Raw genomic sequence first — 72,089 nt, forward strand, 5'->3', positions numbered from 1 at the left:
TTTCTTAATACAGTCCAAAAACATGCAGATTTGGGCAAATTGGACACTCTAAATTGACCGCAGGTATGAGAGTGGATGGTTTTTTGCCTCTATTTGATCTGTCCTTTCGCCGTGCGTCAGCTGGGACCCTCATGTGGAGGATAAAGTTTTTAATTTTTATTGTGGGTGTACTTATTGTCGTATGTTATTCTGCCAAATCTCCTCCCTAAACCGTGCAGCCCATGATCTCATGTTGCTTTCCAATGTCACCAAACTAGGTTTTGTGCTATTTTTTGAGTGAGAGTCAGTTCTACTCGACTCTAGACTCATAGATGATGATTTGGTCAAAAAAAAAGTACAAATATACCAAATCAAGTTCATTGTACATTTAAAGAGCTTTTATAGACTCATTAGTCACAAGCAAGACAGACACACAGCACACACAATAAGTGCAGTTATGACTCACTCTCTCTGGCTGGTGGACACAGTAGCCCTTTAAAAAAAAACGCCCAACCCCAAAATTATAGCTATATCATGTTCACTATCTGGTATAAGTTAATTTCACTCAGAGTAAAAAAACGATGTTTATTTTCTTAGAAAGAGAAGTCAGCGCTGACAGGTTGTAAACACGCGGATTAGACGGTGGATTGAATGGTGTCGTTGAAACCGGACCTCTGCGTAATGACAGGTAATCAGAGGTAACGCGGTGGATTACGTGATTCACAGACGCCGATGGAACCCAGAGCCAGGCGGCGGCGAGACGCCCCGCGCGGATATATACACAAACGTGTACCGACCTAAATGCAACCATCCCATACGTCCGCCATAATGGACGGAACAAATGCGTAGGGTTTGTTTGACCTTCAACCTTTCCACTGATCCAGTGCTTTCAGTAACGCGCCACCTCTTCCAGTAAACTCTCTCCTCTTCCTTCCCGTAACGTCTACTTTGTGTATACTTGGTCTTCAAACCACAGAACGGCACATGATGGAAAATGATGAAGGGAAAAAAAAAAGAAAAAAAAGAATAGAAGATGGAGTGACTAGTCATGTATTAGAGGTGGAAAAGAAAAAAAACCTGACATGTAAAACATTTTGTCCAGGTCTTAAAATACAATGGTGAACATGCTGGATTGATTATCACCAAGTGTAGCTCTGCCATTGAAGGGAAACTGTGCCATACTCCTGCCTCCACTTTGTATTTAGACTGGGAAAGCAATTGAAAGTAGTCAGGGGTTTGATTCGATGACAAACTACCTAAAACTGTCAAAAGACAGACCCAAAAAAATCCAGTCATTTTCCAATCTATGAATGCATGTGATGGGGCTGTGGTCGTGTGACCTCGGCGGACGGGTCATTAGTAAGCCGTGTGGTGATTGGCTGCCTCGTCACAGACATGTAGGTTTATGACTCCTGGATAAAAGCTCCTGGGAGGCCTGTAACAGTGCAGAACAACAATAGAGTGGATGCTGTGTTTAGTCTGCGTCTGCGGGGGCTTATAGAAGATTCTGCACTTTGAAACGAGAGCTCGGCTTCTCTCTTTTTTTTAACCAAAGACTTTAAGACTCTCTCGCAGCTAGGTTATTACATCTCAGTTGACTTTTCATCCGTCTCCAAGGTGCACACTAACACACATCATCATCACACCCAAACCCAAACCAGAACCCTCTCACTATTAACGCTCTTTCACTCGGTTTCTAAAAGGACTGTAAAGAATTGGTTAATGTTAAAACTTAACGGGCCACTTCACCCACAAAAAAAAATACACTTTGTTTACGAAGTAATTCCTAACGAATGTCCAGAGATAAATGTGTTATTTGATTATCAGATTATCATTCCCACAACAACAGAGGAATTTGAGATTGAAAAAGAAAAAAAAAGTTGAGGTCAAAGTCGCTTCCTTCAAAAGAAAACAAAAGCCCTACACTGCTCTTCACTGTGTTTCTGTCAAGTTGTATGAGTAAAAGATCTGGAAAAAATTAAATAAATTAAAAACAAAACTGTTCAAATTTAATCCAACTTTGTAATAGAATGCGTCATAATGATTTTAAGTTTATTCTTCATTTGACCGAGTGGAAAAAAAAGATGGGTGAAACAGTGAAACTGTTCAAAGTGTGTGACTTTGAAATATCAACAAATATCTGCTGGATTCAAATCAATGTCAAATGAGTTTAAACAAAGCTGATTAAGCCTATCAGCTCTGCATGACTCTCTCTCTGTGTGTGTTTAAGCATAGCCGTGTTTAGATCTTGTGTTGCCTGGTGACATTTCTGCTCTTTAGGCAAAAGCAACACTGCTTCAGTAAAGGCAAGATGACACAAAGAATTTCCAATGGAAAGTTTCAGAAGGGAACCTTTCTACTCAGAAAAGATCCGGTTGTTCTGGATAAACCTTATTTGTCCCCGCCCTCCCCTGTGCTGCAGCTGCATACACACAAGTGCTCCCTCCAGTCGGGTCTGATAGTTTCGCACAGCAAACCAATAATGTTACATAGTCAACAACAACGTGAAAAAAGAACAAAAAACACCAAGAGTTACTTAAATGTAATCTTAGTGTAGGAGCCTATATTGTGTTAAATTTAGTTTGGATTCATTGATAAATGCAGGATTATATGTTACAGCGTAATTAAGTGAACACTTAAAGGAGTCAACTGACGGCCTTAAGCAGTTTCATTGAAAGGGAAAAGAATATGGTATTGTGGAACTTTTTAATAAGATTAAGCCTTACGAATTCAAAATAAATATAAATGAAGTATGCATTTGGTGACACTTCAAGTGATAAGACAAGATTGTCCTTTATTAGGCCCACAATGGGGAAATTTAAGGAAATAGGCCACTGGCGAAATGCAATATTTAATATTATATCTTAATTTTCATATCTTAATGAGGACAGATCATAGACATACAGTATTCCCTAGCCCTTTACCCTAACCTTAACCATCACAACTAATCCTAACCCTTAACCCAATTCTAAACCTAACCCTAAAAACCAACTCTTAACTCTGAAAAACCCTTTAAAGTTGTGGGTCCCAGACAAAATATCCCAGCAAGGTCAAAGTGTCTTTACAAAGATTTTTTTTGGACCTCACACATGTATAAATACTAGTACAAATACACACACAAACTTGTTTTCATATCTTAACAATATCATAGACACAAAGCATTGCCTAGCCCCTTACCCTAACCATAACCATCACAACTCAGTACATAACCCTTACTCTAACCCTAACATGAACCCTAATTCTTTCAGCCCTGCTCAAAAAGTCCCCACAAAGATAGATATGTACATTTGTTGGACCTCACAAAGACATAAATACATGTACAAACACACACACTCTCTCTCTCTGTGGCTTCTCCACAGTCCAGAAGGAGTCTTGTCTAAATAAATGTCAACTCACAACATGGGTTTAAAGCACACTGAAGGAGAATCACACATGTCAATCACGTCATGCATCCGTCTGTCCGTCCCGGAGGTTACGAGCGGCAACTCTGGTGGGCTTCCCTCCCTCTCTCTTTCTCCCCCTTTCTCCCTCTCTCTCTCTCTCTCTCTCTGTGCTCCTCCTACAACAATGAGGACAGAAAGTGGAAGTCCAAAACACACAAATGATCAGGTGCTGAACATTTCCAGCACTTGTGTCTTACAGCTCAGCTCCGGGGTCTAGCTGGGTAAATGCCAAACCGCTCCTTTTTTCTTTTCCTTTTTCTTTTTTTTTTTTGGTATTTTTATTTTTCTAAGACAGCGTTCAGCCCTTGGCAGATTATTTTTAAGGCTCGGGGAGTTAAAGCTTCTGTCTGGCTTGTGGTGAAGGGCTATAATAAAGCTTAAATTCACCCCACTGCTGAACCGGAGCAAGTGGAGACTGTGAATGGTTTTTATTAGCTGATGCAGGTAGGCAGAAAGACATGTTGGCAGGCTGATGGGCCGCGCAATCATTTCATCCAAGGCGAATAAAATGATTGGATGATATTTTTACAGCCTCACAGCTTCCACAGATGACAGATTTTTCCTTTTTTATGGTTAAGTTTTTCTTTAAATCATTGGTTTTTGGATTTGAATTGGATAGAGCTGCAACAATCAATATATCAACCAAACCATCAAAGTTTTTTGATTTAATCTAAACTCAGTGAACTAGTTAGACATTTATACAACAAAAGTTTTCATAAAGTCCATAAAGAACTCACAGACAACAATAATTTTCTTATCGTTATCATCAAAACTTCTGACTCTACACTGTCCTCTAGTGGATGTATTGCTCGCTGCATTCCAACAGTTCCAGAAAGTTCTTTGCTTTAAATAAAATATACTTAAATCCACTTAAAGCTTATGTTTTAATGTATTTTTTTACACTTAAAAAAAAAAAGAAAACTGTTACTGCTTAAATTGAGCAATAACACTTACATTTTTCCCTTTAACACCCCAATTAAATGTTACATGTGAATAGAATTAAGCTTTTTAACACTGATACACACTTTTTTTTCCAGGAAAAAGGGGCTTTTAACCTTAAAACACTCTCTCATCACTAAACATCCATTAATTACAATCATGAGGGCTATTCATATTCATATTTTTAAAATACTTCCAAAATTCTATGAAATAATTCTTGGCTTGGGTCAAAATTGACCAGAACCATGATTCAAAGTGATCTCTGAGCTTTGATATTTAAATAATTAAAAGAAAATCTTTGATTTTTTTTGCCATCAGTTTCTTTGAAAAATATGATTAATCTGGGCCAAACAACTAATCGATTCTTTGAGAAAATGAATAACAAATTTAATAGTTATTCCCAGGCTCTACGAACATGCTAAAAATAAATAAATAAATAAACAAACAAATCCCAGTTATCTGGAGCACAAACACAGAACTTTATAACAACTACACAAACACACACACATCACACCACAAAGGGGGAAATCACTACCAGACGCACCAACACTTTGCTTGTGGCTGGAACGTAACACGTCGTTAGTCACTATGGCAGGAAACCAAACATCACTGGAGGTATTTTATCCTAAATTTTCTGCTGGGCTGATAGAAGAGTGACAGTGGCACCAGCCAAGTTTGCCAGCGGACAACACACACACACACACACACTACATTCACATACCACGTCCAACTTTAGCTGAACCTTGATTAACAGTGTCACTCTAAATCACAGGCTTGATTTCAGCACTAAACCAGACCTGTGGCTGATTGGAGAGGCATGAAGGGAAATTACTGAAGGAGAGGAGGAGGAGGAGGAGGAGGACACGGGGGGAAGTGGATGGTATTCAGATGAAGGGACAACAGTCGGAAAAAAGGAGGGATTAGACAAGGAGCAGAGGTGAGGGGAGGAAAGATGGATAGAGGAAGATGAAATCTGCTGCATAGAAGGAAATATGTTAAGTGATGCAGACACATCGACTCATATTTTCCCCAATTTGTTGCGAGTCAAATTCATGTTTCTGTGATATGTCAAGAGCGTCACAAGCATTTACGGTGGAGTGAGAGTTTTTGAGAGTAAGCAAACCTGATGGTGTGAGCATGTGCAGTACAGTAAGCGACAGTTAGCAGGGAATGTTTGTCTGTACAGAGGGCGTTTGGGCTTAAAAACCAGGACGGACAATAATAGTGGTTCAGATGAAGAGACAAAGACAGACTGGCACATGATGAAGCTGTTTTAACATTTAATCACTAAGTTTGACTGTCTGGAATTACAAATATCCGTGAGGTAATTTTGACTCGGTGTCATTTTATTGTGACTTCCTTCTTACTAGTCAAAACTACACTTAGAGATTTATATAATTCAGTTTGTACTAGTGAGATTTTAACTACTTTTGTCATTCATGTGTATGGCATTATAGATATCTACAATTCAGTTGCAGACATCTGTAACTGAGTTGTAGATATCTCTAATTTGTAATTTAATTCAAGACATCTAAAAAATTAGAACTTGGATTATGACTAATCATAAAGACATTGTAGATATCTGGAATTACCAATATCTACAATTCAGTTATATCAAATGACTTTGAATCTTACAACGCCATTTAAACTGAATTGTAGATATCCCAAACAGTATTTAGACTAGTAAGAGTGACATTGCAGACATCGCTAGTAAGTGTGGGTAGAGATTAGCAGAGGTGTACAGTACCTATGGTCGACTCTCGTGAGTGTTTTGTCATTAGATAATAAAGAGGGAAGGAGATAATAATGTCCGAGAAGGGTGCTAGCAAGCTAATGCTATCTAGCTCACTTAGAAACAAACAAAGAAAAATAGCACAAACATCATAAAAAGTAATAAAGAGTGCCAAAGCTTGATAGCTTGGCTTCTTAGAAGGAGTTGACAGAAACAGACATTGAGAACAACATCTCCTGCTGTAGAAAAACATAAACATAATAGACCCAAGCTGTTACAATATGCTGCCCTGTTTGAAACTTTCATTTAGCTCCCAGAGGAGCTAGCACTTGGCTAATACCTTTTTTCCATGACACACTGTCCTCTTAAGTGACTGTAAATACTGTGTCACGCTGTTGAAAGTACTCAAAACGGTCAAGCACGTCGATACACCCCAGTCCACAATAAAAAAATATTATATTTAATTTAGTAAGTAGAATAACATGTTTTACATCTTCAGTGTTTCCTGTGCTTTTTTTGAAGGTGGTTATACGTAAATCCAGGCCGTTTTGTAGTGGATATACACACTGAATGTAGCACCATAAGCAAATGGTTTTTATAATTTACTGCTTGAACTACCTTTTAAGCCTGAAATCCCCCAAGTGGGGGACCCAGAATTGCTCTTACCTTCGATGTTTATCCGTAAAAAGTTGATATTTACGGCGCTCTGTCTGTTCAGACGGACTTTCTGTGTTACACTCAAAGCACTCCCTGCGCCGGACATTAGGACCCTGGGGGAAGCATTACAACCTGCAGCAGTCACATGTCACGGTCACATGCCGGCGTTCTGCTGATTCTGATTGGCTGACAGTGCTGTCAATCGGAGATATAGGCAGCCTTGTGTACTGGGATATAGCTCAGTGCAGCCACCTTGTGTTCGTTTTTGGAATAGGAAATATATGGAAGTCTAATTGAAGTAGTTTTATACATGATAAAATACAACTGGCACTGATTATGTTGTGTGCCATGTTTATTGACTCTTCATCAGTAACACATGTACTGATATTAAACACATCTTAACAAGTTGTTCCCTTTACTATGACAGGCAGAGTATTCAAATAATTGTGCTTGCAGATATATATACTCATTTCATTATGAGTATGCAATTTTCAAGCAGAGACAAAATAGGCTTAGGGCTTAAAGTGAGTTAAAAGGCTATTTGTATAAGTTTACTTTGATGGTTTATTGTGAGAAAATATCAGTTTTTATTCACTGTTCCTTATAAGCAAAAAGATGAGATTTCAAATAATATTAGATTTCAGTAAGTAGGTGAATTTGACATTGACTTTTTGTCAACACGAATCTCACATCCACTGTCTGATGATCCAATACCACATTTAGCACCGGAAATTAATAAATAAATAAAAAACTGGTGTTTTTTTTATAACATATTCATCAATATATACATTTATATATTCTTAGCCCTCATTTACATCTCTTATATCTATATTAAGTGTCTTAAATGATTGCTCCCAGTGAGATTAATACACATAAATATGATATTTAATGCCTAAAATGAGTTTTAACCACTTGATGATGTGGTTTAGGTGGGATGATTTCCAAATCTGACCGAGGATCTTTTCTGTATAAAGTCTGCATGTGTTTTCTACAGGTACATAATCTTCCAACCACTGTCCAGCTCCATGTAAATGGGCATTAAGTGAATATAAGACTCTAAAACTGAGGTGATTGTTTGTCTCTGTATCTTGGGCGGGCGACCTTTCCAGGGTGTAACCTGCGTCTCGTCCAGTGTGAGCTGGAATTGTTGGCTCCAGTTTCCACCACCTCTTTCTGAGAATTTTTCTTTCTTTTTTTTTTTTGAAAGGAGCGAGAATAACACAAGTAAAGAAATAAACAAAGCAAGTGTAAGAGAAGAAAGTGTTAGATTCAGAGCGAGGTGGGGAAAGACCAACAACAAGTGGGAAACCTCCAGTAAATGTCAGGAGCGCAAACGTGTGACGTCAGTCATGGAAGGTGACACCTCTGTACCAGGGAGACTTTCCACTACACACACACACACACACACACACACACGTATTTGGGCTTCTGTGTGTTTGTTGGACAGGTTGAGGTGTGTGCGTGTGTGTGTGTGTTGTGTGAGCAGATTTCCAGAAAAGACATGGTGACTACAGTATGTTTGTGGTGTAGGGCGGGAGCATAGGTGGTGACATGGGTGTGTGAGGGGTGGAGATGGCTGTGTGTGTGTGGGTGTGGTATGTCAGAGTGTGTGTTTATGTGCTGGTGGCATGCAGCAGCAGCAGCAGCAGCAGCCGCTGTCGTCATCTGCACGTGGAGTGAGAGTGATGTCATGGCTATTTTTACAACACTGTACGTGTTCTGTGTCTCGTGTAGATTTGCAGTGTCACCTCTCTTAAAAGGCCAGTGCGTAAAATGAAGGTGGAATTAAATGTAATACAAAATAAATCTGTTATACTGGTAGTTTTTATGACCACAGAATTAATGGACATAATGATAACTTGAGGCCTACATGCAGCTTCACCAGTAGATGTCGCTAAAACCTACACACTGTACCTTAAAGGGAAGGTTGACATCAATTTAAGTGCATACATTGACAATTGAGAGGAGAAATGTGTCATATATTTGATAGATTTTACATTACATGTGTTTTTCACTCAAGAATTTTGCTGCATGTTGGAAGACATTCACAAAAGTTCCGTCAGGCCCGTAAAACTTGCAACTACAAATTAATCTCAAATTTACACCCACACAAATACAGCCGAATTAAACAAATTGGACATAACGTTGTGGCATCGCGATCATGCGGTCGAAAATTCACCATGCAGGAAGAAAATTATGTTGGGATAGACATTATGTGGTGCCCCGGCCTCCCTTGTTGTGCTGGCATGACACCTCCAATCAGCTGCCTGTAAAGCTGTCAGTGTGGGAACCACAGATGCCCCGTTAAAACGCCACACATCAGCCTACTGCTCGTGTTCCTGCTAAATGTTGTGCGGTCGCAGTCGAGAATAAAAAAGTTAAGAGGGGATTAAGGGATGAAGTGGGAGGAGAGGACAAGAGGAAGACGTGATAATAACGTTGCTACAAAGCCACAAACTTTTTTTGGGGTCGGTTCGTTGTGCTCGTTGTTTACCGCAGAGTGCTAAAAGAAAAAGAAAAACATGCACCACAATATGAGGTCATTACCGTTGGTTTCGATCATGCAACTCTGGCAGGTCATATATTTTTTTTTCCTCAGTGTATAATTGTGTCTGCCTGCAGCTAATTATTTGTGTAAACCTGGGCAGGCTACTGCTGCTGCCTTTTATTGGATGTATTAGTTATTTTAAATGGCGTTGAGCACAGCGGGAGAACAGTAACAGGCCGTTAAAAAAGACTGACACTTGTGTGTGTATATACGTGTGTGTGTTTGTGATGGTGTGGTATTGGAAACATGCAAAAGTAAAGGTACAGATATTGGATGAAACACACTTGCTTACATGGATAATGTGTAAAAAAAATACATATATGTATGTATCTATCTATATATATATATATATATATATATATATATATATATATATATATATATAGATACATATATGTTGGATGAAACACACTTGCTTACATGGATAATGTGTAAAAATATACATATATATGTATATATATATACATATATACTGTACATATATATGTAAATATCTCACGTTGGGAAAAAAAGCATTTTGTATGTACTCAATATGTAAAAACATGTACACATGTAAAAATCGCATTAAAATCAGCCCCCGCGAGAGGCCGGAGATCTGTTGGTTTTCACGTCGTGGTTTGGTGCAGAACAGAGGTGAAGTCAGATAGACAGTGTGCAGGCCCGTGCAGAGCAGAACCACAGAGCAGAGCTGCTCTGCCAGCCAGACTCGGCCTGCAGCTCAGTCCTGGCCTCGGCCGCCAGCAGCACTGAGAGAGAGAGAAACGCTGAGCTGTCGCATTTCATGTCGATTTCACATGCTTAGCTCCAACATTAGCATGTGGGTATCGCCACCACCAAACCGGGCGCCACAGTGAGGTTCTTGAATAATACGATCAAGTATCTTCCTGCCTCTTCAACATCTGTCATCACCAATCGTTTGGGGGCGATCAGAGAAAATAGGCGAAGATTTACCCGTCGCTCGTACGTTCGTACGTACCCTCACCTATGGTCATGAGCTTTGGGTAATGAGCGTAAGAACAACATCTACAATACAGGTGGCCAAAATGAGTTTCCTCCGCAGGGTAGCCTTAAAGATAGGGTGAGGAGTTTGGAGGGGCTCTGGTGAACCACTTCTCCACATTGGGAGGAGCCACCTCAAGTGGTCCGGGTATCTGGTTAGGATGCCTCCTGGAAGGCTCCCTAGGGCGGTGTTTCTGGCATGTCCTTCCAGGAGGAGACCTCAGGGCCGACCCAGGACAGGCTGAAGGGATTTTATTTCTGGGCTGGCCTGGGAACACCTTGGGATCCCCCAGAGGAACTTGCAGAAGTGGCTGGGCAGATGATGGTGTGGGTTTCCTTGCTAAGAATGACGAAGATATACAGAAGACAGGAATGGAACAGACAAATCCTCTTTCTGTTTTTCACCTCTGTGATTATAAATGTCTTACAGTAAAGCAACACAGACAGACAGACAGACAGACAGACAGACGACTTTATTGATCCCTTTGGGAGGTTCCCTCGGGGAAATTAAATTAACACTAGATGATACAAGTGTTAGCCATTACTCTAAAGTCAAAACTGTGCCATCAATTAAATGAATGTAGGCCAAACCCTGGAGGGACTCAGCCTAACCACAGTAACGTCTTGAAGTCCCAACTAATAATAACGTCTCCAGCTCTAATCACTTCCTGAACAGAGAATGTCAACTGTTATCTTAAACCTAAACCATATGGTTCCACGATTTAATGGGATCAATCGATCCTAAGTTTAAACATGGAGCTAAATCCCAGATCAAGTGTACTGTAAACTGCGCTTTGTTTCGTATGATCGTGATGTTTATTTTTCTATGGTCTGTCGTTGATATAGTGCAAATGGAACGGCCATTATATATATATAAGTGAAATTTCAGACTTGACCGTCTAACAATAAGGTATCGTCAAACTCAATCAGTCAATCAATAACTCTACAGAAGGTTTGTCCCATGATGTGCAACCACTTTGCCAAGTCAGCTGTGCCAGGCCGTACACTGTAAACACACATTTGCTCAAGGAACAGGCAGAAACATTCCGTCAGTGTCGGCGAGAGTGCATTTTTTAAGGCTGTTATTTCTATGGGACCATAGACCAGACATTCTCAAACTTCATGAATCTTCTCCGATTTAGCAAGATATCAGGCGTGGTGAGTTTTTCAACTAACTAAGTTTCCATCTAAGGTTTCCAGAGAGAAGCTACCTTTGTGAGGAGAAGATTAGAGAGGAATCTAAGGAACCATTTGCGTCCAACTTCTCTCAAATGCCTGCAGGAAGATTTTCAGCATTTTCAGGGCCATCTTTCCTCTTTCACTGGCCGGTTGCATAAATTTCATTAGAATGAACTTTGAGCCAAAGTTTCTCTATCTCTTCCAATACATACCCATGTCCATTCCAAAATATTCTTTTCCACAAACTTGATTTAGCATTATCTCTGATTTCATTTGGAACCTTAAGAGCCCTAAGATGTGGAAAGAGACATTGCAATAACAAAACATTTTTTAGGTGGTATGAGCCTGACCATCTCCTTCTCTACTCTGGACCAAATATAAATCTCGGACAAAGGGAATCGTTATCAAGTGATGCACGATGACAGGTTGGTCTTCCACTCGCTTCTTCCTCAACTACACCTCTAATCTTAATATAATCTCCTCTGGTTTCCAAAAAAACCAAAACAAAATGGTGCTGAACAAACTGTGAAATGTGAGGCTTCAAATCAGCAGTTCCCAAACCACCTGTGAGCTCATAAAGGTTTGATGAAAATCCGAGTATCTGTTCACGTTTTACTTGTTTATTTCCCGCGGTCGCGCAGATGTTGCTATAGGCAGTTAATCACCGAGGTGTCTCTCAAAGAGGATGTGGCCTCGCAGACGGAGATAAACAGGTTCCACAGATTTAACCGCTACATTCAACTCGAGGCAAGTCACTTCTGGGCATCGCGCCATCTCAGTTGAGGATGGAAGTGAAGATGGATGGGGAGAAGCTTGCAGCCAAGCCTTTACTGCCTGCAGGAGACATAATCAGAGCTCCTGCTCCCCAATTACTTTGTGTTTTTACTGCGTGGAGGCAGAGCTGAGCGGTAACAGCCTCAGACACACATCAGAGGAGATGAGGTGAGCACTTCTGGAAGCAGAGCTGTGTTTCTACTGAACCGTTCTGGCTCAAACACAGGGTTTTTTTGGGGGGGCAGATGTTAGCAGACGGTGCCCGGTCAGGAGCGTGAAGTGGCTGCGATGCCACCGCCGACATGACACGAAGGAACAAATGGCGGAAATGAAGAGGCGGCTGTTTTCAAGTTTGCAGTCTCAGAAGTGGCAGAAGGACAGAAGATGTGTCGCAGTGGATCTGGAGCCAAACAGACAAGTGCTGGTTCAAATGTATTCAGAAGAATTGAGGAGTTGCTCTGACCTTATCTCAGTGTTTGCAGGCTAATGGGACCTGAAAACCCATAATTCATCTCAACATTTTGACCATCAAGAGCATTTTTATTTGGTCAGATGTTTTGTCTGGAGAATATCACGATGTCTTGAAGCAATTTGATGAGAAACACGATATTTATGATGAAGGAGAGTTGTACAATTAGACCAAAACATGGAAGGAAAGTTCATTTCAATGGACCAAACACATTTTTTACACTTCCCATAATAACACAGGGCATCAGTATTTGGAGTTTTTCCCCTTTGTTTTGTCTTGGAGTTTGGTGGAAAGGGCACAGAGTTCACTCACGGACGATGACATGAAGGAGAACGTTTGGCGCTCTTCACCACACGCTTGCTTCTACCGTAGTCAGACGTGATAGTGGTGAGAAACCTAAAGAACGTACAAGGTACCAGGTAGTAGCACAACTCGGTGAACCCTGAGCACGGGCCACAACAAAGAGACAAAAGGGAAACTAAGTCAGAAGCGAAAATGAGTGCATGTCAGTCAGTCATGATGGTTTTTCACACACACACACACATTGATACGCACAGTAGAGCCAGAGCAATAACGCTGTCAGCATCAGCAGTGAGACGTCTACCATCGCAGTCCGGCCGCAGTCTGTCCACCACTTTGTCATATAAAATTTTACAACACAGCTCACTGGCACACGCTGGGGTGTGGATGGATTCTGGAGTGTGTGTGTGTACTTGAACATGCAATAAAAGGGGGGTCTTAATCGAAACCATTTCGACCTTTGTCTGCCAAGAATGTGCACACTGACAGTATTATTGGGCCGTTCAGGACAGCTGTGGATGCTGAGCGATGCACTCACTGGGCTGGAGGTGCCGAAGGACGAGGCGTTGGCCTCGGTGAAAGGCCTGCACTGCTCTCGTGGAGCCGCATGTCCACGAACACGATGCCACATCGCTGCCGCGGCTGATTCTGTGGCTCCGAGTGTGTGTTTGACAGGTCACGTATTCTTTTCCTCAACTCTTTGTCCTAAAATCCAACGTTTCTCTTCTTCCTCTTTGGTAGGAATGCGTGCAGACTTGTACCGCCACCTGATGGTGAAGTGGGATACTACAGGACTACGAGTATGCCAGGGTCCGGGATCTTCGGCGTGCAATAGGATGCGCACTTTGGTGCACGCGGCATGTGCATGGCAGAGGACTTTAACCGTTGGGCCACTGGCTCGGTAGACCCAACAACAGGTAGCGTGGCCGAGCGGTCTAAGGCGCTGGATTAAGGCTCCAGTCTCTTCGGAGGCGTGGGTTCGAATCCCACCGCTGCCAGTAAATTTTGAACTTCAAAAACAACTAATTCCGATTGGAAAGGTGTAAATGACCCTGACGAGCAAGTATACCAAGATCTGCGATATAGGACGCGTTCTGCCACGCACAATGCGTGTACCAGTGCCTTTACACTGCTGTAGAAACATGGCAGTGCAAGATGGTGGCCACCTTAAGTACAAAGACTTATTCTAAGGCTAATTTTTCAGTTTTAAAGATGTTATACACTTACTTACAAGACGTATATTCCATTTTTTACCAATAAAACCCTCCCAAATGTCACACACTGCACCTTTAAATCTGTAAAATTGACCTCAAGTAGACAAGATTGAAGGCGTTACGGCCACACGTTCAATTTAAAAGTGTGTATTTTTCCCTCGTGAATGAGGTTACACAATGTTACATAAAACTCACGCATCCTCGACCCCCATTACTCACCGAAGAGCTGATTAACGCAAAAAGGAAACATTCAACGTTATTGAAATCAATCTTGTGTTTAAAAAGGGGGACGGGGAAAGCGGCGCATGATGTCACAATCAATTAACGCGGCCGCAATTAAAGTTTACACTTCGAGCACGCTACGATAACACGAAAAACACATGTTTTCAGCGTGATTAATTGCAGTTAATTAGATGTTAAAGCCAGTAAAATATCAGTGTGTGTGTGTGTGTGTGTTTTATGGAGAGCGAGTTGAATCCCGCGGGACGAACTTGACCACAACGTACTGAGGAATAATAAGTAGCCAATCAAAAAGCAAGATTGTTCCAGTTCTGCGTGAATTAGTGTGAACGCTACAGGCAAAGAGAGAAGTCGCTTGAAAGACCTCATTCAGAAACCAATAAAAAAAAAAAAAAACACTTATGCCAACTCTGCATTGTCAGAAGTTGATAATTTAGTTTGTCATCCTTTTAATATTCTCGCTCTGAGGCCCTAATCATTGTAAAAACACACACACACACACAAAGACACACGTTATCAGAGTGTACACACTCAGGAAACAGTGGCGGCACACGCTCCCGCCGCCGAACACTAATTGCGTGTGTCGTTTCCCTTATAAAGACGCAGTTTGCTCATGACCCTTATGAAAATGTTATGGTAGAGAGTCTGGATTAGGTGTCAGCGTGAGGGCGGCACAGCTACTGAACAGTGGGGGAGGCTGATGAGTTTATTGAATGGACCGTATATATATATATATATATATATATATATATATATATATATACACATATATATATATATACATATATATATATATATATATATATACATCTTTATTGTGTCAGCATGTCTCACTTCATTTATCAGTTTGAAATTAAAGAAAATAATCTTTAAACCAACGTCTTCATCAGTCTGAGTGAAATGTCACCGTGCTGCAACTACACAAAACTATAATATAAACCAGGGGTGTCAAACATACAGCCCGCGGGGCCAGAAGCGGCCCACCAGACGGTCCAATGCACTATGATCTGTACGTTGTATGCGTCATTAAATGTAAAAACAAAGGGAGTTCTTGTTGTTTAAAAGGTTCTTGTGCTATGATTTTACTGGTCCGGCACACTTGAGATGAAACTTCACTGTATGAGAGCCCTGAAGTAAAAATAATGAGTTTGACACCCCTAATATAAACTATATATAAACAAAGAAGAAGGAAGACATGGAAGAGAGTGAGAGATATCGGAAAAGCCTTTTTGGTACGTGAAGGCCACCATAGTTCCCTTTCGAAAAGTAGAGGGATGTTAAGAGATAAAGATAAACATTATAGATTAGATTGAACCAGGGACTGGGAAATATGAATCAATGCTTTTTTAACAATAACGATGTTGTTATTTTTTTACTAAAGGAGGTTTTTGTGACCTCACATCGCAGTAATCTGTTATTTAAAAGTATTAAACTGACAACATTTTCTGTTACCCGACGAAACAACTGCGCTCTCTCTCTCTCTCTCTCTCTCAGTGTCATTCGAGACCCCGATACACTCCGCAAATTAAGAGCCTTTGTCTCCACCATGCACTAATAATTATCTCTCCGCAGTGCCTCCACTGTTCGCCCGGCGGCCCTGTCAGCCAGCAGTCCACATGGTGGGGATGTGCAGTCACAAATTTCCCCGGCTCCCCCCGTTTTTTTTTTTGTTTTTTTTGTTGCTTCTGTGACTGTTTAAGACCCTGGAGGAAAAAGCCTGGACGAACCAGCCAGACTATCAGACTCCACCAGCTGAGACCCTCCCTCCCCTCCCTCCACCACCTACACCCACATCATTTCCCCCCCCTCCACATGAGTCAAAGAGCCCTTCTTCTCCATGCCAGCTGACTGCAGGAGGAAAGAGAAGGAGAGCGGCCTCTCGTTTTGCAGACGGGGTGGAAGTGATCCGAGGGGAGCGTTTGACCCTCTGACCTTTGATCACATCAGCTGTGCCCCGACCGGTTTGGCCGATCGGACCTGCGCCCAAACGAGCGCTGGTGCTTCTACTGGTTTTAATTACACCGCCGTCTCATTTGCTTCACATTAAGAGGGTCGTACACGGTTTCATCTGTGGGCGTGTTTGCCTTGACAATGCTCAGGATCTGTGGAGCGCGATTGATCAATTTAACTACTGCAACAAAGCCAGACTTTTATTTTGAAATAGTCACAGGAAAGGGACGTTTATCAGTGAGTGTACACGTCACAGCTCTAGAATTTTTTTTTTGTTATTTTTACAGCATTTTTACTTTTGGGCAGGCCCCAGAAAAGCAGACAGGGAACTTGGCTTGCAACATAAGGGTTGCTAGTTTGAATCCCTGCAGGTCAAGGAGCTGGGGTTCCCCTGAGAAAGCTGGACAGTCTAAATTGACCCCAGCCACAACGAGGCCTTATGGAGTGTACTGTATCATAACTCCTAGGCTGTTATCTGCGATATCTAGAAATTCAAAAACTATGGACGTCCTGGATGTGACCCCGCCTTTCGCCCTGTGATTGGCACAGCACCCTCATGTGGTAGATGGATGGATGGATACCAAAAAGCAGAAAAATAGAGCTTCCTTGCCAATAGATCCTTGCCATCACTGATGGGTTCAATGTCTTTTCAACCTTTTATTTATGGCCCTTAAATTTATGTCAGTGTGTTACGTAGACGTAGAGCGTTGCTTTTCCACTGGAACTGCAAACAGCGCCTCACCTGAGCTACATCTGCGTCCATTTGCCGCAGGTGACACCACTCCCACTTCCGGCGTAAACGAAGCGCGCCATAAAAACACAGAGAAAGGAACTTTGGAACGTTCGTGCTGTGAGGCACCGGTGTTAACCGTCACTGTGGTGCAAAGATGCTGCGAAATAAAAACATTTTCCTCCTCCTCCTCCTCCTCAACAACACGAGAATGTCCACGTCTCCGTCTCACATCATGCTACGCCTGACACACAAACGAACACACGCGCATTTTGACGCGTTAAAGACGAGAGCCACCTGATTTATCAACACACACGTGAACACTGCATGCACACACACACACACACACGCACATTAAATGAGACAAGGTTTCCTGCTGGTTTCCTCTGCTCGGGCAGCACAGAGCGTCCTCACAGTCCTTCGCTTGAACAAGCAGCACCGTTTCTAATAAGGCAGAAAAATAAATATGGAAAGTGAAATTACACTCTGACTCATGTTGCCGTGAGTGTTGACTGGACACAATAACAAGTCATTCGCGACCAGCGGTCTCACAAAAGACGCGAGCAAAAATAATGATTTTAAAACACTTAAAAAAAAAAAGACGAGACAGACAGAAAGAGACATTTAGTTTGGAGGACGGGGGGAATGTGGTACGTGTTTGGAGGGAAAGGGATGTTGGACGTTTGACTCGTGAAACTTCAGAACAGGATGCATCAGGGATGTGTCAAAGTTGACACTGGTGGAGTAGCTGGCACGCTCGCGGCATGTAGTAGCACAAGGACACACACACTCACATTTACAGACACACACACAGAGGGACACACAGTCTGCGCCGAGACGGGCAGGCGTCCATCACTCGCGCCGCTCCTCGCCTCGCCTCGCCAGCGTTGGCAAATTAGCAGGAATTTTTCAGGGAGGGGCAATTGTTTTCCCTTTAAGACTGGGGGGGAAGTCTCTCTCCGCTTCTCGCTCCAGCGTGAAAATTGTGTGAACGGCAGTGAATGGGGGCCTTCATGAGCGGCGAGGTGGCTGTGGTCTCTGCTGCCACGCTGCCAGCCACGCGTCCTCCTCCTCCTCCTCATCCTCCTCCTCCTCCTCCTCGCCTTGAGGTAAAACTCTGAGGGTCTCAGCGGAGAGCAATCTACAAATGACGCAGAATGACTTCATTCAAGTGACTCCAAACTACCGGATGGCCACATATGAGAGTGCAAAGGTGCGGTTGTTGAAAGGTCAATGAAATGTGCTGGAAATCACACACTCTGTCGGGTAATCAGAAGTCGGTATCACCCAAATTAAAACCCATTTTTTGGTCAACCTGTGACCTCTGAACTTCTGTGACTATCACTGCAGGAGCGAGTGTCCTCGGGCCAGTTAGCGGAGAGACCAGTTCATAACGTTCCCAACATAAACGTGCCAAAGACTCAACGGTATCACAAAAAGAAACCTTGGTTTTATCCATAGACACTGTGAGAATACAAACACAAACCTACAACTGAGGTTTGCAAATGAAGTTTTTACTTGTCACTCCCACAGAAGCTCAGCTTCTCTGGTGCTTAGCTTCTGCGTGATGATTGGAGGACCTGTCTGAAAGGCGGAGCCAGTTTTTGACTGATAGCGCTGCAGAAACATGTGTGGATTTTCGATCGTTATCGATGTAGTCCATTTTAGTTTATACATATACACTGTAAATAAAAACACTATTATGGCGTTTGAGTATTACATAATTAGTATTTTTTGTTTGCTATCAGTTAGTCTGAAATATGTGTATACGCAGTGCCACGCAGTGTATTGCTCCAAACCTCTGGGTCATAATTCCTTCCACGATGCATGACAGAAAAAACAAGCTCCGTGCTCACTTTTCATACTTTTGAGTGACGACAATTTCCAAAATATAAGCAAAGAAAACAGGGACACAATCACACAGGAATCACTGACTCAGCATTCCCAACTTGAGCCACGACATCTTTAAATAAATATTTTGCGCACTCCGTCTCAGTGAACCTCCCATATATATGCTTCATTTAGCTTCATACTCACAATGGTACGCACATCCACACCTGGCAGTGCCTTGCTTAAGGGCAAATCCCACACACACACACACACGTACAGCATTCGTAGTGAAGACACTCGCAGACATAGAACATTCTTTAACCAACTAAAGTCTTAAATCACAGAACGTGAGGATGAGTCTAATTGTCCTCACTTCCGCAAAACGTCCCCGCAGCTGTCTCTGCAGCTGTCCTCCGCTCACAGCAACTCACGTTTGACATTTCTATTAATCACGTCTTCACCGACTCTTCCTCTCTCTGCAGTTTTCCCGTAAGTTTCGCGTGCGTCGACTGTCATGTTGTCTGTGGCGACCGTCCCCCGACTGACAGCTTTGTTTACGCGCGAGTCTCTGAGGCGTCTAACGAGCGAAAGACTTTACGGAACGGGAGATTTATGGGTATTTTCATATTTACCCGGAGTCAGCGCCGCACATGTGGCAACGGTGAGTAAAGCAGGTGGATGAGGGTGTGTGTGTGTGTGTGTGTGTGTGTGAGAGAGACAAACAAAAATTCAGAAGAGACAGGACAACGATGTGAAACACATCTGGTCCACTGTTTATTTGGTGTCATCTCGGTGTGTGTGTGTGTGTGTGTGTGTGTGTGCGAGCACTTGAGCCCAATAAACATGGGCATGTGTGTGTCCACAGCACTGTCATCTATCTCCACACACAAGTGTGTGTGTGTGTGTGTGTGTGTGTGAATCACAGCGGTGTGTGTGCGCGTGTCTCAGACACTTTTAAAAACACATGCCCTGCCCTCGCTTCCAGGAACAGAAGCTGCAAAAGCAAACACGCCGCTTGTTTCTCAGCCTTCACACGTGACGACGCGACCGGGCGCACGTGTCCAACACAGCGTCCGTCTTGTTTGACCAGATTACGTCACTGTTGGCTCTTTGATTATTCAGATTTTAATCTTCTCCTTCTTCTTACGGCTGTAGGCGCAATTTAGTCGCGTCTATCGCGCTAATCGTTCCCATCGCGTCACAGAATATTCAAGCGTCATATCGTGTCCAGTGTGAACACAGCATAAGAGGTCGCCACCGTTTATCATCTCCCTCCATCTTGTGTCCTCTTCTGTTAAATCAACTGTCCTCATGTCCTCCTTCACAACATCCATGAACCTTCTCTGTCGTCTTCCTCTCTCTTACTTTATCTCAAAACCTTTCAACCTGAGCTGTCCCTGGAATACGTCCAACTTGTCCATCCAGGTCACGAAACATCTCAGCATCTCCAGCTCCGCCCTCCTGTGCCACTGTCTCCGAGCCAATGTATTCCTCTTTTCACTGTTCAACTTAGCATAGAAACACAAGTAGAATCCAGAAAGTATAAACCAGCCCCAGACAGAAATATCTGGCTTCTACCACATGATTAAATTTGAAATTTGCTTCTTGTAACAGGAAACTGGTTTAAAACGACCACTGTTCAACCCAGAGCTGTCATTCTCCCTTCAAAGGTTAATTTGGTGGTGGGATCACGAGCAACATGGACGGAACAGCGGTGATATAAAACAGTTGGGTATATATTCCTGGTTTTCAAAAAAAAACAGCCCGACTATTTCTAGTAAGCTGTCAACTTACAGTCGGTGTCTCTACTTTTGTCCCCTCACGTTGGATCCCTCACGGCAAACTACTAACAACTACTAAAAGAAAATGTAAACATGTAGTTTCCACTTTACGAAAACTGACTGGACGTAAAAGCCTGACTACACCGCTTAATCGGACTATTGTCTTCATCAGCGTATACAAGCAGTACTGGGGAATCAACAGTGTTCCTACACCTTGGGTGCCATCAAATTCAAGGACTTTTCAAGGAATTTCCAGGACCAGTTTACATTTCTACTCAAGTCACTCACTTTCAAGGGCCTTGAATATTTTTGTTATTCAAATTCACAAACTTTCAAAGATTTCAAGGACCGATTCAACGATGTGTGTCCGCTCCCACTCGCTAGGGGTGGGCCGAAACAGTCCCTTTTAGCTAGTTAGCATTAGGTGGTTTCCAGTTTAGCGTGCGGCTAAACTAGTTGTTAGCATGTTGACCAACATGTGTCAAGTCTTACTACAACTTAAAAAAGATCTCGTTCAAATGTGTCGCTTTCACCATGTCTTACTTGACTTTAGTTAGCTTTAAGTGCTAACTATGGAAGTTCAAATGACTGACTGAGCTTTTTTTTTTTTTACCACCAAAATCTAAATCTAAAAAGATTTCAGTTGATCACCAATATGGTTATGTTGTAAAACCATGACTCATAATAATATTTTCTCTTTAATGCAAATGTAATGAGCTAAAATAAAAATTGATCATTTTAAAATAGAGTCTGTCTGATTCGTGGCTGCAGGTGTTTCTCTGTGACCCACTTCACCAGGACTCAAGTGTGGCAGCTGCTGCAGCAGAGAGAGACTCAACGAAACAGCTGTGTCCATCTCTCTCTCTCTGTCTCTCTGTGTGTGTGTGTGTCCATTCAGCCAGCTGTGAGGAGAGTGAGAGGTCTTTTCCACCGTACTCAGCAGCACCTGGACCAGACCAGACCAGGCCAGGCCAGGCTAGGCCAGGCCACCCAGCGTATCAACCTGTGGACTATTAGTTCCAGACCAGCCTATTGTTGTTTTTTGAAAGAAAATCCTCCTCAGATAGTCTTACACTGCTCATCAGTCTGCAACGCGGCCTGCATTCCACAGGTTAATCCCAGATGAAGTGTCCAAACCTTCCCACAACCTGCTCGCTCACAGCTACAGCTAAATCAAAAGAGCAACATAAGCATTTGTTGTGTCTCTGGTAAAAAAAGAGACACTCCCACAGTCCCATGACATAGAGATTGGGATTAGGTCATAGAGACACTGTATAAGTGTGAATGTGAATGCTAATTAGTCTGGTGACCCCATGACCCTCAGAGAAAAGGTAGAAAAAATAATAAATCAAAAGATCAAAACATGTTTATAAATGCACATTTGCATTGTAGAGATATTAGGAATGTGTAATGTTTTCTATCCAGTTGCTTTGCCATGTCTTCATGATAAGCTTTCATCGATTTTCCTTTCGTACGACATATTTGGACGCCTTACCCACCGCTAAGAACATTACCCCGGCGCAAATGACAGCTTTGTTTTCACTCAAATTTACCAAGCAAAAATGTTCCCTCTCAGACTTTAAATCGATGCCAGGAAAGAGTGTTTTATTTATTTCTTTTTGGTCTGTTTACTCTTTAAGCCGATGATTTATTGGCTTAACACCTAAAAAGTCCGACTGCTAAATCTCAATCAAAATTAAATTTGAATCTCCGAGTCCACCCCGCATTGTTTCTGTGGAAGAGTCCGGCGCCAAGTGCACTTGAAATTATACTTTAATCTGATTTCTTCTTTCTTGGAGGAGATTGTTGCTCGGAGCTTCCAGGCTTTTAGTTGCGATCACCAAGCCGTAAAAACCTGGGCTTGAGGGGAGGGGGGCAAAGCAGCTGCCTCCTTTCCCCTTGTATAAACAGAACACAGCCTGTTCTTCGCGTCACATCTTGCCAGTAGCCATCACCTCGATGGGAGCCAGTGCTCCGCGGAACGGTCGGGTGTTGAGTTCCACCAATGGGGACAGGTTACCGGCTTCCACTGCCAACAATGTCCGCGGAGTGCAAATGTTTATTTAAAAAGTTATGTTCGAGTATTGATTTTATTTCATTTCTTCCCCCCTCGTCGCGGGGCCCGCCCGCTCTTGGCTCAGGTGAAGTGCCTGTCCATCACGAGGGTTCGCCGGCGAAAGCCAGGCGTGTTGTCTGTCTCGTAAAAAGCTGCTACTATAGTATAACGTAGCCCCTGAAATGTCCACCTGATTTCTCTGAGTGTGTGTGTGTGTGTGTGGGCCACGTCCAAGATAAACATGTTAGGGGGGCCTCGCGTCTTATTATAGTCTGGACATAGAATATCTCACCTACTATAGCAGGGCAAATATAACATTAATACCCGATATGTCCCTTTGCCCACTTCTCTTATTTTAAGCCCAGACTCTGTGTTTGTGTTCAATTAGCCGTACATATTTAATACACACACTTACATTCTTTCATCCCAAAGTGCATTAAATAAAATATAAATCTTGCAAAAAGGTTCGAAAAAACTTTTGAGGTATCCCGACAGTATAGATACTGTACGTATTTCTATTTTTACTCAAAGCGTTTTCCGAGCAACGGTCAGTTAACGTCTGTCTGGAATTATAAATTGTTCCCCGAGTTCATATTTCTTCCTTTTATTTTATTCACAAATGGAGTGCGTGTGACCAAATTGGAGAAATTAAAAAAAACATAAATATATAAACAGGTATATCAAAGATTTAAAAAGCAAAAGAAGATAAAATAAAACAGGGAGAATAAGTAAGATCATTCCCCTTTAATTCATTTTTTATTCACTTTACGTCTAACTTTTGCCGTATTTTTCCACTTAAAGTGACTAAAATTACCCAATTTTAGGAAAGGTACCAGGCAAGATGAACAGATAAAGAAACAAATGAACTATATCAACAGATTTATATACTATATGTGCCTAATTTAATGACAAATACTTCAATACAGTGTCACAGCACAATATGGCGATTTAAATGAAGGCATAAAATGCAATTTCCTAATGTAATTTACTGTTTGGGATTCAAAAAAAGTGATTTTTATGAGTTACAGCTTGACAGATTATTCATTTTACTGCCAAATTAAAGAGCGACTAAAGTTACCAGGAGCAAACAGGACTAGTTTTATGATTAATTTATGAACGTAAAATGAAAATAGTACGAGGTTTAAGGCCTCGCTTAATTTATTCTCGCAGCCGTGTTTACTTGAAACACATTTTGCTGACTGGCGTAAGAGAGGGTGACATTTACTTTACGCCTGGCATTAATAACGTTTTGCTTGGTGAGATGATTTTTCTTTTTCTTTTCCTTTTTTCTCTCCCCGTCTTGTTCATTCTGGCCACCGACACGTCGGTTCCTGACAATCCCCGACTGTGAGGGACAAGAATCCACACAGCAAATGTTAAAGCAAGTATGGCTTTCAGAGAGTCTGTAAAAGTCGGTGAGTATTCCCCAAAGTTACGGTCTTTGTGCAGCATAAGTCTTTCGTAAGAGTATGAAGACAGGATTTCTTGCTAAAGGGACTTAAACTTTGGAACGCACTCACTTAATTTGTGTAAAGGCTCATATTAAATTCAGATGAACTTTGAAATTGACTTTTGCATGCAAGGAGAACTAAAACAGGAACAGCTCTGGGGTTAATCCTGGCCCTCCAACAGGGAACACTTAGATACACACTATGTTTTTAATGTGACATATGGCAACCGCTGGCCTGTGTTATTTATTATTCTAAATCAAGGCACTGATTCAATAAATTAGCCATTTATAAGTTGAGTTTAACTCGAAACATTCAAATTAGATCTCGCCTTACAAGCTGTTTGCATGAGGTTTTTTCGCGAGCATCTCCCAATGTGCGTGACCTCTGTGGTTCTCCTCCCCGTTACGCACGCTTCCATGTTTTGCCCACAACGGCCGACAAACAGCCAAGATCAACTCGATGCTCGGCGATCGGATGTCACAGACTGTCATTTACGGTCACGCCACGGGCTCGGCTTCACAGAGGTTCATGGGAATTCTTCCAAGAGGGACTGGAAAAGTCCCAGAAGTTTCTGTGATGAGTTCTTTGTCTTCTGGCATCGCTTTCGAAAGAGGGAAAAGGTGCTTAACCCAGTCGTCGCTGCTGAATGATCTGGACAGAAATGTTTCCTATCAGAATATTCATAAATACCGTGACGTGAAATGCAGACTGACTTTTGCAGCCTGAGATTGCAGAAAGACTTTTTGGGTTCCTGGAAAGCGTCAATCAATAGCTCAGCGATAGATACATTGTTTGGCAGATGCCTGTGAGGGGCGTAAAACAGGTAGCGTGGCCGAGCGGTCCAAGGCGCTGGATTAAGGCTCCAGTCTCTCCGGAGGCGTGGGTTCGAATCCCACCGCTGCCAGTGAGTTTTGCCCGTTTAAGTTCCCACCAAGAAACTTTACTACTAATTCTAGAAAACTCCTGATAGAGCAAGGGTCAAATGCATACATGTATTACCCTCTGGGGAGCAGTGAAGTCATCACGTCAAGGTTGTTGGATGAAACCCCATTGTTTCCCTACACCACTGGTGTGTAGTGTAATGTTCTTTATTTCTATGGCTGTCAAACTTCAATGACCTGGGAGCCAATGAGATTCTAGTCTGGTCAAGAAGGGGCCGGATTAGAGCACAAAAAAGTGGTTCAGTCGCAGGTAGCATCAAACGATATGTGACAGAATTTCAAAGTAAAAGTGCTGGTTTTAACATGGATTGATGTGTACTTCACTGTTGGTTTCCAAATACGGTTTTGTCCCTTTCGGAATAAAGGCTCAATTCAAATTAATGCAAGATATCTCATGATGATTTTATCATCTAAGATAAGTTCTGGGGCGGGGTCCACAGAAGGGTCACGGGAGAGTTTTTTTGGTCCCCAAATATATTTTTTCCCCAGCTTTTTACTCAATTTGTGAAAAAAAAACATGTAAAAAATTAAGTTATCAAACACACACAACATGAGGACGGTATAGAGTGGCAGTAAAAATAGTCTGAAGTGTTATATTATGAACATATGTGCACTTTTTGGGCCGCGTAAAGTCTCAATCCATAGCTCAGGGATGGACACAGTGTACGGCAGAGGTCTCGAACTTGCAGCGCACGGGCCTGGGAGTTGGGACAGAAATAAGGTAGCGTGGCCGAGCGGTCTAAGGCGCTGGATTAAGGCTCCAGTCTCTTCGGAGGCGTGGGTTCAAATCCCACCGCTGCCAATTTTGAACCAGAATGTCCAATAATAACATCAGTATCAGTGACAAATACTAATCAACTACTTTAAAAGACGTACTCCAAAACTGTAGGGGGCTCCAAAGAGAAAACATGCTTAAATGCATTCTTTAAAGGCAAATAAACAACAATCACCTTTCAAACAGAGAATAACGAGTTCTTGTTGTGTCTCTAAATGTGTTTGCAGTAAAATACTGGGATATTTCATGTCATTTTACAGTATAGAGTCTTTAAAGTACTTAAAGTACCCGTACCTTTGACGACACCCCCATACGCCTTATATTATTATTATTGAATTACTGCCCGGCTGGTCCTATATCCAGTCACTATAGGGTCACATGTTGCACGTTTACATCTCTGCAAACCACAGATATACAGGAAACAGCAACAGTTTCTGTGGGAGAGAGCGGGGATGAACTGGTCCCCGTGTGGAGTCCAGGTCCAGCTGTGTGTCTCACACACGTGTATATACAGTACGCACAAGTGCAAGCATGCGTTCAGGTGTAACTACAATATCGGCACGCAAACGTGCACTCGCTCAAACGTCGCGTAAACGCCAAGCGTCCACAGTGAAAATAAAGACTAATGAGTCAGTAAACTGTATTATTTTCTTTGGAGGCCGACTTCAGCCATTGAAAGGGATTATTTCAACCATCACAAAATATCACCCAATCTCCTTTTTAAAATAAATCATTTACCAGCACAATTGAAAACCCCTTGCAATCCTGCTGCCCCTTAAATCTGATTGGTTTACTTGTTTTGGCATAAACACCCACGACAATGTCTCATATCTAAGCAATGGCTCATAAACTCAGCAATTATGGGAGCAAAAAAAGAGAAAAAAAAAAAATGCTGTTTTGCGATGCCGGTCAAGCTTCTTAACGTGTCAGACGTGGGTATAAAATAATCTGAGAGTGTTACGCGCTCTTTGACGCTCATTTTCCCCAACATTTACAGCTGAGAACTGTGTGAGAATCCACCGACGAATGTTGCAAAGGTTACTCCTATTTGTTAACGTTTAGCTTCTGCAAATCACTTTGCTGCCAAACTGTCTCCATGAAGGTTTTTCCGACACAAAATCGCTGCCAAAACCCATAAAAATCTCATATTTTTATCTGCAAATAAGACCTAAATTATCCTATTCTGCCCTTTGACTGTACAGTAGTCTGCAAAGGAATAAATGGGAACGGACGGCGCACCAACGAAAACAACGAAAACTTAACAGAAATGTAGAATTAGTCGGACAAGGAAAACATAATTCGATGCAGACGGTTTTATATAATTAAGAATTTGTGGTTTGTAGCAGTTAATTAAGGAGGTATGGCTGATTTATGTCGGGTATGAGAGCTTTTATGAAGGGATTATTACTGTGGCGGCATATGTATGAACAACAGCAATGGATCTATAGAGAGAGTGCATTAAGACGTATAAAGACGCGGTGGTTGTGGGCAAACCACGGCTGACGGACATCATGCGAGGTTATTATTCTCCGGCACACAAACCACTAATTGCGACAAAGACAAAATGCAACAGAGGTTTCAAAGTCCAGCGGGTGAACGTATGAAAACGCGGTCGACTGAGATGTGCAGGAGAATGTGGTCACACTGTCACATGACAGTCAGGCTCTTTCAAATATGGTTTTGATTTATTTGGGAATAAAGGGCTCAATTCAAATTAATACAAGACATGTCATGATGAGTTCATCATTCCCAAAGTCTTGGGCGGGGTCCACAGAAGGGTCACGGGAGAGTTTTTTTGGGTACCCAAACACAGATTTTTACTCAATATTTGATAAATACCATGTAGAAAATGAAGTTATCAAACACTCATAACATGAGGTTGTTATAGAAAGACAGCAAACATAGTCAGAAAAGCACATATTTGCTACATTGGGGGCCTATAAAGCGCTAATTAGTAGCTCAGAGATAGATGCATTGTTTGGCAGATGCCTGTGAGGGGCGTAAAACAGGTAGCGTGGCCGAGCGGTCCAAGGCGCTGGATTAAGGCTCCAGTCTCTTCGGAGGCGTGGGTTCGAATCCCACCGCTGCCAGAAAGTTTTGAACTAGAGGGGTGATTAGCACTCTTACATTTACAGCAAGAAAACCCGGGTTTAAGGCCTTACTGCATGGAGTTTGCAGGTTCTTCCCGTGTGTGGGTTTTCTCCCACAGTCCAAAAACATGCAAATTTGGGGATTAGGCAAATTGGACACTCTACATCAACCATAGGTGTGGATGGTTGTTTATCTCTATAGCCCCTTTTCCACCTATGGTCCCAGCTCACCACGGCACAGTTTAAGTTGGTTTTACACTACAAAAACAGTTATGACTGCACGGCTGCACGAAACTAGTGACTAGCAGTTGTTTTCAGTGGAAGTGAATCATTAGAATCAGTTCATTAAAAAGATCTGCTCAGTACTTCCGTCTCCATCTGATACAGCACTCGCCGGTCACATCCAGCAGTGCTGTCGCTAAACACACCAGACTCCTCTGTTAAATGAGGAGATTCTCCTTGGTAATTGTTAGAGATGAACCCAAGTTTTAAGCATCTTTAAGTCTTTTTAACAGTTCGGCATTGTTCGGCTTGATTCTTGTGTCGGACGTCTTGCTCATGACTCTTCCTGTGACGGCTGTCTGATGACGTCGCGCACAGTATCGCCTCAGCTCGCTTGGAACCTCACCAGAGCAGGTACTAAAAAAAGTACCACGTACCAGGTACTAGCTCTAGTGGAAAGACAAAGCAGCCGTGCCGAGGTGAGTCGCGCTCGTGAAAAAGGCGCTTCATTCTAATTGGAAAGGAGGAAACTCAGTTACAGAGGGCGTGTGCATCTGCGCCATTTCCTCATTTATGAATCCCTAAAGTTTCACAACACACTCTTCAGCCACTGATGAGAACGTTACTGATGCATTGTCGTCAACGCGCAGGTACATGCGATGCTAACAGGCTCCAGTGGCGCAATCGGTCAGCGCGCGGTACTTATAAGACAGTAACCTGCAGAGTGATGCCGAGGTTGTGAGTTCGAGCCTCACCTGGAGCAACTTTAGTTTGTGGCACAGTCACTATAGAGAGATGGTGAGATCTATCTGTTCAGCTTGATTCTTGTGTCGGGCGACTCTTTCTCTGACATCACACATAATATCTACTACGACGAGAGTACCACCTAGTGGTATTTAGTGGAAACGCAAATAACCGTGGCAAGGTGAGTCGCACTAGTGAGTTAGTTAATACTAGTGAGCTAATCACAAAATGACACTTCTAAGTTCTAATATTATAAGTATAAAGTCGTCATTATTATTTGAGCAAAATCTGAGCATTTTGTGAATTTATTTTCTCGTAATATGACTTTATTCTAATATTATTACGACTTTATTCTTGTTAAATTACGACTTTATTCTTATAAAATGATGCCTTTTTTAATATTACGACTTTCTTCTCATAATATGACGACTTTATTCTTGAAAGATTACATTTTGTTGGCCCTAATACTCGTATAGTCGTATGAAACACGTTCCTGCAACTACAAAGTGATCATGTTACTATCAAAATATGCCTGTATTATCTTATTTTAAGTTGCACTACAAGAATAACAGCGACTAAAAAAGAGAAGAAATTAAATCAACATGAAACCATAGTGAGTGTTTTCTTTTCTTTCTCTATTATCCACTGTGTTTGTTTGTTTTTCTGCATGTAACCGACTTTGAAGTTACTGGAGGTGAAGTCGAGAACACAACAATTTATGCACGATTTATGTTTATTGAGCTGTGACATTTTTTATTTTTTATTTTTTTTCTTAAGACGGGTTGAGCTTGTTTGTTTCCTTTGTTTTTACAATTGTGGCTTATTGTTTTGTTATTGTGTAGATTTTTTCTTATTAAAATATTCCAAAAGCGTGTGCATGGACGCTTTGAGGACTCATGTATACGGTAAAAACACAGAATCTTCGAAAACACTTAAAGTTCAGTGACTTTCGCTCTGATCGACGATTTCACATGTTTGGAAAACACAAATATAATTAAGACCCATTCCTAGTTGACTTCTCAATCTGGAAACGATCACATTTTAATTTCAGTCTATTTAAAATGGGGGGAAGAAACATCATTTGATTTATCTGATGGATTCTCTTCCTTCAAATCAGGTTTTTGCGTCACTGTTTGAAGGACGGGGGAGCTTCCTCGCTGTCACGACAGTGCAAAGAAACACGGTTTTCAAGTAAACAAAGACAGGGAAAAAAAAGGGGGGGGGGCATAACAAAGCGAGGCAAAAGTCGCAGACAGAGCTTTGCTGAATGGGACATGGCTCATTAGCTATAAATCAGATATTAAGCAGCCAATGACGGGGAATTAGGGAGCAATTACGTGTGTTACTGAGCTGAGCACAGAGAAACACCGGCTGGTCACTGGATTTGGCTCAGGTCGAGATTGAGAGACGCGATACGTCACATCGCAGTCAGACAGAAAGAGAATTCACTCGACTGTGACGCAGCCGAGTGATGAGCGAGGATGACACGGTGGTGCGCGTCCTGCTGAATTATGGGATTCGGGGGTTTGGACGGGAAACGTTTCGCAGCCCGTTAGGTTTCAGAGGGATGCGGTGGTCGGCCTTTTTACACAAATGTGTGGCACATGTGCCTCCAGGTTCCCATCGGCGCTGAGAAAACAGCATTTTTTAACTGTATGTTCTGTAAACGGCTGCTTCAGCTCAAGTCAAATTCAATACAGACATCATACTATTAGAACTATTTATAGTCATGATTGTGGAGGGGCTGCACAGGTGTCATTAATCTGTTAAAGTAACTGTATATATGCGTGAATATTCTCTTACGTTTAAGGAAAATCAAGTCTAATTTACTGCTTCATTCATCAACAATTCATTTTCTTTCCTTCCCAGTCAGCTTGTGTGATCAAACATTCATTTGCTCATATATCTCTAACGCTGTGTGTGTCAAACATGTTCAAACAAATTCCAAAAGACATAAAAAGAACATAGAATATTGGCATAGTGTTCGTATTCATCATCAAACACACATGTCAAATTTAAGTTGTGCCTAAATTAAGCTCAGAATGGCCCTTTTATGATAATCATCCATGTATGTTATTAGCCTATTAATGATTGTGCGTGTTCTCCTTTTAAGTTTCTCTGAAGATTGTAACTAAATAAGTTATTATTATAATAAAACAATAATTATTAGTAGTAGAAGTAGCAATATTTATTCATTCATATAAGAAAAATCATCCCTCACCAACATTGTATGTGTCAAACACAGAGAGTATTGATGTTCCTATTCTATATCGAACTGATCTTATAACACATACATCAGATGCTAATGACATTAATTACATAGATTATCATTATATTGGCATATTCTCCATTTAGCATCAAAAACAGGCCTTTATTTTTTAATAAATATGTTTATTTTGTGCCTAAATTAAGCTCAGAATGGTCTTTTAATGAAATGGCAACACAAACAACACAATGTCCAGTGTTTATTTTATATTATTATAATCATCCATGTATGCTATAGGTCTATTAATGATTGCATGGGTTCTCCTTTTAAGTTTCTATGAAAGATGGGAACTAAATTTGTTGTTATTTTTATTATTAATTAATATAAGAAATATCATCCCAGTACAACAACAATGTCAGTAGTTTATTCTGCTCCTGTTATTAAAAAGATAGTAATATTAATCATTTATCATCCAGTGACATGTGATCAGCCTCCTCCTGACTGACTGCGCGTGTGTCCCTAAATAAACGTCCATATAACTACAAATAACGCGTGTTTATTCCAGACGTGGGTCGTCCTCTGCAAAACCAGCACTTCCTTTTAAAATAAACTCGACGCAAAGCTTGAAAAAGCTCCAGCGCTTTCGTCCGCAGCCCGGGCAGCGCTCTGCATATTAGAGCTGACAAACGTCGTTAAACTTCACGGCTCCAAATAACACGTCTTTCAACGGCTACACACACACACACACACACACACACACACATTCAACGACTGTCAGCAACTCAGCCGAAACAGGGATATGCTAACCTCGGCAGAGGATGTCCACCGGGACGTCATGGCCAGACTTGAGTTTCCCTCCTGGGACCGACTCTGGCTAGCACACATGCTAATTCTTGGATGTCTCTCCGCCTTCTCCTTCAGGATTCATAAAATAATCTGCTTCATCTGGGCCTCCAAGCGGCGCTTTTCACCACCTATTAGCTCCTAAAGCCGCCCCGGTGACAAAAGACGGGTTCTGACAAAGCGCCAAAACAGATTGTCACAGCGTGTCGCTTTTCAAAAACACCCACCTCCCCCAACCCCGGTGCACGCTACCCGATTACTTCCCCCGGCTGAAGGACAGCTGATTAGCGGCCGCTTGAGAAAACGGAACGTCAGGAACGGTTTGCCGGCGATTTAATCATTCAAATCAGGAGAAGAAGTCAGTGAGAGAGAATGGAGACGGCATTGCTGTGGCGGAAAAGAAAAAAAGGCGTCCGCACAGCTGAGTAAAGCTGCACCACAATCTCGCAAAAGAGCAACAACGCGAGTGCCAGCCTGCCGCAACCAAGGGCGGAAATTTGGCACTTTGGGAAGGTGCAAGGTTTCGAGGTAGAGAATGAAAAAGCCCCGAGCAGCCGCTGACTTCTGCTTTCCCTGCAGGAACTTTGTCATCACTGTACACTCAGCAAAAATGATGTAAAACTAACAAATTACAACAAACCTGCCCGATACCTATGACCAGAATGTTCTGGAGACAGCTGGAGAAGCCTGCATGAGCAATTAAAAATACACATTCATGTCGTTATGGTCAAAATATAGCACAAATCTGTTATTCACGTTGTACGAAATAATGTCCGATGATTAGAACATTGGTTTAAATGAACTTCTGAGCTGTTTATTTTTGAATCTCTCCTTAAAAACTCATCTTTTTCCATTGGCCTTTGACACTATTTAAGTTATTTTTGCCTGTTTTTTTGCTTACGGATGTTATTTTACCCATGTTTTATGTCTTTTCACTTATTTCAGTTGGTTTTTTTTTTAGATATCACGTGAACTACTATCCAATCCAGTCCAACTTTATTTGTTAAGTACTTTAAACAAACCACAATGGACCAAAGTGCCGTACAGAAAAAATAAAAGGCATAATACATAAAAGGTTCAAAATGAGATAAAACAGCTTCAAATAAATTAGAATCATAAAACACAATAAGAACTAGCAGCCATACAATAAAAAACAATAAATTCTATTCAGGTTAAAATATGTAAAATAAATAAAAAACCAAACCAAAAAACCAAAAAGGTGGGTTTTAAGAAGGGATTTAAAAACAGACAAGGACGAGGCCTGTCTTATGCGCAGAGGCAGATCATTCCAAAGTTTCGGAGCTGCGACAGCGAAGGCACGATCCTCTCTGAGCGTCCACTATGTCTTTCATTCATGAACACTTTGGTCCACTATGGTTTTTTAAGTGCTTTACAAATAAAGTTGGATGAACATCACACTATGGGCCTATAACTAATATGTGGATTTATTTGAATATAATTCAAAACCTGCTTTGGTTAAGTTTTAAAGACACAAAGAGGCAAAGGAAGCAAATACAGTGCAAGCTAATATAGCTCTTTAGCTGTGATGTAATAAAGTGATATCTCCCATAACAGGGTTAAATGTTCTGATTATTAATTACATTTAAATAAATAAATAAAATAAAAAAAAGAAATAACCTATTATAAATAGATAGTAAGTGGTGGGCTGCAGAAAATTGATATTAACTTGTTTGCATTATGCAACTTACGCTACTAAATAAATCATAGGACGGTTCTTTGTTTAGTAAAAAAATCCAAGAATAACAATTAATTACAAACTAAGTAAAATGACAACAGCCTCTCCTGCACACATTGTAAAGTTTGCTGCACCGGACAAAACTGTTGACATTGACCTTCAAACTGACTGACTGACTCAGGGAACATGCAGGTTTTTGTCAAACTTCCACATGTGTTTCCAATGGGGGGAATATTAGAGTCAGGGGCCGGTGTCGGCTACAGCTGAGGCACATGTGTGTGCATACGAGCCTTTGTCTGCACATAAACATACGAATGTGTGCGCGTAGAACACGAGACAAGTAGGAGACAGGTTGTGATAGTGTGTGTGTGTGTGTGTGTGTGTGTGGGGGGGGTTCAGGTTACTGCGTGGCTGCTGAATGTCTAACGAGAGAGGATGTAAGTCTTTCTGAAGAACCGGGTGTGACAGCAATGAGATTCAGAGGAAAAAGAAACCTCAGCACAAAAGATTACATACACAGTAGTCGCCATCTCAGTGGACGAGAGGCTGCAGCAGCAGCTTTACTGTGAGCCATTTTATTTTAAAATGTTCCATGTCACCTTAAAGTTGTCAGACTGATACAATTACCTGTGAAAGTGTTGCAAAAGAGAGGAAAAGTGTGTTAACTTTCTTAAGATTGGAGTATAGATAGACTGATTTAATGTTTCAACAGACAGGCAGGAGTTTCATTTATTAAAAAGGGCATACGTTATGACATGGGTTTGTCTATATATATATATATATATATATATATACATACATACATATATACATGTATGTATATATATGTATATACATATATGTATATGTATATATGTATATATATATACATACATGTATATATGTATATAAATATATATATATATATATATATATATATATATATATATATATATATATATATATATATATATATATATATATACATATATATATATACATATATATGTATATAAGATGAAGTCAGGTTTTATCGAATGAATATCCAATTTGACATAGACATAGGATGTGATGCACATTTTTACTAGCCCAGCTATTAAAACACTTTTATTTCTCACCTTGATCTCTAAATAAAAGGTGTCCACTATGAAAGCACAAAGATTTAAACCTTTAGATAAAATAAAAACTTGCTATGCAGTAGTTCACCAGCTCTGTTTATAATCCACTCGTTTTTTTAAATATAGTTAAACAGAATGTTATTAAAACGGGATATCGTTATAATTCAGGAAAAGGCGACACAAACGTTCCTTCATCAGACTCAAACTGATACTACACACACCATATGTGTTGCAAAAACAAAGACATATAAAAAGTGATATCATATAAACAAACCCTCCTCCAGCTACGGGAATATTACCCCCGTCAACTTTCTGATATTAGATTTGAGAAGCAAAAATGTATAAATACACCAAACGGCACCGTGACAACTGTTTCTGTGCCACAGAGAGTTTTCCATTAAACAAACCCAGTGTCTGAAAATGAAAATGGGATGTCGGGTCGGACGGTGCCAGTGTTTAGCTTTGTTTAGCAACAGTCGTGATACGTTATGTGATTTATTGATGTATGAAGCTTTGTGTAAAAAAAACAACAAGAGGCTTAATCAGTGACAGGACCGAGAGGAAAACCTCAGGTCAACACACACACACACACACACCATGGAAAAGCTCACATTCTAATAACACACAGCTAAGTAAAAGTTTATGTTCTCAGCGGCCAACAAAATAAATGAAACAGAGCAAATGTGAACACGGGGACGCTGATGCATCGAGGTTGTTTTTATCGAAGCAATGTGGACTTGAGGAAGTGGAGAACGGGGAGCACCTGTATATTTGTACAGACGTTAACTCTCGTGATGTCATCCTCCTCACAGTAAACATTTATCTGCGTTTGATAATCGCGGTCCAGGTCCACGGTCATTAGCGAAGAAAACATGGGGAGTCAATGAGGGGGACCACCATCTGAGGCCTGGACGTGGAGCGGCTTACACATTGTCTGGAGGTTTCAGTTTGCAGTGTTGCATTTATTGAAACAAGGACGGTTTACACAAGGACCCGCTAATGAGTTGTTCTTCGTATCCTCAATGTGTTCCGTGTCAGGAGGTCAGAGCGAGGACTCGTGTTTGAAACTGGTTGAGGGAAGAAAAAAGCTGACATTCCTACTTTTAGCGAGCTCTTGAGCAAGGCTGCAGCTCATCAACTAATGTAAGAATGTAAAATAGTGCTGGTTAAAGTGAGTATGTCGGATACTACAATTCAAAACCTATTTGTAGTATATTAAAGCTACAGTGTGGAACCCCTATCGCCCCCCTGTGGGCTTCTTAAACTACCTGCCAGCATGTGTTTCTACACAAGCTCAAAGACATGGGATGTTTTGTTTCTTTGGTACTTTGGTAAGTTCTGTGTTACATATATGTATATATATATATGTGTATATATATATATATATATGTATATATATATATATATATATATATAAATATATGTACATATACACATATATGTATACATATACACACGTATATATATATATATATTTATATATACATATACACATATATATAGGCAGCCCCTGGCCAAGTGGAAAGGGAACTTGGCTTGTAACCGGAGGGTCGCCGGTTCAAATCCCAGGTAACCCTGAGCAAGGTACCCAACCCCGAATGCTCCCCGGGCGCTACTCAGTGTGGCAGCCCACTGCTCCTAATTCTAGGATGGGTCAAATGCAGAGGAATACTTTCCTTAAGGGGATTAATTAAATTCTTAGAAGAATCTTAGAAATATATATAGAAATTCTTAGTAAAACTGTTCCGAACTGTACCAAACTTGGAGCTGCTTGGTGCAGGAACAGCAGCAGCTGTGATTGCACATGCACACATGCCAGTTCTTTGTGGAACACAATAACTTGTGAGGAACCAAAATGGAGATTGTGAATTAAATGCAAATTATGGATGTCCAGGTTTATTTTTTAGCGGTAGAATCCATGGTATGCAACCGTCTTCTCCAAGCTCTAGTCAGAAACATTTGCAAGAAAACCTCCCTGCAGCTCAGAGGGATAACAACAACAACAACTTGAAAACTATGCAAATAAAAACACAGACCTTTACTCCCGCGGGCAACCAAACAAACTTTGTTGCTCACCTGCAGATGCCAAAGCATTTTGGCAAACCGGACATCTGCATCTGTACACACTCAGCGCGCTGTGCGTAACAACATCAACCAATCGACAAGCTTTACAGGCTCTTTACGGCTCAAACATGAGGAATTCTGGTCAGCAAGTCACCCAGATAATGGTGCAGAACCTGTCCATATATAGCAAGGGGGAGGGATATTGTTGTTGTCCACACTGCTGACAGTAGTTACACCGACCGGTCTCTCCGGGGGTCTGGCCCACACACAGGCTTGGCGTAGTCCATGCGTGGAGAAGGTAAACAGTGATGAAGCTCGTGCCTCCCCCCACGCAGCGTGTCGTCTCGCCACAGACAGAAAGAAAAACAATGAAGCCCAAGTGATGATGCGTGTGAAGGCTTGGACGAGACAACTGTTTGTGTCGGTCGTGACAGGTAGCCAGTACGAACATGTCGACATTTACTGCGCGGGTTTCTGTTCTGGTCTCAAGATCATCATCCAGTGTCTCTTCAAATTTAATTAGGGATGTGTTACAAATTTTTTTTGTCTTATCCTACGAATTAGCGACATCTAATGGTGAGACTGCAAACTGTAACACCCTCGTCCTTTCCAGAGTGTATACCAAGTGCCACCTGAGGAAATACTGACCTCTCGGAGTAACACCAGTATCTCCAACGTTAAAATACGGTGGTGTAAATAGGTCAGATTTACTCCCATTAAGATAGGAAGCTTGCGTACCACTGGGAGTGCACGTCCCGCGGTTTGAGAACCATGGGTTTAGATGGTTGTCAGGTCCAGATAATTCATTTTCACAAATCAAATTGCGAGAAACAACAGTTCATTGTTGAGAAATAGGTCCAAGATGTCACATTTCGCAGGGTTTAATGGTAGAAATTGAATATACTGCCCGTTAATTTGGGGTTTTTGTGGCTGTAGAAAGAAAAAAGCCTTTTTTTTTCTGTACTTTTGGTAAAGTAGGCAGAAATAGTATTTCTGATTTTTTTTCCTCCAGGTCCCACCAGAGGAAGCTCGCACACCACTGGTGGTGCACGTACCACAGTTTGAGAACCATGGCTCTAGCTGGTTTGTCTGTCCCAGACCTACAGACTTTACCTTTAAATATAATATTCACACTGTCATGTATCGTCTTGTCTTATTTACTGACCTGAAAGGTTGCTGCTGCTTCTGCTCTTGTCCCACATTCCTCTCCAGTGCCATCATTCTGAAAGACGGGGTTTGTAATTGGTTGCATCAGCGGTGACTGCTCCAACGAGAGAGGGAGAGGGAGAGAGGGAGAGAATCCACAGGCCGTCAGTCAGCCTGATTTCTCTGACAACAGCGAAAACCCTGGAAGCGTTCTGGCTCGTTTGGAAATGCCCTCACTGGGAGACTGAGAACGACAGTTCAGAGAAAGACAGAAGAGGGAGGAAAAAAAAAAACGTTTTACAGTGAGACTAATATCATCGACATGCAGACAAACACGATCAAGATCAAAATATGACATTCGACATACTTTTTTTCTAGGGGGAAACAACAACAGGGAATTACTGGTTTCTGTGATCAGTCAATCAAACTTTATTTAAATGGCACCTTTCATACAGAGCTATGCAGCTTAAAGTGCTTCCCTGGGAAAACCATAACAAGAAACAGGAGTTGCATGTACTACGCAAGTGGATAATCACTTCTAAATAAAAATCATATGGTTTTTGAAGCCTTAGAATCAGCAAGGGTCTTGCTTTACAGAGTTCACCATCTTGCACCATGTTTCTACAGCAGTTTTAAATGGACAAACCAGCAAAAATCATATCCTTTGTGGTCTGCAAAGGCCACCATAGATTCCTGACGCACTTGGAAAAGGGAGGAGTTCTTTGTTTGTTACAATCTCACTGTTAAATTTAAATACCTTTAAATGAGCCAAAATCTGGTTGGTGTATTGAGTTCATGTTCTTTTGGGGTTCCTCCGGTTTCCCCCCAACATTTGTTTGGTGAGTAGGCAGATTGGACAATTGAGAGTGGATGGTTGTTTGTCTCTGCGTCCCTGTGATGGACTGGCGACCTGTCCAGGTTCTACCCCACCTTTTGCCCTACGTCAGCTGGGACTGGCACCAGCGCCCCCCTGTGACCCTCATGTGGAGGACAAAGTGGTAAAAGATGGATGGATGTGCTCCACTCCCACCATTACGAGGGGTGAAACCCGCGTCCAAATAGTGGACTGTATCGTTTGCAGGTTGCAGCCTTCAATTAAAAGCACTAGGTCAAACAACAAGGTCAAGAGGGCAGAAAACAGGAAGTCGCCTGACGCAGAGCGTCGCACGTTTATGCCACTGGGCTGTTTCTGTTCCTTTGACACCTCAGTAATTACAAGTCATAAATTACAGCGCCGCACACGGCAGGCGACCCGGTTAACCTGGAAATACGAGTTCGGGGGGGGGGCTGCAGTGGCTGTCTGTGTGGAAGAAGAAGACACTTCCAGGAGGAGTGTTTAGTGATCACTACATCAAGATGAAAGGATAAGGAGGCGGAGATTGAGAGGTGAAGAAGTATTAGTGAACGAGAGAGATACCACAGATGGCAGATAAATCGGGGCCTCAGAAGTCGGCGTCATCCAACATATACCTTTTCAAACATGTCCGACTAATCCCCGTCCTCTAAAAGCAAACAAGCTTCATCTTAAGGTGAAGAATTTTCAACTGTGTGGTCATGTGTGGGAGCGCTCTCCACTGTGGGATTTAAGAGAAAATGTGAGCACATGAGCTTATGTGTATCTCACGAGTGTGTGTCTGTGCATGTGTGTGTGTGTGTGTGTGTGTCGGAAGGTTTCGGTTCAAATGAGAGGCAATCAAGCAAAGTTTGTGTACCCAGGCAAGGCATGAAGACTCCGGGGTTAGGAGCCTCAGCGCTGTTTCCCACAACACTGCGATATCTGCGTCTCATCGTTTTGCCGCGTCTCCCCCTCTGACAGCTATTCCATATGAGACGCATTTCGAGGTCAAAGATCTAAATCTGAGCCTCAGCATCGGCCTCAAATTCCACACTCGTCCGCCTAATCCCGTCCCGTCGCACGGACAATCCGGTTTCCTCCCTCCCACACACAAACGACCTGACGCACATTTCATTCTTTAAACACCGCGACATTTCTGACCCTTTCTCACCTTTATTTCCCGCCATGTTCGCTTATGCGACTCCAAACCCCGAAAACATTCCCGCTCCTCCCTGCAATTAACTCACTCCCCACTCAGGGTTCCTACAGCGCAAGGCAAGTTAAATTCAAGACAATGCCACTTGGAGTGAAACTTCAGACCAGTTTTACTATAAACAAAAACAAACAAAGCTGCCCAATACACATGAGTAAGGGACAACTTTGCAACAAGTGGTTATTTTAATATAAAACATGACTTTTCGGTCCAGCACAAAAATTAGAATATCTACTTCCCGGTGTCGGGATTGTGACATCCTGGCTGAAAACTGCTTTATTGGTTTAGATGTCCTAATCCTACTTCCAAGACTTTTGAAAGCAGGATTTAAGATTTACTGTATGAATACAATGCCTTTTAAGATATTTTTAAGGACCCCGTTGACCTTTATCCTTCAGTTCTTTTGTTTTGGTAAGTGAAAGGAAAAACCACACACCGACATAAAAGACGGGAGAGGATTTGGGGTTTTGGGTTCAAGCTCAGTGAGTTCAAGCTACAATCTTGAACTCACTGAAACGAAACACCTGTTTGAGAACGGACGATTGAAGCAAAATGTGGAATACAAAGATTTTAGACATGTTTAGACTCCTTTTTTTTTTAGCTGTCATATTATTTAAAACACTCCCATTTCACCTCCAATTTGAAATTTCATCAACATTAAGGGATCTACATTAATTCTTTGTCCAATTCTGTGGTGTGGCCAACTCACTATTTATGTTTTGTTGAAATGTGCTTTTGAACAAGTATCAGAAGAAATAAAAGCCCCACTTTTTACCCCAACCTTTATTGTTTCTGACTCTAAAACAGGGGCGAAAAAAAGGGAGAACAATGCACTTTACGTCTTGAGAGCAACATTTTCTGCGTTTGGAAGGATGACCTAACATGTTGTGTTAATTTGCCGAACACTTATGTCCTACCAGTGCCACTCATCTGTTTCTGATGGGCTTGTTTGAGAAAGACCAGCTGACCCCCTTTGAGAAACCGAGCAGTCTGTAAACACTTAAAGCAGATTAGGGCGGAGAATGCAGGAGACGAGGGGAAGGGGAGGAGAGGAGGGAGGAGGAGAGAGAGAGATGCCGGTGATACTGAGGGACAAAGGGGTTAAAGGTAAGAAACAGAAAGCGGAGTGTGATGTGAGGATTATTGTTATTGAGAGGCATTGACCTCTCCATGACCTTTATTAACACCTGAGAGAATTGGATTTATTTTACATTTACAGTACTGTGCAAAAAGTCTTAGGGTCTGTCAGTCCATTTCTGTGATCTTTGGCATTTGGATTGGAAAGATGTGCCTGAAACTTGGTCTCACATATTAGCAGACTGACAACGAGTTTAATAAAGTGGTGTAATAGTCCTTTTACCAGCAGATATTTGTCCACATGAAACAGTAGGACAAACAGGTTTTCACCCGTAACATTAATTAGGGTTAAACTCCTCGCTTAAGAGCGTCACGGTCGTATTATTGTTCAAATGTAAAGTTTAACCTGTAGAAACTGGGACATTTAAATTCTAATTTAAAAACTGTAATTGAGAAATAGCTATGCTGTACGGTGATTATAGCATTGAATAAGTGTTAGGCTGTTTTGAAATCTATTTTAAAGACACATTTGTTTTCATTAGCTTTTACCACGACGTGAGTTGAGCCTTTATCCGTGTTTTTGTGGGTGTACGTATAGATTTTAGACTGTACAGCACTTTGGTGCAACGCTGTTGTTTTAAATGCGCTTTTATAAATAAAGTTGGATTGGATTGATAAAACAACAAATCTAGGGGTGGGTTAAGACTTTTTCGATATTTTATCATTCAAAACAAGGACATCTGATTTAAGGCAAGAGCACTTAAGAGCACTTAAAAGAGCACAAAAATAAGTGCTTTCTACAACTGTTCTATACGTGTTATCTTTCAAATATGGAACACGTCCTTATTTTATGGAACAGTTGGCAACACCAAGTTGAAGGATGGGAGGTGTCGATTGAAAAACTTCGCGTTCACTTTGAATGGGACATGGCTCCAAACATCGAGCGTTACGTGACGCGCAAATGTGACGGTTTAATAAACACTACGGGATCAGGTCGAAGATGTTTCTACTGCACTGATGCATTTATATCTTCTTTTCTAAAAATGTCATCTGCTCGCCTTCATAATCAGATCCCAGAAGAGTGGCAGAAGAGGCCAAGGGCTGAGTTCCCTTCCTCGTCTGTTGTTGACCGGCTCGTACCAGACTTTGACAAGCCGCCATTTTTGTCTTCCTGCAGTGTTTCTCACGAACTGTGGTTTTGTAAATCGCGTTTCCGGACGGTTTTGAGAACAAACCAGAAACACGAGTTATGACCACGCCGGGATCCAAACACAACCAATAAGCAGGCGAGATGGGACCGAAACTGCAAATAAACTCACTTATTTTTGATTCTCTAAATCCTTTAATTGGCAAAAACGAGTGCAGTGCGCACACTTTACAAGCCTGGTGTTCCTCTCACCAGCAGGTAGCTTTCCGCCCTCGTCCATCATCCGCTTTTTCCAAAACCCGACGTTGAAGCTATGCATATAAAAGTCTTGGTTTCCAGTTTGGTGCCAGAGTAAACTGGGTGGTAAATGGTTTTAGAGACATTTCCCTCTTCAGGCCCGAGTGTCCCGGGTCCCTGTTTGTGATGGAACGCTCCACCTCTTGCCAAGTGCCAACCATTTCTTAGGCGTCTTTGTGGCTTTGAGGAGAACTTCAAAAACCGCAAGTTATCATTGGACCGGCGGAGACCTGTGGGACACACGACCATCGCCGTCAACCGACACCCCATTATACTCTTTTTTACTGACCCTACACCTTGCACTTTCCATCTGTTCCGCCGCTGCCAGTTTATACACCTTTCACCGTCTCCTCCACCCATCTGGGCCGTGCCAGCCTCCACACCTCCTCCATTTCTTTCCTTCCTTCCCTCCATCCATGCACAATGTCAGCACTCCATCAGTCTTGTCTGGCTGAGCTGCCAGGATGAATGGCAGCGATGCCCGCCAGGTATACGTGCTCTTTTCTAAACATGGCCGATCGCTGAGGCCTGCTGTGTGGCCGTTTTCTTTTTTTTTTTTTGTGTAACAGATGAAATATGCACTAAGAAAGTTATGTTTTTGCACCACAGCACAAACTGAAGGTAATTCACTGTGGTTTGAAGGAAAATGGAAACCATGGACTCAATGAATATCTGATCAGGTGATGGCGAAGGCTTAAATGAGAGAATGGGGTGAGGTTTGGGTTTAGAAGTAGGGTTTGAATTGAAATGAAAACCACAAAGTCCTAAATGTAATGCAACTGAATTTTGCGTGTTTCATGATTTCTGTACTAAATCAATGAGGTTTTTGTTGAGAGTAAGAATTTTGAGTCAATTGTACCATAAGTAGAGTTGCTTGGAGATATATAAACAATTTATTACTTAAAAAAGGCAGTTCAATCATTTATGTGTGGTTTAAGATTAGATATTATGTTATAATATTATAAGGCGTAGGTTACGAAATTTTTGTGATAGTTGGTTTGCAGTTTTTCTGTAATAATAGTTCAAAATACTTCATTTATTCTGAGATTATCTTTAAAATCCTGCACTAGATTCAAGTCTCTGGCTTTAAGTTACTACTAATGCAAAAAAATTCTTTTAAAACACCCAAGAATTTAAATAGAAGCTTTTTAATAAAACAGACATTTAAAATATCCTGTCGCTGCATAATCTATTGACACATACTAAATCTTCTTGCTCCTATTTCATTATAAATGTTACGTCGCCTCGAATACACACACTATATTTTATCATATAAAAAAATTAGGTGATAAAGAAATGGTCTTAAAGATCTTCAGTGTGAAGCAAGCCTTCCTGCTCCTGTCGCGTACTTCATGTACACTGAATATTTTCACGGGGGAATGGAAGTGAGGTTTAAGGAAAAAAACCCCCAAAAAATCTTCTTTGTCTATTTTCCTTGTGCGAGTGCATAACCCAGAGAAAATATTATGATTATGGTTTTGCAGTTATTTTTAAGTCGCCTTTTCCTGGTTTGTTTTCCTCGACATGTATGGTGCACCTTGTTCCACAGAATAACTCTGATTTCTTTTCTGTAAATAATGAAAAACGGACTTGAATTATAGCGTATGTTATTTTGCTCTGATGAATGTAACCCCCTTTTTAATGGAACACGCGAGGCATTCAGGATAATATACATGACCTGGAAAGAACATACATTCATATTTGGAGAGCATTTAAAAAAGCCACAATCAGTAATAAGCTGTAAAACCTACTCAGAGAAAGAAACAATATACAAGGCTGACACTATATAAATTTGAGCTCGTAGGCATGATGAACCTGTGTGTTTTACACCCACTTACAACCCACTGTGTTTCATACGGATTCAAACAGGCTTGGTGGGTTTCCAGCGTATATTGTTGTTATCATTAAAAGGAGCCTTCACAAGAACTCCGATCTGAACTTTTTACGCAAACAAATTGCAGCAATTATACAAATTAAAATTTCCTCGTTGCTAACGAGCGCAGATATGGGCGCACCGTGAGTCACGAGGGGATTCCGCCCTCTCCGACCAAAACATCCCTCTCAGCTCGCTGCTGGCAGAAGACGCCTGAAATCTAAGTGATCCAGAATATTCTCTCCTGATTAGACAGAGGTTGCTTTCACGACGGGTCCCATGGTGCTACTGTGGGGAGAGTAAATAGAGATCTGCTGCTCGACTCCCAGATTTTTACTGACAACTTGGTTCCATTGGCAAGAAAAACTGATGATTAATACCCCCGCAACACTCAAGTCCCTAATTCAGGAACACACAAACATTCGGACGCGCTCCAAGAGCAAATACTCCATATTTATCTAAATGAAATGATTTACAGTTGCAGTTTGGTTTCGGGCTAGAATTAGACGCAGAGTTCTGAAGGTGTTGTTTAGTGTCGCGATGTAGCCAAGAGGCTGTGATTATGTGTACAGCTCTGATGTGGCCTTGTCTTGAAACATCAACAAATACCCATAATCATAGACAAGTAAGCCTACGAGGCCATTATGGGATTATGAGATGATACAGCTTTGCCAAGTCGAGAAGGTTTTCGTCCTTCTGAGTTTGATTTGAACGCTTCTCTTTCCTCCAAAAAAGCAGATACTAAAGCCTATGAGACCATTTTTTTTTGCAACTGTTCAGGGAACAAAAGCTCAAAGGTTAAGTTGGAAGAGTCCAAACAGGATGGTTTTAGTTACAGGATCCATGTGTTCGCTGGTGGAGAGGAAGCTCCAGCAGGGTAAAGCAGCGTAATTGTGAATCCCGAGTTGTGTTACATGACGTAAATACCATCATTTATCCAGACTACTATGCAGATATACAAGTGTGAGGTTGTTAGCATTAGCTTTGTATGATTGAGGTAGTGTTATCTTGTGGAATGGGGAATGGAATCAGGTAAACGCCAATGGATTCTCGAAACAAACCCAGATTCTCATTCTCGTATGGAACCATGGGAACTGAAACACATCAAACGCAACCCTCAGAAGCCAAAGAGGATAAAGATAAATCTGAATACAGACACTGACATTTGTATCAGGAAAGCTTACTCTCAATTCACCTGGGGACGTCAATGTCTTAGCATTGACGGGTTAGAGACATGGGGTAGGTTCTCTGATGCACATGAGTGACAGCTTTGGGATGCTGCTCTATTAGACCCTCAAAAAAGGCTTCTTGGGAAGAAATTGCTGAAAAGAAATACCTGGATAAAACCAACGCTGAAGACGAGAGGAAAGTTCACTTGGTTCAGTATCACATTTTCAACATTGCACATTGTGATTCTGGTTGAATCTGTACCTGCTGGAAACTACCTTTTAGCACTTTTAGCTCACTGATGTGAACGCCCACACAGGTTGCGGATTAAAAGACTGGTGTCTGGTGTGCACAGGCCTTAGTCTGATCCCGGGTGTTCTCTGGCATTGTCTTGTAACAAGTGTTAACCCCCGAGTCTCTTCAGTGTGTAATCCACGACGCTTACTCTCAGCACTGTGGAGATTACCGCCCTGCACAAGCCCTGCCAAGGACCTTCATGCCTTCCGGCAAGTTTGGCTCCATCACATGAGTCTTTCCCTCTACTCTGTGAGCTCCTCTGGGGGCCTGGAGCGGGGAAAGGCAGCAGCCAGAATGGTGGTCTGCTGTACGGCCTCATTAAGCGAGCCCGCAGAGACCTTTGTACCTGTTAAGGAGAGTAGCTGGGGCCACTTTGGACGCACCCCAGTCATGTATGAAATCCCTGGTACGCTGTGGATTATGCACAAGCGTGACTTCTTTAGCAAATGAAAATGTAGGCTTTGGCCTGGATGTCTGAATGATTTTATTATTATTACTTTTTAAAAAATCCTCTCTGCTCTGCTGTGCAAGTCCCCAGCGTACACAGGGCTTGGATGCTATAAAAGGCTTTGTGTATTCAATAATTGGTTAATAGCTACATAAAATGTCATTAACGGCTGCTGCTGGTTAGGTTACATCCACTTCAGCCACCAGAGGGACTAAAGCTTCTCTCTCTACGTGCTTCACTCCTCTGACCTCCTGCCTCCGTTTCCTTTTGTCGTTTTGCACAGATCTGCTCATGTTTCCTCATTTTCTTCTCCTCTGCTCCTCCTCAAATCCCTTTTTTCTTAAACTCTTCCCTTTAAAGTTCACTGGGCCTGTCTGTCTGTCTTTCTTTCTTTCTCCCTTCACCCATCCCTTCGTCCATCCGTCACCGTCCACCGTGTTAGCGATACGCTTCTTGACAGGTGAGGCATCTGCAGCTCCCTCGCCTGTCATTCTGCACATGGGTCACTCAGGGGGCTCAAGCAGCTCCAGCAACATCCACATCCAAAGCCCCCTGTCTGCCCGCCTCGTATCACATCACCCATCACTCCCAGACACTGACGGGGAGGAAGAAGAAGAAGGCCTTCCTGCATGAGGTCATCGCTGCACTGTGCCGTCCCACCCGCAGGCAATTTATGCCTTCCGCTGCTCACTAGCTCCTTGCACCATTCTTATTTCAGCTCCATTAAAAATAATTGCTATATCGCTCCAGAATAAATGTTGAGGGGGAAGCTGTGGCTGGTCATTCCAGCTTAGTTCAACACATAAAGAGGATGGAGAGCATCAGCACATGGTGTAAAAGTTCACAATGTGTTTATTTTTTACCCCATATCACTTATCCAAATTGGAGGTCAGTGTTTGCTCTGGTGATGATCGCGTCCAGTGAATAGTCTTCTGAAAAACATATCTCTTTACATTGGTGTCAAATGTTGCCAGCTCGCAGCAGAGAGCACGTTGAAAGCGTCATTCTCTCCACTGCACACCGTCCCCACACTTAATCTGCCGCACTAATGACGTTAATGAAAAAACAATTCTAATCTCATTAGCTCATCTGTCCAACCAGACTCATTTCCCTCCTACATTCAAGTAATCTGAGGTATTGACACTGAGTTACTGGATCCCTTCTGGCAACATTGCTGACAATTTTGCAGGAGCATTTTCTACTAAGAGAAACAAATGAACATTTAAACCATTGTTCCGTTGTCTTCCGCTGATCTGGGGTCGGATCTCCGGGCAGCAGCCTTAGCAAGGAAGCTCCCTCCCCAGCCACTTCTGCCAGCTCCTCCTGGGGGATTCCAAGGTGTTCTCGGGCCAGCCAAGAGATATAATCCCTCCAGCGTGTCTTGGGTTGGCCCCGAGGTCTCATGCCCGAAACACCTCCCAAGGGAGACATCCAGGACACCACAACTGGTTCCTCTTGATGTGGAGGAGCGGCGGTTCTACTTTGAGCCCGTCCCGGATATCCAAGCTCCACACCCTATCTCTAGCCCGGCCACCCTGTGGTGCAATCTCGTTCTTTCAGTCATTACCGAAAGCTTATGGCCATAGGTGAGGTTGGAACTTGGATGGACTGGTGAATCGAGAGCTTCCTCTTCCAGTTTAGCTCCCGTTGCACCACAACATACCGGTTAAGACCCTGATTTGCCTGTTGACCTCCAGCTCCAGTGAACGGGAACCCAAGATACTTAAACTCCTCCACTCGAGGCAGGACCTTGACCCAGAGTGGGCAATCCACCCTTTTCTGGCTGTCTGGTTGTTAAGTAGTTCTGCTCTGCTGCTATATACACACAGATACTCCTCCCTCAGTCAGGTCTGATAGTATTGCCTGATACACTGCAGCTTTAAAGAGGACAGAAGAGCTGCCTCTGTTTACTGGTATGTGTCCTTTTGTGCAAACCAAATGCTCCATGTTTGCCACAGAGTTGTCAGTGTGTCACAAACAAAAAAAACATCTGGATTGGCATTAGGTTCATGAAGACACTGTTAGTCTTTAATGACAACTATGAAATTATTATTATTTTTTTGTGTAAACAGCATGACTAACACCAGTTTATGAATAATGGGGAACAATACTGCCTTCAAATGATGTAACTAGCTGATATTAGTCGTTGTTTACTAAACACGAGGCCAATAATGACCTAAATCTGCTCAGTAAGTCCGTGTATTGATCTTAAATTACAGATCCGTCAAATTATTCCTGATTTATTTTTCATATTCTTAAAATTTCCTTTCGGTTCAATGTAACCTATCCTTACTGCAGTTCTCGGCCCAAACATCCTCACTCACAGCCCTCATACGTTCATATTTTACATTAATCAGTGTTTGGTGGGTGAAGATAAATATGCTCATTATATTTTTTGTCTCTGTTCCACGTAGTCATGTGGTTATTTCAGCATAAATCCAACTGTTGCATGAGTAGCACTCATAAAACCTTATTTGGTCGCCGGCCAAAGCTAAGCAAAGTCCTCTTTTTTCTAAAGGAGTTCGGGATGTGTTGCCTTGGCGACGGAGCAAACATAAAAGTAAAGTGGGAGTTAGCACACAGCTGAAAACTCTTAGAACAGAGGCAGAGAAAGAGGGCCAGGGTGTTGTGGGACTGATGTTGAGCAGTGTGGGATTTATGATGTTCCGTGGCGTGAACAGTGGTGTGAACATCTTGTAACTGTGAAATCATGTTTGTTGTCACACTGTAATTCATGTGCTTTTCCTTTGGATTTCAAAAACTCCACAGCCCCTGACAGAGATCAGAGGTTGACAAAAGCCACTTAGATAAAACTGCTATTACGTCAAAGCGAACTGTGATTTATGATTGTATTGTTGTTCTGTAGAACCTTGACTCATCTTGGCATTTGAATCTAGTGTCTAAAATTAGTCTCATTATTTGAAGTGCGAGGATCTTTGCATGCAGTGGTCTAATGGTGGTTTATGGTCGTTTGAGGGGACTATATGGACTTCAAAATCACTTCGAGGGGGTCACATATGGGTTTGGACAGTGAAGTGTGAGAACTTCATAGTGCTTTCAGACAGACACAGTTCTGGTTCTGGCTCTGGCTCTGGTGGCGCTCTGGAGCCTCAGAACCTTGGTGCTTTCTGGTGTTCACACCAGTTTAGGAGGAACCAGTGTGGGAGGACGTTACTCTACGTTACTCAAGCGGAAGTGAACACAACACGGGCAAAATCTCCATACTTCGGATTTCAGCTTGTCTTCACAACCCAGAACATGACACGCCCACTGATGATGTCAAATCGCTAAGGGAGAACCACTCTTTGTTGGTTCCAGCTGAGAAATTAGATTCAGGAACCAGAACAGGCACTGAGTCCTGCCGGTGTGACAGGACTATCAGAGTCTCGAACTACCAGACTCAGGCCCTTAGAAAAACTATACTAGATAAAATAACTTTTTCATCATTTCGTCTTTGGTACAGTGACCGCATGTCCCGCAAAAGTTACTCAAACCCCTTTGCAGACCTAGAATTATTATCCGTCTTCTGCGCCATGACAGTTTCACTGTGTATTTTACACTTACTAGCGCCCAGATTTTCATTAATCTGTAGCCATAGTCACAATATAAACACAGATTAACATGAGATTTCTATTCTATTTTAATGTTGCAGCAGAGTGAGTAGAGCTTGGATTCACGCCGCTCCTCCCGACTATTTTGTAGACACTCCTTGTTCTGCTCTCCTTGTTCTGGTATCATTGTGTCACACAGTAGTCGTATACAGTAGTGGTGAAAAAAAGAGGCTGATGGGAATCTGGAGAGAACATGTGGAGAACATGGAAACTCCACTGTGAAAGACCTCGGGTCAGACTTTCATTCAAACCGAGAACCTTCTTCTTGTGAGACGCTCGTTTTTAGTTGTTTTTTTGTTTTTTTTACCACTGCTCCGTAAAATGTTGCATAAGATAAAGGAATTCAAGTTAGTGGTCGACAACATGGCTCAGGGTTGGAGAAACAAATATCGCTGGCGTCGGTCCTCACAAGTGTAGACATAAAAGTGTGTGTTTGAGTGTCAGCGTGAGCCTCATATGCCACATGCTGCCCCTGCGCTCACGGTCCCATCTTCACAGCAGGACGATCGGCTGGCTCTAATTCCCTTCCATTAATCATTGGACTAATTTGTTTTCACAGTGCTGTGCTGACAGCGAGAGGTTCTGGTTACAGCACAGAGGCTCAGGGAGACTCTCTGTGTGTGTGTGTGTGTGTGTTCATGTGTGGTAGTAGATGAGTGAAATGTTGTTTTCAGTCTCCAGCCTTTGTTGCTATGGGAGGTGGATTGTTTGAATTGGGATTAACAGTTGTTTACTTTCTTGTTTACCTTACGATTCTGATTTTACAGGCTGGGATTTAAGTCACGTGACTTGACTTAAGCTACTGATACGGACACGATGAAAAGTTTCTATTTTGCTCTTGAAACCTGACAAAGACAATGGTTGACAAATTTAAAACCAACTTTTTTTTTTCAATTGCAATAACTAATTGAATTCATCAACAATTTTATATCTTAATCACTTAATTAATTTCAGTTTTTTTTATGTCCAGCTCAAAACTGACCTCTTCAGACAGGCTCATACTTTACATTCTCATCTTCAACATTTAGGGTTTGTTGTTATGTAGTTTCTTGTATTTTATATAAAATGTGTTATTATTATGATTATGATGATGATTTATTTTTGCATTAAGTGACAGACACACCCATTTTATTTATGGCTACTCAAATGTTATGTCTAAAAATGCATTGTCATTTTCATTTGTCATTGTTTTTATTCAAGGCTTATGAGGGGTAAAGCTCAGTTAAGGCAGTTTTTACACTCATCTATCGGCAAAACAGTAAAATAAAATAAAACATATTGATTTCCGGCACTGTAACTTTGTCTTTGCGTGCAGCTTGATGTGTACGAGTGAAAAAGACTGCAACAAGTTGCTGTTGCTTTCATTAATATCTCACGTCTCTATTAAAAATTATGATGAAGAAGACAAGTAGAATTAATATTCCATGCAACAAATTACAAGCAGGCTTTCTGCAAGATGAATCAATTCTTTTATTAAAATCAAACTAGTCCAAAAATAGCCTGTCGTGAAAATGATTAAACTCGCAAACCTGTTCTTTCCTCACAACTTGTACCATAATTATCCGACTAAATCAACTCCAGACTCAACCTGTTCATATAAGACCTAAGTTAACCTTTAATAAAATGCAGACACGCTGCTTCTGCTGGGAAAACAGACGCTCGGAGTTCAGGACGCTGTCAGACCACACAGTTGCTCCAAAGCTGATACATGATGAGAACAAATGAAAATGGGGAAAAGGTTTTAATTAGAAACCAGAATTTAACGCCAAAATATTCAACCTATTCCAATATTAGAAGAAAAAAAATGAATCTCTGTAAAACTGTTCCACAAGATTTATCATCCTTTTTTTTTTTTTAATTAATAGTAAAACATCAACACCAGTAGTGAAATTCTCAACAGGGAAAAACAAGGGTTGTATAGCGTTAAATCAGTTTTAGAATACAGACTAAATGAGCGCGTTCAGATATGTGGAGGAGGAAAAGAACCGCAGAGTTAAATGAATTGTTTGCACAGCTATAAACAGACCTGCTGATAGTCCGACCACTTCCCCTTAATTCTACCACTGAAGACAAATCCAGAAGTTGAAACTTTTCTTTCCTTCTTAATTTAAAACTTGCTTCATGGTGATTAACTCTTTCTCTCAGCTTTTTTTTCTCAATCTGTTGTTGCTTTGGAAGGAAATCGTCCTGCTGACTTTGTATTTGACCTGGAAATAAACACTCACTGAGCCAAGAATATACTGTATTTATGTCTCGAACGCTGACGACGTTGCTTCTAGAAAATATACATGCCCGTGATTCTCACTGTCAAAGCTGGGTTGTGTCTGTTGTTAGGAACTCCTTGACTGTTTCACACTGTGCAGCACATCTCTATAAAGCAGCAGCGATGCAGGAGACACGTTTTTCCCAGAAAACCTCATGCCAGACCACCCAGATGGCCTCGGCATCGGGGCGGACGGCATCACTGCTCTCCTTGAGGAGCTTAAGCCACTAAGCCAAAGCATGTCTGTGTCCAGTGGTGACAGTGTGGACTGACTGACAACCCACACTGGTCAGACGCTGGCTGATTCAGCCTCTGGCATATCTGTGCCACCACATTCCTTCACCCTGTCAGCGTTTTCTGATTATATGGTTTTACTTTCACACTCACAGTACAGTGTATTTTCATGAGCTCTTTCCATGCTTCTTTACCAACAGTAAGTTTTACTATTATAATACTGGCTTTACTGATAATAATGGAAATAAATTCATTTGGCTGGCATAACCGAGACTGATTAAAAAATGTGTGTCTAAACAGAAAAAAATATTTATCTGAACTATGTTTATAGCAGTTGGAAGTGGACATTTTTGTCCTTAAGGACTAAAGAGAATAGTACATTTTAATTTTGATGTTATAAAAAACTAATAATGCCTCAAAGTCAATATTTTTGGTGAATCCTTGACATATTAAGACTGATAACTGATTTGTTATATGTCTGATTTGTTATATAAAATAACAATTTTTTTGTGTTTTTTTCATTAAAAATATTAGCATCATGTTATCAAACTGGCATTTCCTGATAATTATTCAATATTTGCTTGTTTTGATCAGGACTGAAGTTAATCAAAAGATTAACCAAAAAAAAAAACACAAAGCAGAAACACATTAATCTGTACTTTTTATAGCAGTTTGTGTAAGTGGACATGTTTGTCCTTAATGGCTTGAGAGGGTAGTACATTTTAAATCTGACGATACACAAAAACTAATATTGCATCAAAGACAATATTTTGAATAATGTTTGACATATGCAAGACTGATTTTCCCCCAGTCACCCAATATTTGTTCATTGAAAGGGTTCAAATCTGCTTAAAAAGGCCGTGAAAAAGCAGACAACAAAATTTAATCTGCAAAGATTTTGTAGCAGTTTTTTGGAAGTGGACATTTTTGTCCTTAATGACTTAAGAGGGTAGTAAATTAAACTGAAGCCTGGGGATTTAATGCACATATCTAATCAGTAAATCCCTAAAGCTAAAGGAAAATTGGAGATGATTCAAAACGTCGTGCAGAAGAAAGATAAGCATTAAATCAAGTCATGCTTTATCTTCAAAACTGCACAAGTCATTTTGAAGGGACTTCAAAGGGTCAGCTCAGGTCAGTCGCTCCAAACATGTCCATTACATCGTCTTCTGTCCCCTTAAACACTAACATTACCCCTGTGTGTTTTCATTGTGCAGTATGTTGACGAAGGTCCTGAAGGCGTCCTTCCCCCCCAACCCCTCCTCCATGCTCATTTGATTATGTCTCTGTCCGTCATCAGGGGGGCTTTTAAGTGCAGCGGCAGAACCGCCATCCCATGGTGACATAATGGTAAGCTCTGAACTCCACAGGTAAATAAGCAAGACTTAGATGGGAGCGGAACCAAAGAAAACACGCTGTATCTACTGTAAGAGCTCAATCTATAAATTTGGCCATGTGGCGACGCAGAAGGGGAGTAGACGACTGGGTACGAGACGCTGAACGGGGCCGATGAAAAACATGATTTTGGCTTTTACTGAGCAGTAAAAAAAAAAAAAACCCAGATAAATGAATGAATAAATCAGAAATTGCTGCAATATTTCTATCCACAAATGCATATTCAAAAGGAACATGCGTGTACATGAACACAGTTACTCACCTCCTCTCGCCAGTAATTACATCGCCTACCTGGCGCGTCAAAAAGCAGCTGAATCATATAATAAAGTCTTTACTAAACCTGTTTGTTATTTTTACCCGTGACGCCATTAGCAATTAATTCCAATCAATATGAACCCTTGAGCCTCTCCTCATTTGTTTGGTTGATTTTATTTCCTCGCTCGGGGGGCTGAACGCGAGGCTTATCCAAAGTACACAAACAGGCCACGGAACACGGTGGCGACGTGGAACCTGAACCTGCGTCCTACTGATGCTTTTAATATCCTGCAATGAAAGCTGGCAAAGACACATCATCCGCAAACTGCCGAGTCTCTCTCTGTATGTGTGTGTGAGTGGGTCTGTGTGTATTAGGTATGTGTAATAACACACAAGGTTGCATGTTTTTGCAACGTGGTGATGAACCCTTGTGCTTTTTACTGTGTACTTCTTCAATAGTGTGATTTTTACTGCAATTTAAGGCATGTTGACCAGTCTCAGTCTTGTATAAAGTACTTTAAAGGCCTACTTGAGTAAAAGTATCTTTTACTGGTACTTTTTGTAAGGGAAGGGTGCCAAAAAATGGAGCTATTCCGATGTCAGCACAGAGGAGGACACACAAGTAAAAAGCGGCACAAATGACGGCGTTAGGAAGGAAAGAGGAGCGACAACATTTCACGTACGACGTTACAGAAGACGAAAGTCTTTTTCGAAACCATGTGGAGACAAACTCAAAAGAAAAAAGAAAAACACCAATGAACCTGAAGCAGTGTTTGCAGCTTAGATGTTGTTTTGTTGCTAAATTTAAAATGTAGTTCAAACTTAAACAAACCACCAATGCTGATTTTAAATGGAAATGTCCGTTGAGTCCAAGTTGATTTTAAAACTAAAACATCTCAGACGACTAAAACTAAATGGCCTTTTTGTCATAAGACTACAACTAAATCCAAATGAACACTGGTCAGAAATAAATTGATATTCTACACAACGCAGACCGAAGCACGACACCGGTTCCATGTACCTCCTACTTCAAAAAAAAAACAGAACTATCCCTTCAAGGACAAAAAAAAAATGTAAAAAAAAAAACTTTTACCTAATTCTATTGCAATTGAGTTTCATGAAAGCAAAAGTGATGGATGCGTGTGTGAGCGAACCAGAGACAAATGGAAATGTTGCGGCGGGCGGAAAAACCTGGTACAGACGGCGTTCACATACAGTTACACTTACTTACTGAGCCCAGAGGTCGTGAAACATGTACATGAAACGGACTTAATCCTATATTGGCTGGAGCAATCACCTCCATAAAAAAGGAGACTCCTGGCCGTTAGATTTATGGACAGAAAACAGGCCCGGTGTGACACCAACCTGAAGCAGAGAGCAAGCAAATTCACAATCACCTAATCACCAGATTGGGAGTTATAAATTGACTGGGATTTTAATAGGCTGTCGCCACGGCAGCGCACGACCATAACGCTGACTCATGTGTGCGAGAGTGTGTGTGTGTGTGTCTTCATGCCCACGTCTGCTGTTTGTGTCTTTCTTGTGTGTGTGTCTTTGTGTGTGTGTGCACTCGCTCATGCGTGTGTGGCCCTGCAGTCAATGGCCCGTCGCATGGCCCCGATAGCCGTGAATGAAGGAGGGGAAATGACCTTTAATACACCCGGCCCTTCTCCCCCAGTCCATATTAATGTTAATCTATCAGACTCGGTGTCTCCCTCGCCGTACAACGCTGCCAATGTTTTCCAGGGGCCTTGGGGTGCAATCAGTGGTGTCGAAGCAAGCTGTGCTCACTTTAAGGGTGGGAATTAAATAAAAAAACACACACACGCACACATATATATATATATATATATATATATACACACACACACACATACTTTTGAGCTAAACAACTGCAGGAGAGTAAAAAAAAACAGACAAAAAACACGTCATGAGAAGTTAAACTATGACTGAACCAGCCGGGGGGGGCGAACTAAAAATGAATCAAAATAACAAATCAAGTTTGATAAAATGTAAATTATAAAGAGTTAAACTTCTAAACAAGGTGCTTCACTGTTTACCGGCTGCAGTAAATAAGGATAATTGTTGCATTTTGACGTGCTTTTAATCGCGCTTTTGTTTTATTTTCATTTTTTAAACAAACGAATCCAGTCACACACGTTTAGTATCACCATGATTTATGGTGATATTGGTATATTGGTAGAGGTTATACTTGTGCTGTATTTAATCGAATTGTTTTTGTTTTCCTTCATTAGAGCGATACGGTTTATTGATTGTATTAACATTGAGTTTTGTTCACGTGTCTCACTGCCTTACTATGTAAAGTATCTGCAGATATGTTGTCATTTGGTGCAATAAATCAACTTTGACACTGCGTTACAACCGATTCTCAGCTTATTTTGACTCTGCTTTTCAATACGGTCGAATTTGATGAGATCTAATTGAAGGGGAATAGATTTTAAAGTCACTTTCCTTAAGAGGAAATTGTTCCAAATGTGTCATTTTGACCAAACAGGGAGAAAAACTTTAATTCCAATCACATTTAATGAAAAATATGATAATATCTAGGACACAAAAGAGTGCTGAGTGACACTTATCCCATCAAAGATAATGTGAAAATCTGTTATTAGTGTCTAAACTCCATGTAGTTGTAATGTAACAAAGTACAAATACTTTGTTACTGTACACAATTCATGTATTTATAGTTCTAGCAATGTTTCCTTGTACTCCATTATATTTCCTCTAAATATCTCTTGCTCAAGAACACATATAGACTAGCCGGGCCAGGAATTGAGCCCAAAAACTTCCAGATGAAAGACAACTCGCCCTACCACTGAGCCACCATGGCTCAATCCTACTACATACCTTTTTAATACTTTTGCTTCTAACAATTGACACACTTTGACACACTTTAAGTACTTTTACTTAAGTAATATTATGAAAAGTGACTTCAACTTCTACCAAAAGTAATTTTCTGATAAAATACTCAAGTATCCCCCTTAAGGTACTTAAGAGGGATACTTAAGGTACTTAAGGTACTTACAAGACTGCAAAACACTAAATGAAGAGTTCTGTGTCCTGAACTGAAGTGACACTGGTCAGTCTCCATGGCAACCTGTGTTTACCTGTCAGGATTATCGGTCAAGAGAAGTAAATATAGAAATAAACATTCGCCTCTCTATCGGATAGCGAGCGAGGTACAGCGAGCCCTTTCTTTTCTTTTTTTTTTTCCATTGTTGACGTCTGAGGTTTTTTGGTCTCCAGTGACTTTTTAATTCGATTTGAGTAATCAGTTTAGAAATGTGCGTTATCTCACTTCTCCATCATCTCTGCAGTTACCTGGGCTGACTCAACTACGGTTTCCAGCTCCAGCGACCGCTGCTACGGCTGCGGCAAAAACGAGAAATAAACGTGTGCGGGTCAGAATGTCTTGGGGTTTTTTTGGGGGGAAAATTTGAACCCAGAGAAGATGACATGGGAGAGAGAGGAACTTTGACATTTTGGAGCGGTGGAGAAACATGACTTGGGAGGTCATTAGGTGCCACTCGAGTCCAGAGGTGGCAGGAGGTGGTCGACGGTGAGGCAGCAGAGACAGGTTTGGGTCATTTGCGTAATCTAAGTGCAGATCTGGCCTCTCACTTGGAAAAAGTCCTCGTTAAGTGCAGGCAGGGAGCAGCCGTTTTTCGGGGGAGGTTTGTGGAAACAAACTGCTAATGTGTTTTTTATTTGTGGCAGGGGAGATCTTATCGGGATGCGTGGCATAAACTGTTTGGACTGTTTGGAAATCTCGCCATGCATGTTTCACCCCCGGGGGCCTGCAGCTTTATCTCCCGCAGCTGCGGCGGCGGCTCCTGCAGCCCTTAGAATTTGTTGCGCGTCTGCGCAGACCATGATTTCATTTATCTGCTCAATTTGTGATGACAATGTATTCTTCTCTCTTATCGGTTTTCAGCCGTGGCCAATCAGGGGCTAATATGATGTTCCACTGATGTTCTCGGTGGTTGCGTGGCAGCAGAGTTCTACTACTTAAAGGAATACTTCACCGATTTGCATTTAGCTTTCTATCTAGGGGAAGTATTTCTGAAAAATTCCCCTGAGTTGAGAAATACCTTCATTCTTTTCTTTGTTACATGCCCACCAGTGACACTTGGTCCTGTTAGCGTAACTGTTAGCAATGAGGTCCCGTCCCCCTACGGGTGGGTCTAAAAAGTGCGGAATTTCCAGCGTTGCAGTTTCCAGCCTTTAACTCAAGGACACGTAACAAAGAAAAGAATGAAGATATTTCTCGACTATTTCTCGAGGTTGGGAAGCACTACGAAATAAAATCAGAAGAAGAAGAGTTGGTATTATGGTCTGTATTTATATAGCGCTTTTCTAGTCTTGATGAACTGTTTTACACTACAGTTTTCACCCATTCACACGCTTCTCAAGGACACGTATAGACTAGCAGAGCCAGGAAATGGACCCACAACCATGGGTTCAATTCAACGCTGCAGTTGATCACTTTATGAGAATGTATTGGATTTGTTTTTGTTTTTTAAGTTTAAAATTGATATGTTCAGTTTAAAGTATAGGGTTTAAAATGTGTTCTTGTCGAAGTTGAATGTTGCAGTGGTTTGATGAAAGTTGAAATGTTTCAAATTTAAATGTGTTTTTTTTTTTTTAAACTTGAATTAAGCCCCCCCCCCTTGAGGGTAAAACAAAATGTGTTGTGTTTCAATAATGATATTTCACCAAAAATGATGAAATGGAATCTTCATCCGCAGTGATGTACAGGAATATACATGTGCTAATGAAATGATATCGTCGCATAAATTACATTTAAAATATATCTGTATATATATATATATATATATCCTTAGAATAGCATGAATTAATGTTAGAATGTGCTGTTCCATTATGCAAATGTTGGCAAAGGAAGGCTTGGAATGACTTGAAAATAACATTTGCCACGCCTCATTGGAACATGATATTTCCTCGTCTAAAAGGATATGAGACTTCTTCACATGTTGAGAGCTGTTTTTTTGTGTTTTTAAAGTTGTTGCAAGGTAGAAATTGAAAAACTGCCCATATTACCCATAATTCCTCCTTCAATATGTCAATCAATCATTTCGATTTTTGATTTGTATACAGATTGCATTAGAATACATTTTTCTTCTCCCTGTTTTGTTCAGATCATAAAATGTGCAAAACAAACAACCTTTAGGGTTAAGACCTGGTTTTAGGGTTAGGGTCAGAATTGGGTTTAGGTTTAGGGTTAAGGGTTACACATACAAAACTCTTTTGTATGTGTGTGTTCTTGTTTTTTTCACTTTGTGAGGGTTAGGGTTAGAATTAGGTTGAGAACAGGGTTAGGACAAGGATTAGGGTTAGGCACTTAGTTGTGATGGTTAAGGTTAGGGTAAGGTGAGATAGAGAGAGAGTTTTTAAAGATTTCTACTGATATATTTTGCATTTCTGAACCAAATATCCCCAAAGTTGGCACTGCATAGTAAATAGTAAATGTCCTGCCAAGCTTGAAACCTGTCAAGTGAAAGACAGACAGACAAACAGAGATAAAATAGATAAAATAAAAAAGTGAAGGACATTTCAGAGAGACAGTGTCCCTGGACCCTGAATCTGTGTTGGGAGAATGTTAAACTACCATCTTCAGTGTTATAAGCTCATAATGCAGTCGATGTATTTGACTTGACTCATCCGTGACACATCCTGACTCATGCCATCACTAAACCCAAAAACCGCACGCACCATTATAAAACCATTTATCCATCTTTTGTCTCGACTTTATTACACCCGTGTTATTTTTCCCCCCCGACCGAAATAGACGTCCCCTCGTTCCGTTCGCGCCGCTCCGATTCCGCCTCGCACACGTCAAAACCGCCTCGACCAGGTGGTTCAACACATCAGCGCCCATCTGCCGTCACTCGGCACCTCGTCACGTCTAATGTTGTTGTCTGGTTGCCATGAAAACCAGCGCGGCAGGTCCATTTTTTTTAACCGTACCGGGACCCAGTGTAGTGTATGCCTGCGACGGACGGCCAGGAGCCGGCGGTTTGTTATGGCGTGTCGCCACCCTCGGCGAACCACACGGCCTCCTGTTTGTTTGAACAAGGCCCCCGATGCCCTGCTGTTCGCTCGCCGTGGCGGAGAAAAATGAAATGTAAAAAGCTGTCAGGGCTCAGCTGTCACTGCAGAGCAAAAAAAATGGAAGGAGAAAAAGGTGAGAGGCGGTGGCGAAAGAGTGCAAGAGGGGAACGGGATTAAAGTAGAATTAAAAAAAAGAAGAAGGAATTAAGAAATTGCAGAGGGATAAAGAGTGTCAAAAAAAAGGATAGGGAGGAGTGGAGGAGGATTTGTAAATAGTGTTGTCGCTCCTGCAGCACGGTGGGCCACCCCTGTTTCCATGACTAATTGAAATCTTCCACAAGGTTTCTGAGGCCTTACTTCTTTCCGACGCCACCCGTCTCTCCCTCTCTTTTCTGCTCCTGTTATTTTCTCCCTCCTTCCTCCCGTATATAGATCTGTGTATGGGACAGAAATATTTTTAGGTTTTCCAGTCATTTGGAGTCAAATTTATACCGTTTCCAAATAAAAACAACAACATGGCCATTTTGAAGCCAGAACCTTTGCAGCGTCGTTGCAGACACTGTCCTGTACTTTACATATTTGGAATTAGACTGTGTCCATCAGGGCTGAGGGACTTGGACATACAAGCTTCGGAAAAATGGATTAGACCATCACCCACAGCTTCCCTAAATGAACAGTATATATATGTATATATATATATATATATATATATATATACTGTATATGTAAGAAATAGAAAATAACTGCATTCTCTTGAATGGACATCAGTAAATGTCACTTGTTGCTTGGACATCCATATGGTCCAATTCAATGATAAAATAGAGCATGTATTGCAGTGTGCACACACTATTTGCATGGTTTAGGTGGACATACAGTGGACGAGTCCTTCAGCCTTGCTTGTCTTTTGCTTTCTTATCTAGCTATCGCTGAAATGTGTGCCCACAGTCAATGGAAGCAGAAGGGGATTAGCTTTAGAGCTAAGAAGCCGCTTGCTATTGAGTGGCAGGCTAGCTAGTAAATAGTAAAAAAGTAAATAAATTTAATCCACAATGTTCACATCTTCTCTTTAAGGTGAATGTGTGTATTTTGAGTAGAGACATGGTAATTATGTTGTGCTAAAATTAGCAAGGAGAGAAGCAAAAGTGACAGTGTGGCAAATGCTAGCATTATTCAGCATTATTTTCCACTTCTTCTGCGTTTACTTCAAAATCAAAAGCAAGTGAACACATTCAATGAATGCTGAAAATGTTTTCAGACTAACTGTCATGCTAGCAGCCAGCTAATGAGTTGTGGGGAAGAAGAAGAAATGAAAGTGTTCACCTGGGTCTTGTGTTCCCACTAAAGGCCCATTTATGCTACGCAAAACACAGAGACGGAGCCTTTTGTCCATATTTTGTGAGTACAAGTCAGTGATATCAATTTTAAGTTAACAAATGAACATACTGTATATAATTACAGTGGGAGTCAGGGGCCACGTGTGTGTTAGTGAGTTAACACACACTGTGGCTGGCGCTACATGCTAGCAGGCGGTAAATGGTGGGGTCCTGTAATGGGTCAGTAGACTATACAGACACCGAGGGGTCTATATGTAACTCACACCCAGCAGAACATAAGTCTACTGGGGCACAGCTTGATCCTCAGACTGCCTGCTTGACTGACTAAGCCACATATTTATCGCTAACCCCGGTGTGACCGTAGCTGTTGCACCAAACATGTGATTTATATCAACTGTACACATTTTATCAAAAGAAATAAATAAATCTGCAATTAATCACCTTTTAATCAGGCTATTAAAAGCCCTGTCAAAGCTACAGGAGCGGTCAGCATTCAATAAATTGTACGAGTGTGTGTTTTGAAGTATGCGATGGGGTCAAGTTTCCTCGAGCAGGAGCCCGCTCACCGTTTTTCTGGGGTTGAGCGGAGTTTTTCCGGCGGTTGAAACCAAAACACGGATGATTTGAGAGGAGGCACAAGAGCGTGAAACATGATTATGTTTCAACATTCTACGAGCGAACGCTACTATTTTATTACAGGGCCTGATCAAATTTATAAATTGAATTAGGGGTCTTTTATCAATCCAGACAGCGATTGATTTCATCTCAGAGGCAAATATTCTGGGATGCATTGATGGTTTTAAGCGTGCGCGTGTGTGTGTGTGTGTGTGTGTGTGTGCGCACAAGGTGATGGAAAAAAAAAATATGAAAAATAGCAAGATTTTATGGGCTGTTTTGCTGCAGTACAGTGCTTCCATATGGATTTTATGGTTGTTTTTGCTGCACGGGTGTCATGGAGGAGATATTATTTACAGTCCATGTCAAATATGGTTAGCCTCAACCTTTATCAAATGGGAACATCCCACATTCTTTCTGTCCTCTCTTTGGAGACATTTCAGAAAATAGAACAGACAGGAGCAGAGTTTTGTCATGTTGTGCTCTTATTTAGGGGAGTTCTATAAATAGAAAAAGTTTCCATGTTCCACCGCCTTGGCTTCTTCAGTCCTTTATTTATCTGTCACTGTATAGTTAGTAGACCACACGCAGATTTATGTCATGGGTGTCAGTTTCAGCAATGACCTCATGGTACCTGCACTGTCGGCTCGGTGAAGTCATGGATTAGGTTTAAGGCAGCAGCTACTGCAAATGCTTTTCGTGTTTACCCTGCATCTGTGTTACATTATTGGCGTAAGCAGTTTGGCCAAAGTGGCTTTTTTGTTTTTGTTGCAATGTTCTATCGTCCAAAAATGAACTTTTGTTTGAACGACGGAAAAACACGAGACATGTGTGCAGTGCGGCTAAAGTTGTGTTAAACAAATGTTGAGGGACAAGAATGAAAGCCTTCCAGATAAAAAACTGGTAGAACTTTTACTTATTACATCAGGAGATTAATGCCTTTTATGAAACCAGCAACTTGTTTCAGCAGGTTCAGCAAAGTGTCAGATCTAGAATCTATCTATCTATCTATCTATCTATCTATCTATCTATCTATCTATCTATCTACCTACCCATCTATCTAACAAATATATAATAAAATGAGGGTAAATTAAACCTGAAGTGAATTCTCTTTGGAGTAAACAATATTCTTTTATTTCACCATTTTGTTGAAAGATTAATTTATTTTATCCTCCACAGATCTTTTAATGAAAGCCCTCGACGATGTTTGAACGCTCGACGTGGAAGACAGGGCCAACTGTTGACTTCATTCTCCAAACGCTTCGGGGAAAGAACATTACCAGAAAGTTGGGTCGCCCGTCCCATCGTAAAAATTGACAACACGCACTCTGCATTTGGACAAATCCCTACAGCGAACACGGCTGGTGAGCAGTTCTTTATGTGCCTGTCATTCAGGATGTGCAGCGGAGCGCGGGTTTTCCAGGAGTGGCTTCACCGGCCAATCGCGAGCGGCCAAGTTTCAATCCTCGCACTCGCATTATCAATAGTAACATGAAGCAAAGCAGAGCTACAAATAAAGAGTTAGGGTGACATGCAGGACGACGCCCTTTAATAGAATTAAGGCTTTGCTCCATTAATGCCAGGCTGCAACTAATCAAATTTACAGTAATACGTGGACTATATTACGCTAAAGTTGTAAACTTGTCTGATGTGTTTTAAATCACTTTATCGCCTGACCCTGAAACAGCACTGCTGCACTGTGGTGGAGAACCTGCGGACCATAACATTTACACAGCCTTGGTAGATTTGCCAAGAAACCTACTTTAAAAAGTGTGGAAATTTGAGTCTGGCCATCCGTTTAAATCACTGCTACTGGAACATATGGGAGTTTTACATGTGAAGCTATGAATAGGCTGGAGTGATTTGTTTTGTCCTCTCTTTCCATATGTGTTGTGCTTAAATGTATCTATGAAGCTCTTCTACAGTCACAGTGTATTTGTAAGTAGGACCCTAAAGAAAAAAACAGGAAATGAACTACTAGAAACATAACTTTCATTGAACTTATGTGTATATCCAGCGATCAGTGATCAGTGTTTACTCACTGACATCTGTTTCTCAGTCTCAGAGCCATGACAATAATGGTTTGTTGTAGTTAAAAGTCTAAATGTACGAGTTCTTGTTCGGAAACGTCCCCCTCAGGTCGCGTTTCCAATCCGCAAAGTCAGATCAACCACACAAACCCCAACATTGGGTTCCATATCACTGTTTTATCCATGAACATGTTGCTATGCTGTTTGTGTTTGCATTGTCTGGCATTACTATCAGCGGCGAACCTGAGATGTGTGTGCGTCCACGTTTGTTTCCGACTCCTTGAAAAGTACTTGAAAAGTAAATGTAGCTTTCCATAAGTAAATATACACTAATGAAACCAAACCAGACCTTGTTTGTATGAACTTTAAAAGTGTCAAGTTCATTAAATGCCAATAACCCATACGACCCATTCAAAATATATATAAAAAATACTGTATCATACTAATATTGGTATTGGAAGTTTCTCAAGATGTTGGTATCAGAGACAAAAAAGTAGAATTGAGCCATCAGGTCATGGACTTAAAGGCGACATAGAATGCTTGTATCACACATATATGTTAGTTATGGAGGTCTACTTACATATATTAACTTGTTTTCATGGTTAAAAACCTCCTAATCGCTGCAAACGAGCCAAAATATCTCCTCACTGACGCTCTCGTCAACCGCGCTGTTTCAGACCAAAACCACACCCCCAGAACGTGGACTGTGTTGTGATTGGCCAGCCAACGAGAGCTTTCCCAATGTCCTGTGATTGGCCAGGTATCTGGAAGTAACGTAATAGATAGGCCAGCTCTCAGATACACAGCTCCCCCTTCTGGCACGGTGGATGCTCTGCATCTCAGCAGCTACAACGAGAGTAGTTCTTCTTCTTCTGCGGTTAAATGTACGCAACCGGATGTGCCCGGACTAGTGCCCGCACCGGGAGGCGCTGCGGTGGTGAGAGGAGTGGTGAGGATTTCTGATGACGACATCAAATTAAGGAAGTGCCGATCCGCTTCGCAGAGCCCAGGAAAACAATACAACACTATTTTCTGAAACTTTAGGGTTTCATAAACGAGGTAATGACGCAGATACACACACAAACGCAGCGTTAATTGGAGCTTCCGGTCTATGTCGCCTTTTAAATAAATAAAAATGATCCTTTTGATTGTCCATTTCATGTAAACCAATGAAGAAGAAGAGAGAAGATGAAGATGCACCTGCTTAACTAACACCACTCTGCACTCTCATGTCAAACACAAGGTCCCACACACACACACACACACAGAGTGCTCTGATTGGCCAGCAACACACGTGTGTGTGTGTGTGCCGGAGACAGACCGCTGCTGTAGCGTGTGGCAAGCGCGCGAGTCGTCATGATGTGGTTTGCACAGCTCGCTGCTCACATACTAAACTGTACCTGCCACATTATAAATCTGCAGGGGCAGAAAAGGCCCGGGGAAGGGTAAAACATGGCGGAGTGGAGATGTGTGTAGAGAGAGAGAGTTTCACGTTATTATGTGTTATTATGTGTCACGACACGTGTATCGATTTCTTGAATTATCTCGCGACAGTCACGTGGAAGCCGTTTGTGCGGCGGTACCTGACCAACCGAAACGCACACATCACACTATGAACTCCAGAAGGAGCGACTGTCAGGGCTGCGAGTTGTTATTTCTTCTTCTTTCTTTTTTTTTTTTGCTCTATTTTCCTAAGTTGCTCGCTGGAAAGAATTCCAGAGTCTACCTGCCTCGCCTGCCGTGTAATGAGGTGAAATTATTCTCCGGGGCTGACTGACGACGGCATCATTTAGTCAGTCAGTGTTGGGGATCTGGCTCGGTGCCTGGGAGACGCTCGGCCTCATGACTGCGCCTGTGTTTTTACTCAAAATATGAAGAAGAAGAAGAAAAAAAAAAGTAGAAAAGGAGCTCTCCAATTAATTGCCATTTACATATTCCTGGCTGCGGTTTTCCAGATGGGCTGTATGGGAGGGGTCAGGGTGGGGTGTTGGCCAGGAAATGAGACGCCTTTCTCCGCCGCCACGTTGATTATTTGTTTAGGTCATTAATAATTCCTGAGGTGCTGCAATTAATTCTGAAATTAGCCAGGTGATCGGCGCTGTGGGGAGCGAGAAAGCGTGGAAAGAGTGGCGTTGAGGACACACGTGCAAACATTTCTGCTGCGGTGACATTTACCAGTAAACAGTCCCAAGATTAGTTACAGGCTGTTTGTTTTTAGGTGACCAACGCTGGCACTTGTGGAGACGCGGATAACCCGCCGTACACCGCGTGTCACCTGCTTCACTGCGGCGGGACACAGGGTTAGGGTTCAGGATGTGGTTCGATTTAGGGCTCAGAATAGGATTAGAGTTAGGGTTTTGGGGGTGGAATTAAGTTATTTTAGGGTTTTACATTTATTGTAAAGCACTTTGAGATGCCTTGTTGTTGAAATGTGCTACGCAAGTAAACTTTCTTTGCCTAAGAAGCCATGATTAGCCTTTAATTGTGATTATGGATTTTTTTTTTTATCATTTTCATACTCATTTAAGTGTTAATCTTATGAAGTCGAGAAGTCTAAGAGTAAGTAAGTAAGTAAAGTTTATTTCTCAAGCACCTTTCACGGATATAAAATCACAAGGTGCTTTACAATAAAATAAATACCACAGAGACATAAAAAATACAACGGATAAAAACACAGAAACACTCAACTAAACTAAAAGTTTGCTTGGCTAAAAGAGTCTTTAGCTGCTTTTTAAAAGAATCCACACAACTTAAGCAACGCAAAGATAAAGTGCAGCGGGTTTACGTCAGTTTGGGAGCCACTGCCTGAAAGGCTCGATCCCCTCTGGTCCTAAAGGTGGTTTTTGGGAACAACTAACAGCCTCTCAGAGACGTAAGAAGGAGCTTGTCCATGTAAAGCCTCTAAAAGTAAGGACTGGGATTTTAAAATGTGAAACGTGCATAGTTTCTGAAAGCTTACCGATACGGAGGAAACTTAACGTCACACATGCTACAAAAAATATTTCTCACGTTACCAAAAAGTCTTACAGGTTACATATTTTATGAGTTTTAAGTATTATTTAAGTATATTTAAGTTAAAAAAAAGATGTGTGGGAATGTGTGACTCCCTCTTGCAAGCATAAATCACTAGGACTGTATGTCTTTTACAGGAGATTTTGATCATTTTCTTCATTCGTGATTATCGCGATATTGCAAATTCACCACACTCAACTTCGTGTGAACCGAGTATCAGTGATGACTGGTCCATGTCCAACAGCTGGCATTGTAAGGTGGAGACACAAGGATTCTGTCATTAAGTCAATGAGAACCAGGAGGAGAAGAAGGAGGAGGAGGAGGAGGAGGAGGAGGAGGAGGCAGTGAGCGAAACATGAAGTCATGGCCCTCACAGTGAGATCCCAGTTCTCCGCTCCGTGTTCGATTCCTGTGGGACAAGGAGACAGCGACTCTCCGGCTCCACGGCTTGACGACCATACGGTGACTGTGATGTTCCACATGTGGCGGCAGACCTGGTTAACCCCCACACACACACACACACGCGACAGCCACACTTTGACGAGGTCGACGCACAGAGAGCTCCAGTCACGGCCAAGAGAAGCAACGACGGTGAAGGTGATGACAAGTAAAATGATAGTTTCCATTTTGTCTTTACTATTGTGAGGTGACATTGCATTTGGTTGGCAGGGTCAGTGTTATGGAATAAGGGCAGAGCAACTGTTTCCAAACACTTTCATGTGTTTGACCCCAAAGGACTCTTTAGACTACAATCCCTTACTTTGACTGGAGCTGATGTAATAAAGTCGAACAAGTGTCTTTCTGTTAGAGACACGACATGACAGGACACTGATTGTTGTGTATAATTATCAGTACTTGTATTTTCCAACTTGTCTAAAGCATAAATAAAATTTAAGAATAAAATTGTGCTCCTGACCACTTTGATTCAACGTAGTGACACCCTTTTCTCAAAAAATGACCAGAAAACATGGGAAAGACTGTAATATGTTTATCGAAGAGATTAAAATCATCCAAGTTCACATACACTCGCCAAGTCACGCCACTAAACAACAGAACATTATAATCATCGCCATTATTTTAACGTTAAAAGATCATTATGCAACAATTTCACTTTGAAAATAAGAAGTTAAAATGAATTTTCTATGCTGCAATCTTGACTTTTTTCATTCCCAACCTCGGTGCCGAACACCCGATGATTTAAAAGTGAGTCATACTGAATGACATCCAGCAGCTAAAAAGTGCCTTAATCAGGCCCAGCAAGTTCACAATTGATGCCAGTCTGTACATCAGTTAAAAGACTCGGATGGAAAAACAACAAGAGAAAAAAAAAAGAGCGTTCAACTCAAACATTCAGGGAGGAAACGTCTGAAAAATGCAGTATTTCACGTTCATTTTCGCAAATTCATCCTGCGGGCCGGATAGAACCCTCCGGTGGGCCGGTTCTGGCCCCGCGGGCCCTAGATTTAGCAGCATCAACAGTTTTATACACTCCGTGTATCATTTACACGCCCGTTTTTCTCACATACCTGACTGTTGCGTACATGTCCTGCTGCACTTGCTCCGTCCCGTCACTGTAATGACTGTTGACATGAGAGCACAAAAACTCTAAAGACGAGAGGAAATGGGAGGGAAAAACGCAATCTTCCCTTATCCCATAATTGTCACCTGAGTAAAAGTTGCCCCAGCCTGGCTTTAAATAAAATGACAAATTGTATAAATAGTATACACAGAAAATGGCTGTGGTGTAGAAAATCATGCGCTTGCGTTTGTTTTTTTTTCGGGCGAGGGAAGAGACCGAGAGCGACGAGCAACGCCTCTGACTTTGTTCGCGAGCGTGTCGAGTTCAGAGAAACGAAGTGAGATGAGATGTGAACTTGAACTTTTCTCAGTCAGAGCCTCGTCGGGAGCAGCCGAAACAGTGGCTGTGACTTGCTTTCACAAAAGCACTCAGAAATGAAGTGAGTCTGGAGTGTATTTAAAGCAAAATGAATGTAGTCAGTGCACAGAAACACACACGCACTGAGTCATCTGCTTCCCCGTGGGACTGTGCCATTCCTCTTGGCCGACCACCAGGGAAGTGGTGGCTAGGTTAAAGCTACGAGACCCTAACAAACACTCCTGTGGACCCTGGTCTGCTTTTTTCCTCCTCCACTCAGACGCGAGAGCGTGAGACTCGGCCTCTCCGTCGCTCCATTTAAGGTGACTGATAGCTGGGCACATTTTCCCTTAAAACAGCCACCAATTATCAGACGCAATTAAGCCCCACCCCCACTGCACAATTACAACACCCCTCACATTGTACACGTGTGACGGAGTGTGTTCCACTGCCGGACGACTTGATGAAGGATGATTGTGAGGCGCTGGAGGTGACCGCGCTCACGACGAAAAGTTCACCAACTCTGAGCTTAATATTAAATTAAAACAACTGTCTTAGTGGCTGGAATAAGGTTCAACGCAGACCAAAGAAAACATGCCACATTGCACTTCAGGGAAGGTTTACTTTAGCCTCACCTTACATTCGTCCTGCAGACGAGGCCCGGCCGGCGGCGCGCTGTGTTGTTAGCACATTTCTAGAGCTGTCACTTTTTCCCCCCAAAAATATGTAAAAAAAAAAAAAAACTCAAGCTGGAGCAACGTTTGAATGACGCACAAGTCGCAAGACATATCGTTGTTGTTGTTGCACTCACAGACTGAATATGAACTTTCCCCCCATGTTCGAATAATTGCTTCAAATAAAAACAGACAATCCTGGTGCCTCCACTCCAGTGACATCAATGCAGTGGACAGCTGCTTTTATTATTGACCAAATTAAGAGTTCATCTTGCTTTTATTTCATTACAGTTACATAAAGAAATTTACATAATTTTCGGTCAAGGACTTTCTGGGGTGCAATAATTCAAAATGGAAAAAAAAAAAGAAATGCCCCATAGAGATTTCTTGTAAACAACCGAAAAGTTAAAAGTCCCTCGTACTTAACTGCACTTTGTTTTATCCTCAAGGTCTAACAAATGTGTTTAATGCAGATTTTCCTCATTTTAAATATTCCAATACCCCAACTAAGCACAATTTTCAGTTACCAGCGCTTTACTTTTCTTCCTTTGTGGTCACATGAGTTGAGGTTGTGACGGAAATGGCTTTAAACGCACACACTAAAAAAAACTGGGACAAACCTGTGAAAATGTTGCTCTACGGCACTACTAGTGGTCATTAATGCCACTCGGTACTGGTCAGTGAATACTGAATAAATTAAATACTAAGTGCTAAAAAAGATATTGCAATGAGTGTGTAATTAAACCCAAAGTCACAATCACTTTTAATGAAAAGCTGTGTTGCAGTTTATTTCTTTTGTTTTGCCAACATTTTCCTAGAAATAGCTTAAATTATGTTTTTTCTGAGTCATGCTGCTGTATTATTTGGGGTTGTCCCTCTCTGTTTGACTCAGAAACCCCCAAGTTTTCCTCTATCTGTCTCAATCATGTACAGTATTTCTCTATTTCACCTTTAGCTACAGAGTTGTGGTCCCTTCAATGACCGTAAATCAGTTTTGCCTGAGTGTGCTCCTGTGTTCTGCTACGCTACAGCATCTCCCACTTGAGAGTTGAACTGCAACAGTTTACCCAAGCTCCACAAGAGGGGGCACAACCCTCATGGGGAGTCCAATCACTCAAGCTGCAAGCTTTAATGACACTTAATCAATCAATTTCCTGCCATTGTTTAAAGCACAACAACAGTTCACTTCAGAAAAGAAGCCCGCGATGATCTCCCACTTGCTTGCTGCAGACACATCTATCGCCAAAATGTCTTTATTTCTCTTTCTGCCTTTCATACCCTACTCCTCCTCCACATGCCCCCAAATCCAGCAGGCTCCCTACACCACCACCACCACCACCACCGGCTGGTGTGTGTTTCATCTAATTCTCTTTAATGAGCCTCATTTCACTGTCAGGAGTCTAATGATGCTAATTAATTAATCTGCCCACCCGCGGTAAAGAAAGGTCTGTCAACCGAATCCTGCTGTACAAAGAGAAATATACAGTATTTGTTATGCTTGAGGAATTGGAAGGTATTCTTTCGACAAAATTGCTTTTGTATACAGCCAGTCTTTGTTTTGTACGTGGCTTCATCAGGGGTTTGTGATGGAACATTAATCTCTTTGTATTTAAGCCACTTAGATGTTAGCTTTTGTCTCACTTAGTATGTTGACACGTATGTTAAAAGTCCGATTTTAGTCAAACTAAGACAATAATTCAGTTTTCTTAATGTCATGTTAAGACGTTTAGTCTTAGTCGGACTAAGATACCTGGATAATGTAATTCATAGTCTGATTACTCCTGCATGTAGTCAGACTAAAGTCAGACGTTCCTTTGCATGCACCTGAAATGTCCTCCCCGGTCTTTGACCCCGAGGTAGAAGGATGACGTATAAACTGCAGTTTAGGCGTCTTTCTTTGTACAACACAGCAACCACAAGAGTCATGCTCCATCTCTCGATGAACACGTACAGCAGGTACGAAACGTACAGAACCACAACACGATCCAGCCCACCGTCCATCTCGTCATTCACTGTTTGTTTTTCTGTGACCTAAAGGGCAAGAGGAAACTGATTCAATGCATACTGGCTCAAAGAGAGACACAGCGCCACCTACGGAGGCGGAGTCAGACACACGCCAATAAATCGATTTTCTCAGTCTTAGTCAGACTATGGCCTTAGCTTGATTAAACTGACTACAACAGGCTAATGCTACAGCTAACAACACAACAACCACAAGCAGAGTGACCAACAGCTTGACCCAAAGTTGAACTAG

General features: G+C 41.7%; 5 non-coding genes across 5 annotated transcripts; all 5 read left to right on the forward strand.

Moving 5' to 3' along the window:
- The first annotated feature begins 13,935 nt into the window (after window positions 1-13,935).
- trnal-aag lies at window positions 13,936-14,017 on the forward strand. The gene has a single exon. It is a non-coding gene; the product is annotated as a tRNA-Leu (tRNA).
- Window positions 14,018-25,093: 11,076 nt separating this feature from the next.
- Window positions 25,094-25,175, forward strand: trnal-aag. Its single transcript has one exon. It is a non-coding gene; the product is annotated as a tRNA-Leu (tRNA).
- A 757-nt stretch (window positions 25,176-25,932) lies between these two features.
- On the forward strand, window positions 25,933-26,014 carry trnal-aag. The gene has a single exon. It is a non-coding gene; the product is annotated as a tRNA-Leu (tRNA).
- A 1,981-nt stretch (window positions 26,015-27,995) lies between these two features.
- Window positions 27,996-28,077, forward strand: trnal-aag. The gene has a single exon. It is a non-coding gene; the product is annotated as a tRNA-Leu (tRNA).
- Window positions 28,078-28,968: 891 nt separating this feature from the next.
- Window positions 28,969-29,062, forward strand: trnai-uau. The gene is made up of 2 exons: window positions 28,969-29,006; window positions 29,027-29,062. It is a non-coding gene; the product is annotated as a tRNA-Ile (tRNA).
- Window positions 29,063-72,089: the final 43,027 nt, after the last annotated feature.

The sequence above is a fragment of the Solea senegalensis genome, linkage group LG18, assembly GCF_019176455.1.
Source record: "Solea senegalensis isolate Sse05_10M linkage group LG18, IFAPA_SoseM_1, whole genome shotgun sequence".
NCBI classification, from domain to species: Eukaryota; Metazoa; Chordata; class Actinopteri; order Pleuronectiformes; family Soleidae; genus Solea; species Solea senegalensis.